The sequence below is a fragment of the Salvia hispanica genome, chromosome 4, assembly GCF_023119035.1.
Source record: "Salvia hispanica cultivar TCC Black 2014 chromosome 4, UniMelb_Shisp_WGS_1.0, whole genome shotgun sequence".
Lineage (NCBI taxonomy): Eukaryota > Viridiplantae > Streptophyta > Magnoliopsida > Lamiales > Lamiaceae > Salvia > Salvia hispanica.
In genome coordinates, this window is record NC_062968.1 from 30,810,244 (window position 1) to 30,879,137 (window position 68,894).

The following is a 68,894-nucleotide window of genomic DNA, read 5'->3' on the forward strand; positions in this document are numbered from 1 at the left end:
CAGGCATGATGACTCTCCGCCAGCTGGTGGCCGGAATCTTCATGGCAGGCTGCTGGAATTAGAGAGTGGAACTTAGAGCTAATGGAGCTATTCTCCCAAAAAGTGTTCTCAAAGTGATGATAAAAGTAATAAATGTTAAGTCAAAAGTTATTCCTCCTTATGTTCAACTCCTATTTATAGGATGGCTTGCCCTAATTTCTAGGGCTGCCTCTTCATACGAAATGACAATTTTGCCCCTCTTTAGTAGTTGATTGTTCCAAGCAAGTCCTTCTTTCTAGTGTCCAGTTCTGTAGCATCCATCCTGGCCAGTTTGCACCTTTTCTGCTCATACTGACCAGTTTGCACACCTTTTGCTTCTTTTTCACTCAAATTTCTTCCGATCCTTTCCTCCTGATTTAGTACCTCAACCTGCACACTTTAGCAACTATTTTCCAGATATTATCCAATAAAGCATGTTATACTGACTAGTAACCAAGGCTTAGAACGAGACTCATCAGGCGGAAATGGAAATATCAAATACGTGACAAACTTTCAGGAATGGGGGAGTAAATTAAATTCATTTTTATTTTCTGTCATTAATTATCGGTTTTGACCAATAATATCGAACTAGATGAAACTATTTGATTTTATTAAGAATTTTATAATCTCGGGAAATAATGGGTTTCATTCATCCATACAATATATAAAAGGGGAGTTTTGGGGTGTTTTTGGGAAATTTATAAGAGTGGAGTGAGTGGAGGTTTTACAATGAAGTGTAAACGTGGGAATCAAAATTAAGTTATTGAGAACATTTATCATATTTTTTAAAAAAAAACTATAAACTAAAATTAGTGGGGCAGTTACAAATTAGTGGAGGCAAGGTGACTTTACTACTGTATCGTGATGTTCATGGATCGGGTATTCCCTTCTGTTTATTCCTTTTCATTCAAACTATAGTATGAAATTCGATATCCAGTGTCTCTATTATTGGCTTAATGTATTTATTGGTGTTGAAGAAGTTGTCATTGCTACACCTGGAACTGGACCTGGAAGGCTAATTGATATGTTGGAATATCACCATACAAATTTGTGAAGGGTGACTTATCTTGTGTTGGATGAGGCAGATCGGATGTTAGACATGGGTTTTGAGCCTCAGATTGGAAAAATTGTTGATCAGGTTTGTTCAGTTATAATGTAATGGTCAACTATAATAGTAAATTTGTATATTTTAGCCTATGAATATGTCATTTAAAGGTAGGATATCCACACATACCTACTTACCTTATAGTATTCAATCATATCATTTTTGCTCTTACCATAGGAGGACAGCTTGACGTCATGGAACCATTCCACCCCATGCTTAATAAGCTCGAGGCTTCTCCAATTTCTTTGATTGGCAAATTTTGTTCTTTTTAATTATGTTTTTGTTTCTTTTCATTTTATGAAGTATATTTTTCTTTTCTTAACATGTTCTCAATTGTATTTTTTATTTTTTTTTCATCATTTCTATATATCAATTTTGATACAACATCGTATTTGTTTTTATTTAATTAATTTAAAATTTAAAATTAATGTTTTAAAAATATATCTGTGCATACAGGCGTAATACTAGTTTAACTAAATTTTTAGTTTACTTAATCATCCTCCGCATTTCTCATTAGTACCCTTTACTTGATGAAAATTAAACCAAACTAAATAAAAATAACACAAAAGTTTAATGATAGTCTAAAAGAAAAATGCTTCATCATTATTAGTACTACATTAGTTTATTAAGTATATAGTTCCAATTTCAATAAGGTAAAAGAGGCATACTCTTTTTTTTTAATTCATATATTGAGATAAATGATTGAGTAGTTTGTTTTTGAAAAAAAAAAAACAAGAACAATACGAAAGAAAGAAAAAAAATTAATCTGAAATATAAATGTAAATGAAAATTTATTTGAAAAGGTATATAGTCCTCTATTGAGTTATTAACTTAATTTGCAAATAAATACAGTAATTTAATTTCACAGTGTGTTAATAAATTAATACCAGAGTTAATTCATAAGTACTAATTTTACTTAATAGGATTAACTTTTTTCTTAAAATATTAGTGCTCTAAATATCCAATTAGGTAATAAGGATAAATTAGGTATGAAATTGTAGCACTAAAATTACAACCGATTCAAAGAATCAATCCGATCCAATTCTATATTGAAGGGTATTATGTTTATACATAATTTTATGTAAAATTTTCTTCTCTTTCATAATACACTCGATTTTATAAAATTATCGCCAATTGGGTGTTGTTCAATTATAAATGGAGATATATATGGACTGGATGAACTACTATTTAGGTTTGTGTTAAAATGACAATATCTCTTAAAGTGACACGGTGACACCACTTATACAACAATATTATAAACGCTACACAGTTATATTATAAACGCTACACAGCAATCTATAGATTGCTGTATAGCGTGTTGGATATTGCTGGCCGAGAAAAATTGTTGTATAGTGTACAACATATTGTTGGCCGTCTTTTTAAGTATCTAATTTGACACTAAACAAACACAAACAAGTTCTTTTTTTCCAGGAACAAGTGGAATACATTTTCTTCCATATTTTGCATATCCTGTTTTAACACAATGCTCGTTGCAATCTGGATACTTTGAGCATAGTCCTTGAAGAATCTTTGTTACTTTATCACGTGTCTCTGAAAAGTTTAAAAAAAAACACATAAAGAAAACAACTCAGTCCAATAATTCAGACTTGTATATGTAAAAATAATTAATTAAAATAAAATAAAAAAATCAATATATAAACACACTTACATGCAAATACCGAACTTAAAAGCAAAGACATGCAAATTAGTCCAACATAAATAGCCATCATGATGGTAGAAACTCTCTTTGACTCCATTTTCTAGGAATCTGATTTTGAATTGATAGAATAAATTTGTTTGAAATTGATATAGAACTCATGCTAGGCTTCGTCTTTTATAGCATTTTTTGGGTATAATTTTTGGCATGATTTGTCACAATTAAATGCAATTTTTTGTAATAATAGACATATATTGGTTTTGATATTTTAAGATTATTTTGCTGTGTATTTTAATTGGGATTGTGTCGTAATGCCATCTCAAATCTGATTTGTCACGCCTGATCTGCCTACCACATTTTAATAATGAAATCACATTTTATATCTCATGAGTAGTTTTTATGTTTTAATATAGGTGTATAAAAAAATAATTTTTTGACATTATAAATTTTTGGCATAATGTTTTTATGTCAGAATATCCTATTTACGAACATTAAAGTCAATATATCATTTTTTTTAAAATAATGTGCAAACTCCACATAAAATTTGATTTTGTAGAAACAAATACAAAAAATAGAACAATTAATCACACCACTTTATTATGAAGGAGCTTTGCTAAAATATCGCACCAAATTTTATTAATGAATAAATAACATTTTAATTTTATTATCCATACTATTTACTGTTCATAAAAATAATAAACAAATTACTGCTCAAAGCATTAACATTCACAATATTATGATTTAATTAAAAATAAAAATCATATCCAGCTTATAAATGATTTCTTAGGCTGAGGGTAAGAAATCACATAAAAAACCAAATCTAATTTGTTTTTGTCAAATACTATATTTGATTGACTCACAAAAATAAATATTAACTAGATAATTGTATATTTAGTGATTAATACTCCCTCCGTCCAACTAAGATGTCATACTTTTTTCTTTTAGTTTGTCCCAATCAAGATGATACATTTTTATTTTTGATAATTTTCTCTTTCCAATTAATTAAAAATCAAAACAAACAGCAAATTAAAATGTAAGGAATCTGATCACCGAACATGGTCTTAAATACTAGTAAAATTCATGAACCAACTGTCACTTTAATTGGATTGTGATACAGAGACAATAATCTAACACGAATCTACACGAATAATCTGATATTGGGGCTGACGGATCATGTTAAAATGCACATAGCATCCAATCCACAACTAAGACCAATCCTACACCATTAGATCTTAAAATGAGTGGATGAGATTGAAGCTTACGGATTTCAACAAATAGTAGATAAAATATCAACAAAAGGATAAAATAGTCAATCTGTTATTACATAATAATTTTCACGATTTTTTTATATTAACATTGTGTATTACAAATATCAACACAGTGACATAAAAATATCAACACAAGTATCTGAAAATATCAACACGGTTTATTTATATTGTACATTCATTATATTGATATTTTTTATACATTTGTTGATATTGTTTATCAACACATACGAAAATTGAAATGAAAATTATAAAATTTTATCATTCGATCATCATCTGAATATATATGCAATTGACATCACGTTAGAATTCTTATGAAATTACCTTTAATTTGATAATATTTTTTAAGAAAAAATAGTTTAAATCGAGAGAGTTATATGTAAATTTTAAGTTTTAAGATGATTTTGAGGAGAGGGAGAAAAAGTGGTTAGTTTTAACTTCCATATAATAAGAACTGGCATTAATACCCTTTAATTTTATTTTATAATTTTTTTAAATTTAAAATATAATCAACGTGATAATATTTTAACCACTAGATCTATTAATCTAATGACTAAGATTTGGTCTTAATTTAATATTGCAAATTAGTTAGCAAGTGATTATAACCTTGGGGTCGACAAAACACAATGTAATGTCTTAATATGATTTACTCCGCTATTACGTATTCCTTTTTCTTAGATACATGTTATATATATATACTCCGCTATTATTTGTGCACGTTATACTTATAATAAATTTTGTTATATGTTTTTTAAATATTTTTCATGAAAATGAATAGACAGTAGACGAAAATTCAGTTGAAATATTTTTAAAAAATAGGAACATTTGTAAATATATGCTCCATACTATATAAGTATCGAGTTCATCCAAATAATACATCAAAACAACATATCAAAGGGAAATAGGTTAAAAATTTCCATGTTATGATTATCATCATAATAGTATCTAATTTGGTTGTAAACACACACAAACAAGATCTTCTTTTCCTGGAACAAGTGGAATACATTCTCCTCCATATTTTGCAAATCCTGATTTAACACAATGATTATTGCAATCCGGATAGTTTGAGCATGGTCCTTGAAGAATCTTTGTTACTACGTCACGTGTCTCTGATTTTTTTTTTTTAAAAAAAGTAAGTACAATAGTTCAGACATGTACATATAAAAGTAATTAATTAAAATAAATAAAATATAGATATATATATACACACACTTGCCTGCAGATACAGAACTTGAAAGCAAAGACATACAAATGAGTCCAACAAAAACAGCCATCATGATGCTAGCACCTCTTTTCGATTCCATTTTCTATAGATTTAAATTTGAAATTGACAGAGAAATTTTGTTTGAAATTGATGGAGAACATTTACTACTGGCTTCACCTTTTATAGCATTTTTTGGATATAATTTTAGGCATGATTTATCACACTTAAATGCAATTTCTTATTATAATGGACATTTATTCCGTTGATATTTAAGATTATTTGCCATGCCTAAACTGCATATATCATTTTGGAAACGAAATCATATTTTAATGTCCAATGGCTTTTAATATTGGTATATAAAAAAAAAGAAGTGAGTTATTGACATAATGGTTTTATGCCATAATACTTTTATTTTTATTTTTGTAATAATACTCATTTTCTATTTTGACTATTATTCACTAATGCTAATGCTATTTAATATTTTGGGTAAAGATAAATAAAAACTAGCAATCAATTTGTTAACAATATAAGAGAAAAAAACATTTAAATTACTTGACTCAAAATACATAACCTTGATTTTTCACACCCCCAATATGTTATCATTTTTAAAATTGTGCCAAAAAATATTAGAAAATCGAATTCAGAACCATTAACACACCACTATTAGGAAGGAATTTTGCAAAAATATCTTACCAATTTTTACTGATAAATATGTCTAACATTTCATTATTCAAACTATTTACTGTTCATGAATATAATAACAAGTAAATCAACATTCAGAATATTGTGAATTAATTTAAAAATAAAATCATATTGAGCTTATGAATGATTTCTTAGGCCGAGGACCAGAAATCATACAAATTAAAATCAGTTGAACACGTTTATTTTATAAAAATAAAGTATAAAATGTAATTGTTCTACTTACTTGACTGTTAATGGACAAAAATAGTTAAATAAATTATATCGATCGTGTGGATGCTTTTCAAATTAAAAAAATCAAATCATTTGTAATCTTTAATTTAAAATAGGTGATTACGGTAGACGAAAATCATGACCCATAAAAGAACGAAATCTGAATTGTTATGTCAAATATGTTGGATTGATTCAAAAAATGTAGTAGGAGTAGTAACATACAAATTATGTGATTAATAGTGTCTTACATTTTATTTAAAAATTTCAAGTTTTGGTCACACAGATAAAAGTAAGCAACCACAGTTCTTTCGAAGGACAAAAATAGAGAAAAAAGTGTTTGGGTCAGTCCATCAAATACACCAATTAAATTCATAATATAACCATAATTGTGACCCAATTAATTTTGCTTAGGTAAAAAATAAGTAATTGAGAATTTAAATTTAAATAATATCAAAACACAAAAAGCGAAATTGGTGATAATTATTTTTATGTTGATTACTAAGTTTTTGTTCAATCTTAGTATATGTTGATTACTAAGTTTTAATCTTACTAAGATTCTCCCAATTCTATTATTCCAATTATACTACTATAAATCAATTAAAATTAGATCAAGGATTTTAGAATATCAAAAAAATTCAGTTAATCTTAGTAAATAATGAGTCAACATCAAAAAAGCTAAATGAAATATTATCACATATATAGCCCCTCAGGAACTCCCTCTTTCTTCTTGAACATAACCTTGTCCTTTGCCTTCTTGAAATCAGCATGAGTCACCTAAAGAATAAAAAATTAAATGTCAACATATAAAATTGTATATTTCAATCCTAATAAGTTTTTATTTACAAATTAAAACTACTTGAAACTATCTTAATTAAATGCTTTATATAACCTTCATTCGCCGCTCCCTCAAAGCAAGCAAGCCGGCTTCCGTGCATATGGCCTTGATATCAGCTCCCGAAAACTCATCTTTGGTCATGACGAATTCCTCCAGGTTGACATCCTCAGCCAGTGTCGTCCTCGATGTGTGTATCTAAGCATCACACAACGCATATTCTACTTCACTCCAGTGGCTATTTTTGGCGACATATCAACCTACACATACCTGGAAAATACGTCTCCTTGTCTTGATGTCTGGAAGGGGGAACTCGATTTTCCTGTCTATTCTACCGGGACGAAGGAGAGCAGGATCAAGGCTTTCGATTTTGTTTGTAGCAAGGATTACCTTCACATCTCCTCTTGAATCAAAACCATCTAACTGGTTCAGCAATTCCAGCATAGTCCTTTGAATCTCACGTTCGCCACCTGAGTGGGCGTCATACCTGGTCACGGAAAGTTTATCGAATAAAATCCCTGGCACAAGAGTAAAAGGCAGCAATCATCTTGAGTGTTACCTTTTTGTACCCACTGCATCAATTTCATCAATAAAGACAATAGAGGGTGAGAGGTCATCGGCAACTCTGAAAAGCTCTCTCACCAATTTAGGACCATCACCGAGATATTTTCGAATTAATTCACTTCCAACGACACGCAAGAAAGTTGCTGATGTAGAATTTGCCACTGCCTAGAGGATTTGGAAGAGTATAATGAGAACCAAGCACTTTAAAGACAAAAACCGAAGATGTAAAGCAACTGAGTAAATCAATCAGTAGATCAAGGACAGAATGGCATAATCCACTCATGTGAAGTAACCATACACAAAGTACGACCTTCCATTGCGACATGTAAGCAATTACAACCACAAAAAAATTCCCCATTTACCACATTTCTTTCAGCTTAAGCCGGTTATCCCATATATGGGATCAAAAGGGAGACATAGAATGCCAGTGCCCACTATCGAGTTCACGTACCTTTGCAAGTAAAGTTTTTCCTGTTCCAGGCTCTCCATATAATATGACACCTTTCGGAGGTTTGATACCAATATCTTCATACAATTCTGGGTGAGTTAATGGAAGCTCAACTGCCTCCTTGATTTCCTGGATCTGGGCATCCAGACCACCAATATCGGCATACGACTCTAATGGAGCTTTCTCAACTTTCATCACAGATACCATCGGATCAACATCATCTTGAAGCAGTCCAACAACAGATAGAACCTGAAATAAGACGAGGGACACCCAATTGAGCAGTAACTGTGTGGGGAAAGGATTTGCTTTTCTTAAGATAAGTTTTTTCTGGAATTTTTTTTTGATGCAAAATAAAATACATGCATCTCCTTTTTGGCTACAAAGTCCATACATCCAGTCAAAGGAATAGAGTATGAACTTAAAGAAGCCTACTCAGCTCACTGAGCCTTAACTAATCCATGAACCTAAAAGCAAAATTCATTTTGTCCCATTATCTGGAGTGGAAGTCCCAAAAAAAAGAACTTGGAACTACTATTCTATGGTATGGAGAAGCAAAATCATTCTAATCAGCATTCAAAAGTTATTGCGATTCTAAATGAACATCCATCTTCTTTCACGAGTTCCGAATTTTCACATAATTTATTCTATGGAGAAAATAATTTCAAATAATATAGAACAATCTCAATTGAACTTCTCCAAGAGCCATCACCAAATTTTAATTGCATAAATCCTAACACACACACCACTCAATATCAAATGCTAGGTGAAGCCCTCAATACAGCAGCAAGAAGAGTGGCAATCCAGATAGAAGATCAACTCTCAAATCCTAGGTCTAAGCTTTGCAGACTATTAATTGTTCTGTGAGGATTACTGCTCCCAAATACAAGGGTAACATACGTTCTTAACAACACAAACTCAAGAACAATTACAACCTGAAGCTTGAATAAAAGTTTTAGCTTTATTTACTCTTCACGAAGCAGAAGCTCTCAAATATAAGTGTAAATCCAAGAGGAAAACCAGATACTCTAAGAAATGCCATAACTTTTTTCAGTTCAAAACACATAACTCTGAAAAGACTATAAATACTCTGGCCCCACCGAGGACGAAACGATCGCGTGATTCTCATCAATCAATTCCTCCAAATTCCCCACGCTCATCGGCGAGCCTCTCAAATCGTCGACCTTGGAGCGGTCCTCCTCCGTCTTCTCCTCCTGCGGCTTCAGTCTCTTCTGATTGGCCACGAATTCCTCCTCCATCAGCAGGTAAGGTCCAGCTTCAGCAGACGCAGCTTGCACTTAGTCAGCGGCGTGACCGTGGGTATCCGAGCCGCCACATCGGGCCCCTTCTGCTTGCGCTGCTTCCTGCCGACGCGCGTGGGAGGCGCGGGCGGCTCGAATTTCTTCTCCTTCTTGTCGCCGTCGCTCTTGCGATTGAGGCCGCCGGGAGTGCCCTGACCCATGGTGTGAATTAGGGGTGGAGATTTAGGGGAAATTGAGACCTTAAACGATGGTGTTTGACAGATTTATGGACTAGTCTTTCTGATCAAGAAAGAATGGTGAAAGAGTGTTAACTGGAGGTAGATAATTTCAAATTCAAAATAGACTTCTCTCCTTCTCTCTCTAAATATAAATAGGGCTGACTAAATCCCTCTTCTTTTTTCTCTTCTCTCTCGTTCATATCTTTCTCACACAGACACTGATACTGAGCTCATCTTCTTCCATTTCAATCTCTCACAAATTCACCGCCTGGCACAGCCACTGTTCGCACAAGTAGCACCGCCGCAACCATCCTTTCTTCTCTCGAATCCGCAGGACGAGGAGTGACGGTGACGGTGAGTGTTCTGTATAAGAAAGATAATTAGGGCTAAGGTTCTTTGTGTTAGATATGATATATCAGTGTTAATGGGAGTATAACTATTGATGTATGAGTAACTGAATATAATCGGTAAATTGAATCAAGTTGCACAGAGGTAACAAAGGTCAGAAATGCAGACCTTGCAAATTCTTGATCATGATTCAGATATGGCAAAGTTGATATCTACTCACACAACTTAACTAGGGTATCAGAAAGCTTTCTTTCTGCAGTGCCAATATCGTAAAAGTAAATTTTCTTGGCCCAATTCTATAGATTTTTAGGTGGGCGCGATATCTGGAAATATTAACATCTAAGTCTTGTCTTATTGTATAGGTTTGAGCGATTAGATGAGTACTTAAGCTTTTGAAAATAAATTTAACTTGATCAAGAATGTTGCTCCCTCCGTCCCATTAATAATGTCCATGAAGGATGCGTCATTGAGAATAAGAAATGCAGTTTTTGTGTCAATATATTAAAGGGAGCCTACTTGTAAGACAATTTAAAGCAATTTTCTGAGTTTGAGGTATAAATGTGGCAACCCAAAAGTTGTTTTGGGATGTTGTTAATGGGACATAGGTAGTGTTTTCTCTCTATTTATATTGAATTTCTGGTTAGGCGATGTAGTTTTAGTTTATTTTTTATAGATTACTATGATTGATGATTTGCAAGGTTTTGAAATTTTGGTTTTCGCCATACCGAACCGAATATTTGTATTTGGTTCAGAGTTCAGTTCTGTTTAGCTAGTGGATGGTAAACTATTATATTTATATTTATAGTATTTCCAACAACAAGAAGTTAACTCTGATAACATGAGAAAAGCGAACATCAAACAAACTGAAAACCTTTCTCTGCTATGATGCAGAGTGCTGAAATTGCAGACTACACTATTTGATGGGGCAAAAGAAATGTAAAGTGTGTGATAACGCACAATCTAAGTACAAGTGCCCTACTTGCTTAATAACCTAGTAAGTCGATCTCTTGTTCTTTTCGAGTGTGTGAATTTGTTTTGGAAGAATCTCATTTTTTAAGTTTTCATTTCCGCATTTGTTAGTCATTGATAATGAGTTTTCATTGATTGCTGGTGCCTGGTGCTGGTTCAAAGTTGTTCTGTGGCCTGCTTCAAGAAACACAAAGGTAAACCAATAGTCTAACCTAAGGTTTTGGTATCTTTTCTATTCAAGCACTGAAGTGTTTCCTTCCATGTTATTACAGAAGTTCCTTGCCAGAAGACAGAATCTTTAAAGGAAGAAAAAGTTTGTAAGTAGTTTCCATTCTTCTTTCAATGCCGGTTGTTGTGTCCTTGCAGCTATAGTAAATAAGGGTCTGAACATATTACAATGTTGGTTCCTGACTGTGTTCATGATTGTAGTACTGATTTTGTTATGTTTGAGGTCTGTTTTTGTAATTTTGTAAGGAGATGCCTCTGATGAATTACGATTGCACGTGGAGAATTTGTTAGCTATTATGTTGACATGCTCTCATTAATTTGCTTGCCCATGTCTTCGTGTCTAGATGGTTTGGTTGACCTCCTTCAACGTTTCAGTTATATGAATTTATTTCCTTTGCTATTATGTATTTCAAAATTTCAAGATTATCTGTTTGTCTCAAAACTGAAATCAAGCGGCCTCTGAGGTTCAGCAAATTATCAGTTTATTATTATTTTCTACACCCATTTTGCATCTGATATTTTTGGGGGAGTTAAGGCCAAAAATGGTCCCTAACATATGGCTGTTTTACGAATTTGGTCCTTAACATTACCTTTTTGATTATTTGGTCCCCCACATATTAACTCTGACCCGAATTGGTCCCAAATTGACGGGACCGTCAATAATAGACGGAGCAGCGGCACCGCTGCCGGCTGAAAACCGCCGCTGCTGTCATCGGGCCGCCGCCGCCGCTGCGCTGACTTCGTAAAACAAGTTTCTAGGTTAGAAACTTGTTTCATCCGCCCCCAAATCAGAGCTCCTCAAGGAGGTGAACTCCACAACCGTCGTCCTCGCTCCGCCATCGCCGCTCCGACGCCACGCCGGCGGTTCTCCGATGGTTCAGGCCTCCGTCGGCTGAGGTGCATCTCCAATTCGAAGAGATCTTCCCCCAAATCGACCAAATCGGAAATCCCCAAATTTCAAACTCTTCAAATCCGCTGCCTTCGTCGCCGGTCACCACCAATGGTCGTTGCCTCACCCTCACTGGACATCACCGTCGCTCAGCCGCTGCCGCTGCTCTATCTATTATTGAAGGTTCCGTCAATTTGGGACCAATTCGGGTCAGAGTTAATATGTGGGGGACCAAATAATCAAAAAGGTAATGTTAGGGACCAAATTCGTAAAACAGCCATATGTTAGGGACCATTTTTGGCCTTAACTCTTTTTGGGATTGCCAAATGTGACAAGAAAAGGTTGACATAAAATGTCTTATTTTTTGGATTTCTTGTACTATAGCCTGTCATCAATGGAACTAAAATGGCATGTGGATCATTCGTTGTGTAATGTGTATATCATTATATGCACACAGGTGCTACTATGTATGTGTAGTGCCGCAACCATTGATCATGGATTCTGGCTGTAAATTTTCTATTGAGTTATTAGCTGCATCCATGTCAACCCTCATTATGTGATACCCTTTTCCTTTAGAACCATTATGCATGCTACCTTTAATATGCATTCTCATTTCTCAAAAAATATGCATATGAGCATCAGGATGTGTATGTTTTGCATGGCAAAGTATGCATACAGCTTGATCTGATACAACTTGTCACCAATTTAACTATTGAAACCAAAGAATCAAGTTGTGGTCTGAGGAAGAATGTGGAGAGAGATGTAGGGACAGAGAAAATACCTGAATTGGTGTCACCTTCTGACGTAAAAATTGGTTACAACTTGCTAATAACAGTTTGCAGCTAATGATGGCTTGACAATAAGTTCGTATGTATATCACTGTAACTAAGTTACTAAATAGCTCAACTGAGAGTCAAAAATAAGTTGTACTGTATTCTACAGAAATCCTCTAGCTTGCAAAACATTGGAGCTTCACTTGTTTCTAATAAACTCATATTTTGACAGGTTATGTTACTTAATTCTTATTAGTTCATTTAGTTGGCCTTCTGCTGGAAGTATTTACTTATAATTTACTCTAGATACATGTGATGTGTGAATCACTGAATCATAAGCTGAAAACCTAGTTCTTTGCATAGTTTTGCTGTATGATCTTGATATTTCTATTACATATTAGTATATAATTTTCTCACATTTATTTTATATTTCCGTGTCGTACAACCATTTAATTATTGCAGCAGATCCTAGTTCAACAACAAATGATAACAAACCACCTCCTAGTTCAACGATAAAAGATAACCAACCACCTCCTAGTTCAACAACAAATGATTGCGAACCACCTTATGTGGATGAGACAAGTGAGGTGTTGCAAGAGTCTCAACTGCAGTCTGTTGGTAAGTTTCATGCTAGTTTCCGAATGCTGAAATTCCCATGCCAAGGATTTTAACCTTGCTGACTTCTTCTGTGGTGCTATTTTGAATTTCTGTATCTTTTGTCCGATTTTATAGTGAAAACTATATCTGAAATTTTCATTTTGGCTGTGGGAGGTGGCTGTTGAGTTCAGTTTATTAGAGTTAGGGTTTATGACCCCCACCATCTGATATGATCATGTGAATGGAGTACTTAGATTTGCCACTGTATATTATGCTTTTCCAAATCATTTTGATTTCCTGACTCATTTTATTCACATGCTTCCCTATTCTAGCTAGAGTTTGTCGGTCTAAGACAAATCTCCTTATTCTTAGCTAACTGTGAAAATGCTAAGCCGTTTCTCCCATTGTTCTAGCATTTTACCGTTAAGGTCAAACTCACTGTTATCATGTGGTTACACTTCCTTCTGCTTCTCCTGCAGCTTCATCCAATGAAATTCGTGATTTGGTAAAGAATGAAAAGCTTCAGAAACTGATACACAGCATTGATTGCTCTGCAGATCCTGAGAGCGTAAGTGTGATCAATGATGCTCTTCCTTCTCTGAAAAAAAATCCTCTTTAGAGTTCCTGGATATTCAAATTTGTGATTTCACTTTTTGGAGTTGTGAACATTTTGTTGCATTCTCTTCAATAGGAGCTTGATAAAGCCATGGAGGAGGAATCATTTAGTCAATTTGCAGAAAAGGTATCATTTAATATACTATTTAGGTATTACTGTGAGTACCTGTGTGGATGCAGCGATATTTAGCCTTGCATACATTATTCGAATTGCAGATCTTGTCTACCATTGTCCCTGATGCTTGAGTATTCTGGACAGCCATGATTTTGCAACAATATCCTTGTTAAGTTGTAGGTAATATAACTCTCTTACTAGCTCTGTTACTTATGCATATCGATTGTGCTGCTAGTTTGGACATCTCGGTATGGTGCTCTGATTCGCCGTCCTCTTAAAACCATATCTATTGTAATAGTTTGAATTTTGATGTCATTAACTAGTTTTTTGGATGTTATTGTGCAGCCTCCACACATTAAGTATATGTTGAAATCAAGAGGAGGTATGGAAGAGGAAGGATAAACCAAAATGAAAATACAATGGAACAATTGTTATGAGTTTGGACACCAAAGAATGAATTTTGTTAGATCGATGGATTGAGATTAACTGGTCCTTCAGTTATTTTGCTTGGTTGGGTTGGAATTTGGATAGTGGAAGTTGGCTCATTTTAATTGTTGCAACAATATAATGACACAAACTCGACAACACAACATAAAGAAGGCAATGAATGAGGTGGGAGTGAACACTTGGGAATTGGTGATGAAGCATTGAATTAATGCAGCATGCAAAAGTGAGAAAATAAAAACATAAACATAACTCTAATGAAGTACAGTAGTAATAAAATTTATTAAAATAGTAACATTAATTATTAACGAGTTACTTCAATATGACCTAAATTCAACACGAAATTAAGACTAGACACAAATCTACTCCCTTTGTCCCATTGAATATAAACATCTCATTTTTGATATGATATTTTATGTAGTGTGTTATACTTTCTAGTAGTAAATTAATTAACAATAGTGTTTAATAAAGAGTTTCAAAGTAAGGGTCAATCGTTTTTTCTATGTTGGATTGTTTTCAATTTGATGATGAAGCTTCAAAATTTAACGAGTTTGCTTCTTGGGTTGCATCAATTGGTGATGGTGTTATAGGTGGTGATGAAGTGAATATTCATCTTCGTTGGAATGAAGAGAGTATGAAATTGTGTGAGGAATAAGAAATTAGGACAAATGATCGTTTGTTTTTAATTATTTAAAATTTGCAATAATTATTTTAAAATTACATGGGCCGTGCATAGCGCGACGCGACGGGTGTTAACACTGATAAATGGCCCAACAGAAAGAGGCCCAACCCAACTAACTCTTGTTTGTCTCTTTCCTTCAAACCTTCCTCTCCCAGCTTTCTATCTCACAAACAAATTCACAGTCACTGTTCGCATAAGTAGCACCGCTGCAATCTGAGACCCCGCCCTTCCGCAAGACGTGGAGTTGACGGTGACGGTGAGTGCTCTGTTTAATATAATTAGGGCTAAAACATTTGTGACTTCATTCATATGTATTTAGAGCTAAAGCATATTCTGTTGTTGCGGTAAATTCTAACCTTCATCCTCCTATTTCTTCATATTGATATTAGGTTTCAGTTGATATTTTCCTTATGCTAGCATTTCCAGAAATCAATAGTATAGTTTCGATCAACAAATGAAAACTTTCGTTAACCCTAGACATTAATTTATCATGGGCGATAATGTGTTTGGCTTGATTTATAGCTTATTGGGTACTGTTTTACGTTTATTACCCTGATTTACCCATAAAGTTTAAGCAATTTTATGTGAATGAAATCTGTAACATCCAGTTCATCACTCATAATTCCAGATTACCCTTTGAACAAGTCAGAAATAGTGAGATTAGGGAAATGAGTGTGGGGAGCAGCTTAGGAGGAGGCTTGAAGAAAGCTCTGGCTGAAGTGGCCATCAGGGGAGTCACTGAAGCTAGAGCTAGGATTTTCGGCCACTTTCTTAACCCAACTGGTCAAAGATCCGCCAACAAAATACTTCGTAAGAAGCTCATTGGTGACAAAGTTGCAGGTTGGTATCCTTATGATATCAACAGGGACGATCCCCGTGTCATGGCTCAGAAGGAACAAGAGTAAGCCATTCCACCCATTTTCTTGATTTTGTTTGGTATTGCCTGCAATGATCATGATACAGAATGCGAGGCTTGTTAACCATAACATGTTTTCTACTGGCATTTGGATCAAGCATGTTTATTGGAACAAAATTAGCTGAGTTGCATTCTCTACATATAGACTGATATAAGGATTCAAAACCACCTATTTTTCAAGTTGTCAATCTTAGGTAATTATGAACTACACACAGGTTTAATGGGAAAATCAATAATCTGTTTTCCGGTTAATCTCAAGTCAGTCATGAAACCTGAATAAAGTAGATGAAAAAATTCCCCCAATTATGCTTGTTTGCCACCACAAATAAACCCTGTAGGGCTGCTAGCACTTAGCACCTGTGGGTGTGGCATAATAATGTGTGAGAAATAGTATGGTTATAAGAAAGTTGATGTGATAGTGTTCTTGTGGACAGATTTCTCAGCAAATATGGATGATAACATTATAGAATTGGAATGATTCAGACCCAAATTGCTGCAATTCTAATTTAGTTTATTGTGGCAGGCGACTGAGCAGGCTTGAAATGTTGAAGCGTCGCCAGAAGGGGCCACCAAAGAAAGGGCAAGGGAAGCGTGCTAAAAAGAGTGGCCGATAAAGACGATCGCATTTCATCTAAATTTATATGAAACGCTAGCGATCTATGACTTTTTCTGCAGTGCGGCATTCTGGTGATCATGTTTTAAGATGCAAGTTGCATATGTTCAACCCCGCAACATATTTTGTTGATTATCAATAATATTCAATAGTAGCTTTGATAAGGATAATTATAACCTTTATTGCTTCTGTTGCAATTTGCAGTTGCCTATAACTTTTTTGTGTTATTCCTTTTTATATAATTCTGTAATACCTTAAACCTTGTTTGAACTTTGAACATGGATTTTTGACCTACAATTTTCATTTTGGATCTGTTTGATAGGTTAAATACTGTTGTAATGTTGGGAAAATGATCAATACAAAAATTGATCTCAATACCAAATTCAGACTAAATTCTTACTACTATCAGATTTGGCAATTTAATGGAAATTAAACAAAAACACAGAAGGGTCATTATAAAGTAGTTTTAGGCTATATTATAAAATTTGAATTTGAGGTTATGTTAAGATCATCTTATGTCATCCTTACTATAATAACCTAAAAATAAGCTAATAATTACCTACAAATGCCCTTCGTATGCTTGGTTCAGTTTTTTTTGTTGTTAAGAATGAGTTTGCATATATCAATACTCATGAATGCTGTTTTTATTTTTTATTTTTTTTATCAAAGCCTCATTTCTAAGATTACTCTTCAACTTACCATTTACAATATTCTTATTTCCCTTTAAAAAATAATATTTTCCTGATTAAATTTTAATTCATGCCTCACCTTACTGATAAGTCTTCCTAATTCATGTCTGAACTTTATTTATTTATTTATTGAGTTTTCAAATGGAATGGGCTCCATTAACTTGAATGCTGAAAGGTGTCATTTATTATTTTTTAGAAAAACATTGTTTCATTTTCATTCACTGGTAGAAAATGGATTGCAATGCACAAATATTAATATCCTTTTAAAAGATTGAATATTTATGGATAAGCCCTAAAAAGCTGAAGACTCGTTCCCATTACGTAATGAAATTTAATTGAACTCAGACTCAAAAAGGAATCATTGTGCGCAGATTAATCGAAAGTCAAAATTTCCATTTCTCAAATCGAAATGCGAACGCCATGTTCCCATACATGTCTAGCTTTCATCCTCAAATTCCTCAATTTCCTCAACGCATTTGTTGGTGTTGTCATAATTATATATTCTGTGTATGTGCTTACTCAATTGCATCACCACCCTCCGCCTAATGATTTCGGATTCCACCCTAACTCCGGCGTCTTTAACCCGGACGATGCGCTCAGCTCCAATTTCAGCTCTCTCCCAGCTCCTTGGTACTGAAAATTTTACCTTTTTTGTTAATTGTTCGCGTTAATGTATTTGCTTTCGATATTATTTTTATTGCTCGATTATTTTCCCAATTGGAATTAATGAATTATGGTTGAGGGAAAGTTGTGCTTGAGGCTGATGCAATAATTGGAACCTTTTATTTTATGAATAGGTTTACATATGCATTTATGGCAACTTGGATTTTGATAGTTTTCACTTTTCATTAATTTTGTTGCTCGGTTATTTTCCCAATTGGAATTATGGTTGAGGGTGAGTGTTGTGGTTGAAGCTGATGCAATAATTGGAACTTTTTATGTCATGTATAGGTTTACATATGCATTTTTGGCAACTGGGATTTTGATAGTCTTCATCAGTTTGGTTGGATTCATTGGTGCGGAGGCCATCAGCGGCTGTTGCCTTTGCTTTGTATCCTCTGCTCGTTCCAATTACTTCTTTCTCCCTAACGCCCTCATGGAATTACTAGAATATTGTTACCTTTTATTCGTTAATGTTTCTGTTTATCAGCAAGACTGTTAGATTTTCTGGACTTTTTAAGGTGTTAGAACAATCTGATGTTCGATGGTGGTGGTGTTTTTGTCCTTTTCCTTTTTAAAACGTTAGGAAATCATGGGAAGTATTGAGAGGAAGAAGATGCGGAGAACGTCCCTTGTTGCCATACTTGCAACCATCTTCTGCTACATTGGTTGTATAATTCTCATGGATGATGCTGTTTGACGTAGATAGTAGAAACTGCTCTGCATGCGGACTGTACTAAATTGTAGCAATGCAAAGCCCAGAGGCTGCTAACATGGAGAATTAAGAAAGTGAGAGGAGTAGAAGGAGATATTAGTTTTCACTCGCACATTATAATCCTGAGCTATATAAAGAAAAAATGTATTGAAAAATATCTATTGGCAATGCTGGAACTAGGAAGACTGATGGTTCATACTTCATACTACACTTTTGTTGATTTGTTGTCATCAAGGTGCATTTTAATGCACGTAATTTGGTCCTAAGAGGAATAATTGATGTTATGTTAACATTTTATATCCACCTAGACTTAGGTAATTGTTTTAAAACTGCACCTTGTTTGTTTTAGTTGGAAGAATTATGGCAGACACCGAAGTGTATGAGCCAACCCAAATGTGTAATAAGTATATCCTTGACCGTGTAATTCAGTATGCTGTACTCACTACCGTATTCATTTTATCGGAAGTGGGTTTAGTGATCTTCATTGCTCTTGATCGCCAGTGGGAGAAGGTAATTCTGCGATCATTTGATTGCTGATGTTTCAGTGCATCCTTGTGTCTTACCTGTGATGTAATCATTCTTCAGGATATCCCATCTGATCCCACTGGAGAACTTGACAAATTGTGGACCTTCATCAATGATAATGCTGATGTCTTTATGTGGGTCGGCATTGTTGTTCTTAGTGTACAGGCACGTTTTAGTCTTCTGTACGACTATTCTAGCATGTCAATTGTGATTTTCTATTTTGTTTTCATGTGTCAGCTACTCAGCTTACACTAATTGTGAAATTCTTGGATTCAATATGCTTACTATTTTGTCTAGTTAGTGTATAAAAAACCAAGATGCCTTGGAAGCTCATTGCTTCCTAGGGGCAGTTTGCGTATAGGTATATGTGTACAACCAATTTTGTGGTCAATTAGTTTCTCAGACGTTAATGAGTTTTCCACTCTGTGTTTATTTACCATTTGAGATTGGATAACAAAAGCAAACTTTAAAATGTCACAGACAGGAGTTAATGCAATATATTATTCAAAGCTATGTTACTAATGTGCTTCTAAACAGCTAATTCTGAACTTAGAGGATGTTTAGTAGTTCTTGAGATCATGGAATACCTAAGAAACTTTGAAAATTTCTCCTACATATCCCTGATACTCAAGTTTGGAACTGACTATACAGAGGTTCGTCCAGCATTTCTGCTATTATTAGTTTGCAATATGCTTATTCCTTCTGTAATCTGTATCCAGGTGCATGGTTGGTGATGCCTGCAACACCTCTTACCAATCGTGCGAGATTGTAGTAAATTAGAAATTAGCCTTATGATGCCATACAACATCTATTAAGTATCATATATTCTGAAATGTAAAAACCTGTATCATGATTACTAATGGATATGGCATCTCCATTTATTTGATAGTAATTCAAGAAGTAATATTTTGAAACCGCAGTTAAACAGTTTTGCTTTTGCAGGTGTTATCTGTACTTCTTGCTATAGTACTGAGATCCTTGGTTTCTAGTCAGAATGAAGATGACGATCTCGAGGCTGAGTATGGTTTCCGTAATAGCAGTAGGGAACCATTGGTTAGTCCATATTCAGGCCAAGCATCTGGTTCAGCTAGAGGTGATTCTGATATCTGGAGTGTAAGGATGAGAGAAAAGGTCAGTATCTTATAAGTTAATAAAAAATAAAAACGGTGCTGGTAACATCATTATGCTCAAGCTGTTGGTATTCATTCAACTAAATTATGAAAGAAATAGTGTCTTGTGATGTTTCGGTCATCTAATACAGGTGCTGTGCTTGTCCGCTTGCACATGCTTTGGTTCTTAGTAGCAAATCATATGCCAGAGATCAGAATGTTGAACTAGTTAACTGAAAATTTATTTTGACAGAATGAAAATGCAAGATTCACAACTCGCTCTGAGTATATTATGGTCTGTTTTGCTTGTTTAGGATTATGAAAATGCTATTGATAGCAGACTAATAGTAGGCTTCGGATTCAGTTTGCACTTTCATACTCAAAATGGACATATATTCAGAGATACTGTATTGGATTTTTCCATATAGGCATACATTTTTGTTTTCGCTTGTAGATGCTGTCTTGAATTTGTAGAGTTGCTCTTGTTCTTATACAATTTCTTCTGTCAGTATGGACTTAATACCAGCAGCAGCAGCAGCGACGCGAAACCAAAATTTGGTGAATCCAAAAGCAGCAGCTGATGTTATGAAGTGTGAGTGAAAAATCTCTTGAAGCAAATGAAGAGCAGTAATGGTGATCAGTTTTATGTGAGATTTATATTTATATGATTTATTAAGTTTGGCTAGATAGAGTTTTTTACTTGCAATTGTGTGGTGTATATTGATCCAAGTATGGTGTGGATGACTACGGTTATCATTGTGGAAAAGGGAAGATTATTTGTAATTTTTTGGTGTGCTATTTGTTTTTCTGTAATTAGTATTCAGGGACCAAACCATTTCTTCTTAAACACTGATGTTTCCACCCATTTCTACTTGAAATAACAACAATCCATTTATTTGTAACATATCTATATGGGTTATTTGCATACAAATAACCCTACCTATATTTATATTAGTATCATTTAACCCTTGTTACTAATTGTATGTATTTTATATATCAATATATAGTAAAAAAGCAAAATTTAACGATAAATATTCATGCCCTGTAACAGCTACGATCAATATATGGAGTCAAAGCATAGTACAAGAATGGTCAGTCTTAAAGCTACAGCAGAATACAAGCTGTTAACTAAATGAATGAAGACTTGTTACATTCTACACGCTAATTCAACCACCACTTCCTGCATGAGCTCTTCTAGCAGCCTCCCTTCAATTTTCCTGCATAAATCATCCATCTCCGACCCGAAATGATTGATCCAACCATTGCCCAGTACCTTCTCCCCGATCAAGTTGGGTATAGTGGATGTATGGAGTCTTTGGCTCAGGTGTGAGTCATATCCTGCATTTACTAATGCTGCATTTACACAATCATGCACGAGTTGTTGAACTGCTCGCTTCTGCCTTAGCGTGCCATCCGGCAGATTCTTTTCATCTTGAGAATTAATACTCTGGCCTCTAAAAGATGGGTCCAATGGGCTCTGAAGTGAGTGACATCTTGTCACATACGAGGTAGAACGGGCCTCACATTGGCGACCAGCCTCAGCTAATAATCCCTTGATAAATAAAAGGCCTTCTCGTTCTTCTTCATCTGTTTCTTTGGTGGTTAATTTCTTGGAGGGGTGAGAAGAGCCTGCATTTACAAAGGGGTCATTCGAACAAGGACTTCGTGCAATGGATCCGATAGGTGGCGATTTGTCAATCATACGTGATCCTATAGATAAGCGGGGGGACTCCACTCCTGAATTGGTGAGAAGGAAAGAAACTGAGAAGTACAGAATGAGAAAATGTAAAAATGCATTTGGTTTTATATCCATCCATGCTTCATAGATTATAACCTAGGAAAGTAAAGTAAAGACTGGAACTGTGTGCATTATTTTTTATACAAAGATTGAGGTCAGATGTTTTGGAAAATATTTTTTTCATTATAAATGTCTAGCAGATTTGTATACAGCTATATAAATATAATAAGCAAGCGTGTTTTCACCTCAACAAAAGCAATATGGGAGGATGGAAAGAACCAAGCAGAGTTCAAGAAATTCGAGAGATATGAATGTTACCTTGTTGTTCAGGCTTAGCATAATAAGAAGCTGACTTTTGTATATACTCCTCCTCAAATGATGGATCTAAGACAGATATCGGGCTAGGCTGGTCAAGATTTTTGCTTAGGCTTCGAGATGCCCTGAATTTCTCTGTGACCAATCCATTCTGAAAAAGTGGCAAATTATGTTATGTGGTCTCCAGGTTTCCCAGTACAGAAATCACTTGGTCAATTAAATTTGGTGGGTACGAAATAGTGTTGACTGTTTCACATCTGCAATCACAAGTTTGTAAATGCCCCCACAAAGGCAAGCGGTAGCTAAAGTAAGACCCAGAGCAATGCACAAAATTAGACTATTATCACAAACTAAGCATGGAGTAATTCTGCATATTTCTTTATCTGTAACTGTTAGATAGCACTATGACAGTATGGCCAACTTTTTTTTTTCTGGATAATGCACATAGAATTCAGTAAATCAATTACCATGCATAGAAAGAAAAACTGGCAGTGGAAAATGACTGTTATTGTGATAAGTAACCGATGAAGAAAGCATCAACTTAGGCATATGACCAATCCTTACATCTCTTATCATCGCAAAAAAAACATATGCATCAAGCAGAAGATGTAAACAAAGTACATGAAATTTGGACATGAGTGATGATTTAGCATAACTTACTTTTCCATCCTCCTTATAAGATTCTGATTTCTCCTCTCCTGAAACTGAACTGCCAATATTCAACCTAGTTCCAATCCAACCAGATACCGGAACAGATTTTGACCTCATCAGATTTCTTGGTGGATTATCCATTGCTTCATCTCGTCTCCATTGATTAACGAAGAGAAATTCGAAGTCCCCAGATTCCTGGCTTGAACTGCCTTCTTCGCCATGAGAATACAATGGTTTTGTCTCAGTTAAAGCGAGCATCTCACCTAAAGTGCTGGAGCTTCTCTGATATTGTTTTTGTTCTTGACCAATCTCATTAGGTGGCATCATGGCCCATCTTTCAGAAAGACGTTTCTTCGCTTCTCTGCTAACTGATGATTCTGGAGAATAAGATGGCCGAGATGAAGTAGACGTAGAGTAAGGGCTAAGCATATCAACATAATCCCCTGAAAGCTTAGATACAGGTGACATGGCCTCTGAATGACAGAGATTATCATCACCTATGTAGTCATTCAATAATACAGACGAAATCAAGTTTTCATTTTTGTGATGCTGGCCAAATTTGGCATGCATTTGTTGAGCGATTCCTTTTGCTACATCTCTTGATTCTTGACCCTCACCCTCTTCAATATGCCTAAAGAAGTCTTCCCTTTGCAGCATCATTGGTTGTTCTAAATGTGGAGAAGCCACAGTCATATCATTACATGCTTTCTTACGTGTAGGTTTTAAAACTACAATTTTTGTCGGTCGAGAGGGATTTTCGTAACAATTAAGACCTTCAGGAGAGGAACTTCCTGGTTGAACTTTCTCCAGTCCATTCTGCTGAGGAGAGGCCCCTTTCTTTATTTTCTTTGTATCTCTAATCCCAGTCTCCACAAAGTCATTGTTCTCTATCCTCTTTGTAGGTCTAAGAATAGTGATCCGTTTTGTCTCTGGATGACTGGAAGCAGACTGCCGACTGTAAAGATTCTCAGAGGACACTGAATGCGGTTCTTGCAGACATTTAAGGAATAAGTCTTTATTGGAACTCAGAACTTCTAGTGCATCTTGGAATTTCTTAGATTGACGATGTCTTTCATTCACAGAGAGGCGTTTTGCTTCAATGAAATTCTGACGAACAAGACCCATCTTTCTGTCATCCGTGGTCTTCTTAGATCTTGCCACGTGACTTGATCTCTGCGATTGCTGCCAAATTTCACGAGTAGCTTTGTGTTCATTTGGATTGAGGTAGTGAGAGAATTCATCCTGTTGTTTCCAGTAACTCATAGAGACATCCGAACTATTTCGAGGATAACCTCCAGAATGGATTCTTGGAACAACTGAGCCGGGCTTCTGTTTGGGGAGGGCTTCAAGTCCCATTAATTTAGCAACCAAATTAGGTGGATCATTTCTTGACTCCATTTGGATGGACTGGTCTTATGCACTGAGTACTTTCATGCTCTGAAACACTGCAGTAGGAAATACATCAGAACATATAATTATTATGAAGGTCTACCAGGAAAGCACAAGATGAAAAACTTATATATATTGCAAATCAATAGAACTACGAGGGTGTTTGATGGAGCTTTTAGACTATTGAGAGTACTGAAACTGAGTGAGGTGGTTTTGGTAGAATTGTTCAATGGTAGATGTCAAATCACGTGTAATAAAGTTGTTAGAAGCAAACACAAGAAAGAACATATAATTGTTTTAGGAATGCAGGAAACAATTCCTATTGCAGATGTCATATGTTAGTAAAGTGAGATGTAGAATAGCAGAATTGTTTTCAAGTTTTCTAAACAAAGATATCTTGCAACTGGGAGTTGAAAGTTGTAATGGTTTGAAGATATTAACACTCTTACATCTGTTGGATGAGCAAGACTTATCTTTGATCCATCTGACCTGCTCCTGAATAGTTGCAAACCTGTAAATAAATTTACAATATCACTATAAACCATGACAATATGGACCATGTACCAATAGCAAACGACAATGGAAAAACATTTGCAGGACTATGTGGAACTATTACGTGATGAACATCTTCACTTGCCAAGAATCATGCAAGGCCATTCATTCAGAACTTCATATTTCATATAAACGAAAAAATTTAGCCCCAATGCACCATTTGTTAGCTTATGTGTGAAGGAATCAAATCCAATGGCAATGATACAAGCGAGCTTGCCTACTGAATCCTATAGTCTCGACAGAATATTTCGATAAAAAAAATAGGAAACTCAGCACCAGCTTGATGTGGTTTACCATTGAGCAGTCTCTTTGCAGATACTCCTATGTTTCTTGAAAAGGCCAGTCGTTAACACAATGTAGCAATTCAAACACACACACACCCCAAAAAAAAAAGGAAAAGAGAAGTCTGTAATAGTGAATGACAAAGCACAAAAGCCACAAAGAAAACAAAAAGGTGGAGTATGGATATTCATAAAGTTGTTGAAAACATATACATAAAGGTGCTTTTTAAACTTAGCAAACCACCATTCGCAAAAGGAACCTCCCAACTCTACAACCACAACCAAGAATATTAACAACAAGAAAAGCAAGAGAGAGAGAGAGGACTTCCTTACCAAAAGAAGTTGAAGCTCTAAAGTGATACAAAAAGGATGGGCAATTAGTACAATAGAATGAAGGGGTAAATGAGAATTAAAGGCAACGAGTCAATCAAGTAAAGAACAAATTCCCCTAGATTAATGTGCAGAAAGGAACAAATGCAGAAAGAATAACAAAGACAATACTTAACAGCGCACACAGCTCTGTAAATAGGAATTTACGGCATATTTCCATGATGTCTCACATCAAGATGTGACCAATCACCAAATATCCCCTTTTGAACTCCATGTTCCTCCATTATATACTGATTCAATCGAAGAACCATAGAGACTGCAATTTATCTAAAACAGAGAGAAACAGTCTCAGGACCACACTTTACTCGATTTTTAACCCTAACAATAGGCATTTGTAGTCACATGTATGCCTAAAACTGCAAATCAGAATTCCTACTATATTAGCGTTGCTAAAGTTCATCAACACAGCAAAAATGGAAGGTTAAACTTCAATTTAGTTAGCAAAATACAACAAATTTAAAAAAAATGAACATCAAGGCAAACACTCATTAAAAAATCATCACAGAAAAAAGCTGAACCTGAGAAGACAGCAGGAAAAATGAAAGTTTAAAGGTAGAACTTATTCCAACACGGTGTTTGTACCTTGAGATAGCGAGATCGCAAGTAGACAACAAGGCAGAATTGCAGCAGAAAGCACCGCCGAAATTGTCGGAGCACTCAAGGAGAGAATTTTGAAGCAGGAAATTCAAATAATGCGAGCATCGAAGCAATGCAGTCTCTTCAAAATATTCCAAGTGAAAACGAGTAGTTTTGATTAGGTTCAGTAGCTGAAGTAAGAGGCAACGGTGAAAGAGGAGCATTCGCCGGAATCCAACACTCCGTCGTGAATTTCGCCGGAATTCGGTTAATGTTATTCATTCTTTTTATACGACTCAAACAACTGGTATACCTTAATTATAAATAATTAATTAAAAATATATTACTCATGAAAATTACTAATTCTAAAAATTTTTAAGGATTAATCCTTTATTAACCCTTGAATTACCGTTATTTCATATGCCTTAAAATGTTCTTTATAAATTTTAGTGGGTACAAAAATTAATGAGTATATTTCTATTTATGGTTTCCACCACATAATATATTATGGATACCAACAGTGTACAATAATATAGTATAACCTTTTATATACATTAATTCAATTACTATTATTTCTATGATATGACTTTTCAGTTTTCATAATCTCCACTCAAAATATATTTTTAATTAATACCAAAACCATCTTTTTGTTAAATCATTTATTCGTGCTTCATAATGCTTATAATTAAAGGACGGACACAATGCATTAAGAGCACTCCCAATGGGGGTGGCGAAAATCCGGCGATAAATCGCCGATCATCGCCGGATTATCGCCGGCCGTTGTGGTGAAAACGGCGATAATTCGGCGATAAAGTTACCGTTTTTACGCCAACCGGCGTTTTATCGCCGGATTATCGCCGAGCGATCGCCGGCCATTGTGGGCGACGCTCGGCGATAATCCGGCGATTTTTAAATTTTTTTTTTTTTTTTTTTTTTTTTTGCCAACGGCTATTTTTAAATCCCACCCCTATAAATATTTCCTCCACTTCCTCCATTCATCACCCACAATCTTCATTCTCTCCATTTTCAATCTCTTCTCCCAATCTTCATCAAATTATGAGCTTTTGGAAGAAAAATTCCCGCTCGGGTAAGGGTAAGGGTAAGGGGAAAGAGTCGAGTTCACAAATTCCCAACATGGATGATTAATACAACGATGAATTGTTCATTATAAATCTATTTATTAAACACATTTGTAGGGAAAATTAAATAATATTAAAAATGATGATGTAAAAATGAAATGTTGAGCTAGGGAGAAATAAAGCGAGAAACCATTTGTTAGCTTGGCTGAAAAGCTAAAAAACTGGGGATAAATTATGGTGCTGATGTGGCGCTGATGTGGCAGAAATAAGGGAGAAATAAGGGAGTTTTAAGGGAACCCATTGGGAGTGCTCTAACTCTGTCATCCGAGTGTGTCCCGTAGTCACTTTGTCGGTTGAGTATTTGGATTTCGTATTATTTTTGTCCAATTCGATTTGAAAATCCAAAATACTGTAGAAAAATAAACCCGGTCCAAAAAAATTCCAAATTGCATAAAAACATATAAAAATCGAAAAATGCAATACTAAAAATAAAATTTTGAAAATCCAATGCCGAAATCCAAAAATCTAATACTACGCATTATCAAATATCATAAAAATTGTTTAACACAAAGTTTTTATATTGTTAAGATTATAATTAAATTTTTTTAATACTGTATATTATGCTCCAAATAAATATATTTTGAATTACTTCAAATTTTCAAAAATCTGATCCGAACATCCGAACCAAAAAATTCAAAATATACAACCCAAATTTTAATTGGAATCAATTTTTCAGATTTTGAATATTTTTTCCACCTGTAAATCTGCAAAATAAAGTCTTACTCTGATCTGTATTTTTACCAGTATTATACTCCTATATTTGATAAATATATCTCATACTATTTCATTTATTTATTAAGTTTAGAAATTTAATAAAAATGCGATTTCTCTTAAATATTCTACTTAGATTCTTTACATTTCACTTAATTTGGTAGAAGGATAATTAATTTGAGATGGAATGAAAAGAAGGAAAAAAAAAGAAAAAAAATGGCATAGATGACATTATCCAAAAGAAGGGGATATGGTGGCACGTGGCAGAGCCGGAATGGCTAAAGCTTAGTCCCCATAATCCCAGTCCAGAAAAGAGGATATCCCTTCAATGGAATGCATCTCTAAATCCCCTCACTTTCCTTAATTAAATCTAATTTGTTTGTATCCAATCCAATTGAAGAGCAAAATGGCAAGCAGCAGCATAGCATCAGCTGCATGTGGATTTGTGTTGGCACAAAATGTGTCATCAAACACAACCACTCTCAAGCCCAACATGGTCTGCTTCTCTCTCAAGAATACCAGAAGCTCTAGGCTCGTTGTAAGGGCAGCGGAAGAGGCCGATAAACCAGCCGAAGCCCCTGCTGAAGCACCTAAAGTAGCCAAGCCGCCGCCGGTTGGCCCCCCAAGAGGCTCTAAGGTAACTGTTCCTCTCACATCATAAATCGAGCTTTCATTTTTATGCTAACGTACCCGCTTTTATCATTCCATTACAATCAATACTTTTCATTCATAATACCTAGTACTATCATTTTTAATGCACTTTGATAGTGAAAAAGATAGAAAGAAAGAAATATTGATAATTTGATATTATATTAGTACAATTACAATATATTGCCATCCATCTCCTTAGTAAAAAACCAAAATACAGAAACAGAACTATTGATCTTGGACCTAAGTAATTTTTATGTTAATTAAGTTGAGAAAATGTTTCATTCATTCTTGCAGGTGAGAATCCTTAGGAAGGAATCATACTGGTACAAGGGCGTTGGTTCAGTTGTTGCTGTTGATCAGGTAAGACAACCTTAAAGTTTTCACTAGCAATTTAACAAATATATTCCATTTTAATTGCGTAAAAATATTATGTTGAAAATGTCTCAACAAAAAGTTTGCATCTACAATAATATCTCAACGTTGAGCAACTTTGTCTGACACATTTTTAACCCAAAATTGATATGTTGGTATCTTTTGCAATTACCTTAAGGTGGGACGGTTTTGTTTAAGTACTCAAACGATAAGACAAAATCGACTCTTTACCTGTTTGTTTATATATTGACTTGTTAAAATGCTAAAACGATTCAGGACCCAAAGACTCGGTACCCAGTGGTGGTGCGGTTCAACAAAGTGAACTACGCAAATGTATCTACAAACAACTACGCTTTGGATGAAGTGGAAGCCGTTGCATGAACTCTTTGATTAATTTGTAGCATCCTTAATTGTATCCTATTTAATTTCTATCTCAAACCTCTGTTTCATACATTTCCCAGTCTCAATGTGTGTTTATTTTTGGCTGATTTGCCCTATCCATTTCATTATGTAGTGTTGTAAATTCTGAAACTACACCGTTTTGACGCCTTCATCGGAAAAAAAAAATGTTTTTTGCATATCGGGAGCGGCCATGGTTTCCTAAATCGGCCATCGATTCACCAAACATTCCAATATTGGTAACTTTGACAAATTCCGTCATTACAAACTAAATTACTTCAACAAGATTAAATGACCGACCAACTTATTCCATCGGAAATAGTTGTGTATTGCTAAAATATACACATAAATTAAATATAGAAACAACAGTTCAATATGTAAGATGAAGGCAGTTTATATAGCTTATTAAACTCTACCATCCATGCCGTCGAGGAGGCCTGTCCACATTCCCTTCACCGGTGGTAACTGCGCGACAAACGCATTCCATGGAGGATAGCCGACACCACTGCCTCGAACTCGGCCATCCATTCGGAGAGACAAGTACCTTGACATCAACAAGTAGAATCAGATCCCTAGACTATATTTATAGGAGTGTTTGCTTTGAATGATAGAATGGTCTGGTTTATTTTTGATCTTTTTCGATCATCTTATTCATCAAATACTCAATCCTAGTGTTTCCCCTACTTTGATTTCAAAAGCTTCAGTCCCAAACACAGAGATGCCACAAACAAGAATAATGGACTCAGAAATTCTTCTAAGGAGACTTACACCGGAGATTCAGGAGAGACCTTAGCCAGTTTCTTTTGCTCATTCAACCACCTGTTGCCAGTTTAAACGAAAAAATCAAAATTTTATCCTTTCTTTTCAACTTTCCAACTAGCATGAGATGACAACTAACAGCAGGGAATGAGGATCAGCACAAAAAGGAATTGTAGAGACTTGCTTTTTTCTTCCTAGTTCAATGTATACACAATTAGGGGTAACTTACTCGCTCCATTCAGCAGTGTAAACGGGCGCTAGCTGCCACAGCCTTTTCCTTTTCGAATCAATATCCTTCGTCTCTTCTTTCTCTTCAAACTCAAATTTAGGCGAACCTCCATCGACTACAAATGGTACAACAAGAATCCCTCTTTCAAGGAGGCTGTCGGAGAAAGGTTCACTGAGTTTGAACGAGTCTTGGATGAAGCTTGCAGGACCGGCTAGGATAACAAGGCGGGCAATTCCCCTGAAAGCACTGAGAGGAACAATCCTCCTCTCGTCCACACGAAGCTTGAGATTCGAGAGAAACTCCTCTCTTGAAAGCCTAGCCACCTGAGCGTTCTTAGCATTGTTCTCCCTATAATAAAGAAATGCAAAAGCAGAGACTGCTCCTATATCTATGGCTAGATCCTTGAGGATGTCGGTGACATCAGCAGCTCTTGATGGATTCGCAAGGGCGCCAACTAGCTGGCTGAGGGCTATGAATCCTCCAAGGGAACCACTAGCTATAAAAGCAACATAAAAGAACATTCGAACTGTGCGAAATGGAGACAGAACTTCACTTCGTATTTTGGCCGTGGAACTGGACAACAAATAAAATGGTTATTGATCACTTGTTATCTGAAGCAATAGAAATCGACATGAACATCTCACATTCTGAAACAAAGAAATGTAATAATGCGAGTTTGTGGCATAAGGTGAAACATCATATCAATGCATCTATTCAGAAGTAAGTGAGAGCAAATTATAAAAGTCATAGTTTCATTTCCTTGAATAATAAGAGTAGAAATTCATAGTTCATACTGACATAATCAAATGGAAGATTGGCTTCAAATACAGTTATGCACAAGAGTAGATGGAAATTGAACACCAAAAGCTTCAGCTAATTAGAAATATAAACCCTAATCAGCATTGAATTTAAGAGCATCCATTAACATAAAACAATTTTGGGCACAAAATCTCTACTAATTAAGTGAAGCGAATAAACCCTAAGCGATACTCAGTATGTTGATGAAACTGCACCATAATTCAATTCACAAAAATTAAAACCTCGCCACCGTGTTTATTCTTATTAACACATTTAGCTATCCGCGATTTGTCACCAACACAATAATGTGATTGATTATTAAGAGTAGCGTACATGATGAAAAATTAGTTTTGATGGATTGGCATGATACAGATACCTGATCTCAGACGAAGAAGGCCCTCCGGAGGCGGAGCACGTGACGGCGGAGGATCGACCTTTCCGGCGTCGTATTGAGTAGCCGATTTTCGTGACGGCGAAACTGCGAAGGTGAAGGAAAGATGGCGGGCAATCAATAAGGAGGGTAGGGAGCCGCGGCAGCGCGGCCATGGCAAGCACTTGGCGCAGACTGACAGTTGGCTAACTGTCACTGCCACTATACATTCTGAGGCTGTTGATTCAGAGTGCTCGTTGTTTCTATACAGCCACGACAATCTTTTTGCTTCTACTCATTTAATCACTTTTTATTCATTTTTTATAAAAATTGTCGATATTTAGTCCACTTTTTTGCAATTATATCGATTATGGAGTATTCTAATTTATTGCAATTTTTCATTCTGATTTTTCTAATTTGTATTTTGTTTAATATTCATCTATTCAACTTATATGTTCGTGATTAAAAGTCATCATCTCACGGATCAATTGTTCGTATGAAAACCGACGAAAATAAGTTTTGAAAAATGATATACGAATTGATCATTTAAAAAGATTGAGATAAAATTGATGTAAGAGCATCTCCAATAGCGGCTAGCCCACCGGCTAGCCGAACCATTGGAATCGACCAGCGCAATTTCGGCGAGAGAATAGGCGAGCGCTCACCGCCATTGTGGCGTGCCGATCGGCCAGCGCTATTTTTTATTTTATTTTTTTTGAAATTTTTTGAAAAACTATATAAACGCGATTTTAGTTTCATTTGCACCACTTGTTTTAACGAGTTTTCTCTCTCTCTAAATTTCTATACAAGAGCAACATCGATGAGTAACGTGGGTGGTAGCAGTGGTGGTAGTGGTGGGGATGCTGAGGAGTACGAACGGTGGATGAACGAGGCAATGGAGGCCTACATGAACTGCGAGATAGAGCGGTACATGCGAAGGGTCGAACAGCAGGCGGTACCTCGCCCTCCACCTGGTTGTCCACCGTCGAGCAAGTGATTGATCGGGATCACGTAGCGGCGGATGGGATATACCATAGGTGACCCGTCTTTGTGAAGACGACCAGACACACAAATGATGACAGGAAGGCCTACTTTGTGGAACGGCAGGAGTCGGCGCGCAAGGACGTGGAGCGCGCGTTTGGTGTGCTCCAATCTCGATGGGCAGCAATCAAGGGTCCAACACGTTTGTGGGATGTCGGCTGCATTGTTGATATAATGTACGCTTGCATTATCTTGCACAACATGATCGTCGAAAACGAAGGCATACAACTGACTAATTGGGCCAATGACGATGAAGCAGGTCCAAGCCACGGAATGGCCACCCCGTAACGTACGACGTGGGGTACCTCACGATGAAGCCGACCGCCTCCAGGCACATGCCGACATGCGCCAAGTGAATGCTCATATTCAATTCCAAAAGTATATAATTGAAGAGTTGTGGGCAAGGAAGACTGCACGGCGATAGTTTTTTTTCTTTATTATGTAATTTTTTTTTAAATGAATGTACTTTTTTTAAAATGGAATTAATATGTCTCGTAATTTTAATTCAGTAATTTATCGTAAATTTAATTCCGTAAATTTAGTTATTTTTGAATTATTTTTATTGCAGCTATTTGCTTAAAATGATAATGTGACAGGTGAAATTTTAGTACTGATGACGTAGCAGGGAGAGAGAGTAGCTAGCCTGTAGCTGACCTAAAGCCATTGAAGATGCTCCAATCATTAACCGTTCAATTATTAACCCAATTGGTTATGATGAAATCATTTTAAGGATTAACAATATCTATACATTCTGAAGTTGGAAATTTATTTATGGAGTATTTGTATATGATTTGTTTTTGAAGGGCTAATTCGTTGTAAATATGGTTCAAAATTTGATTATAAAGTTGGTTAGAAAATACGTACAGTTTGACTATTTACAGAATTTCCAGAAATCCAAAGCCTGCCCAAATCGAAACTGATCTGAATTATCAGTGGGAAATTTTTTAATATGTCACTTGATTTTACAGTTGGTTGCCAACGTGAAATTATATAAATGAATGCTCCAAATCTAGAAATATGAAGTAGACACGGCTGTTCAAAATATAGACGCAACTTTTGAGCCCCATACATCTAAACTCTGAGCATGCGTCGACTACATATAACTTCACGTTGGCTATCGAATGTTTAAACTTAAATCGGATCATAAATTACGGTGTCAATGCAAAAAGCTAATCGAAAATCCAGCATGGTTATTCAGACGGGTTCTCATTCGAGGACTATAATTACAACTCTTGTCAAAGTTCGAGATCGAGAACTTGAAAAAATAGAAACATGAGTTAAGCACATTCTCACCAAAGTTAAGAAAAAAACTGTACTAAATAGACCAGACATGAAAATCATCTCTCTCTCTCTCTCTCTAGATGAACAAGATACAGGGAGAAGCCATGACGTATTATTGGGTGGTGGTAGATCACAAACCTTTACTTTTTTGCACCAGCTTCGAATAGCAAAGTCTCCAGCTCCCCTTCCTGATACAACTTGATAGTATCTGCAACGTCAACAACCAAAAGCCACTAATGATTCATGTATGAATGCTTCAAATATACAACTAAATCATGGAAAAATCTTAGATCACAAAATTCCCAGTTCCATCTAATGACCGGGATCTAAACTTTTCGAACAATATGTTGAACATCGTCTCTAGCAGGAATATATCAGAAAAAAATTAGTGAAACAAACAAGTAAAAGAGCACTTCGAGGTAACTATTTTGACACGTTGAAAATTTTAGACATTTTTGTTTTAGCAAAAAATATAGATATGCTTCTGAAATTTGCATCATGAGAAGCAGCTATAATGAGAAGCAAAGAAATACCTGAACAACCGCCAATATGCTTGCCCCCTGCCATGAAAGATCAATTAATTTTAGATATAAATGCTTAGTAATAATAGTAGTAGGAAAGGAAAATTAAAATGTAAACAGAATCTACCATGAGTGGAAAATACTACTGTGATGAGTTTTCATTTTCTTTTACACCGATGTAGTGGTTAAAAGTTTGTGCTATCACAAACTTTGGCATTAACTTAGTTGAAAACAGTGTAGAGAAAAGAATGAATTCAGGAAATATTGCTTTCCGCATGGAACTCGTAAGGAAGCGAGAGAGGATAGAGAGACAGATCTCTTGGTTGATGCATAACAAAATTAAATTAATTTTCAGTGAATGCAATGCGACGTTGCTCAAGCCATGCCTTGCTGATGGTTTTCTAATGAGAACAGTTCTAACAGAATATTTAATCGTTAAACTGCAACCTCTAATGCTCCTTACCAATGAAGACATTGGGAACTGTATGTTGTCCAGTAAGTTTTTCTAGAGTCTTCTGCAGTTGTGATCCTTCAGCACCTGAAAAGGGGACGAGTGAAAAGGGGACGAGTTCACGACACAGACAATACACTTTAGGAAAAAAACAAGTTTGCACATCTTTCCATGACATTGATATTTTAAATAAATTTATCATGTTCAATCATAAAGTTTGGATGTGTACAGCAGGAGTTGATCACTGATCCTTTAAAGTGGACACTTTTTGAACAAAAGAAATAAGCAAACTCGACTTGAGTGCTTAAAAGCATGCTTTCAGCCTCTAGGTCTGTTTGTTGCCATATTTATTTTTATATGAATTCAATTTCAATTCTCATTCTTCAAACTTTTTATGCAAGGTCAAATTTTTTGTCTAATCCATAAACTATGAAGCCACATCCCACGTCGAACCATAAGCAAGTATAGGTGGGTACTTAAAGTGGGAGTCAGTCCTCTGCCTTTGAGCTCAAACTCATAAGCAATTATATGCGGATACTTAAGTGGGAGTCAATCCTCCAGCCTTGAGCTAGTTTTTAAGTAGGCTTATGGCTTCCAGTCTTGCGTGCCTAAAATTTGCCCCGACCTGATGGATCTCAATGTGTAATGTATGGAAGAGGTTTACATGGGGAGAGGACTGCACAAGACCAGGGGCTCGGAGGTGACCTAAGCTGTCATTCTTAACTTCTTAAGTGCCTAACCAGACCTGCTTGATCTCGGCATGTATATAACTTCTATAATAGAAGAGGGATGCAAGGTGACCTGTCTAGGTCAATCGACGGCACCCAACAGAACGAGACGTCTGTTGATTTCAGGGCTTTATGGGGATGGATATTATGATGCCACATCAAACTCATAACCAATAATGGGTGGGTGCTTAAGTGTGAGCCAGTCCTCCACCTTCTTTGTGGGGATGTATGTTACGATCCCACATCAAAACCATAAGCAATTATGAGTGGGTGCTCAAGTGTGAGCTAATCCTCCACCTTTTAGCTAGCATTTAGTTGGAGCTAGCTTAGCATAACTACTCATCCTTCTTTCAGGCAAACACCTACCCAAAGCTTTAGCTAAAAACAAAAACACTACGCCCAAAGAAGTATTCTCATAACGTTATAGTAAGAGTATTGTATGAATACAAAGCAAATGTTCGTAGCACAATAGAGTTTACCTTGAACGATAAGATGGATGGATAAAAATAATCCAAGTCAATCTCTCATTTAATCTAATAGGTTGATAAGTTTTGAACTTGTTTGACCATCTTATTCTTCAAATGTGTTTTATCAACAAAGACTTGTCCAGATTGATCCTACTGAAATATGCCTACATTCGAACAAACACAGGAAGTATTACCAAATTCTAACTCACTATCATCACATTAGGTTTAGGGATGTCTAATAAATCCGTATCAATTTGCAAACGAGCATAAAAGCCCCACCCATAACACAGAATATCACATCAATTCCGCCATGGAAAGAAAAAGGTATAGCTCATAATCATACCTAATCTGTCCAATTCAATAACAAACGGCTCCGTGCCAAGTCTCTTGAACAACGATTTCACCTCCGAAGAGTACCTAACACCGGGAAAATCCCCCAAAAAGTATAAAACAAAACAATTTAAATCCGAAATGATGAAGAAATTAAAGCAGCGAAGCAATTACATAGAAAACAGAAAAGCAAATTCAGTGATGCACTTACGAGCACCAAGTTTTGGAGTAAACCACGACAGGGTTCTGAGCAATGGTGTTCTTCACAGTGACTTCCAATTGGGGCCCGGAACCCGATGAGTCGGAGCTCATGGCTCGAATGCGGAGGAGCCCGACATTTTCAGGCTTTCGAGAAGAGACGGCGGCGCTGCTCCGACGATTAGTAGGAAGAGAATGAAAGTGGGGGGGAGAGGGTGAACGAGAGCACAGTGACCTGGACTCGAAGCCTTTAACAGTAAAACGACACGTCGCCGCCATTGATGCCATCGCCAAGGTTTTCTGCAGAAAGCGTTTGCCAAAGTTCGATTTGGAACACTTTATCCCTCTGCAAATTTACTTCTTTATTAAATTAGCTCTTTATTATTTTCATTTTTTGGGAAAATATTATAAAACATTATAGAAATATTTAAACTTTATTGCTAAATTACAATACTATTGATTTAGCAATACTTTTCTTAATTTATTTGCTTAACAATCACCTAGAGGATATTTGCATATATGCAACGAATTTGTAGTTGGAATTTTTAGTTACAGTTCCCCTAAATGTCAAACTCGAATTAATATAAAAAAATTACTAATTAAGTTATATTTCATGTCATTTAGGTGGTGTTCGGTTTCCTAGGATAAAATAATATTAAAATATAATCTAGAATTGAGTTATGAAAATATTTTAGTCATAGGGAGTTAGCTATGACTAATTATCTCATGATTATCCATCTAGGATTGAGTTATGGAATTGAATCTCATGAATCAAACACACTACAAATTTGATCTCGGATTCAATCTTGCAAACCGAACACCCCATAATTCATAAACTTTATCCGATATCTAATAGCCAAAAATCTGGTACACACAATCTCCTCATCCGCTGCCACCTCCCTCTTCTTCCACCATTGCTAAATGATTTGTAGTAGTAATTTTTATCGAAATAGCTGAAAATAATTGATATATTTTTTTCTTTTCTTGCGAAATTTAACTTTCATTAAATACCATATTCTAATTTTATTGCCAAAAAAAAAAAACAATTCTATTAGCTCTCTTAACTTTGACGAGTCCATCAACTGCATAATATTTGTTGGGCTGAAGTACTCATAGTCCAGCTTAATTTCATAACATTTTCATTTAGCCACCAATATTAATGTCAACTAAAATGCAAAAGTAATGTAAGATTCTTACAGATTACTTAAGATACTGAATTTTGGTTGCTTGGAGCTATGAAATCACTAGTAGTCATGAAGCAACTTGTAGAATTTTTTTAAAAAAAATACCCTTTGTCTATATAATTGCATAATATTTTTATAAACCTTAAATATACTGGATTTAGTTCTCGGTGAAACTTTTTGCCCATTTTGCAACATCTTAAAGTTATTCAAAGTGAGACAACATTAATATGCAGTAGTTGTGCTAATAAAAAATATTCAGACAGAATATAGACAGATTATTTACCTTGTCAGAAATATATTGAAAATTGCCATTGATGGTGCTTCCCATCTGGGGTTGAGATCATAATGAATAGTCAGTTTCATCTCTCTCAAGTCAATTCATGCATCCAAATATGATACCTTGATCTCATCAAAACTGCCTTATATTCTTGGAGAATTCTCCAATAATGCAATGATATAGTGTTATGTGATTGGTTTAGAAGTTGAGCTCAATCCATCTATGAAAAGGACATTATGATGAGGCAACGGCATCTCCAGCTCATTGGCTCGACTCTGTCTACTTCTTGCTTTCTTTCAAGGAAACCTAAATCTTGTGAGCTTGATGTTGTGTCTTACTAGAGTTGGGACACTCTTGTCAACAACATGAAGGCTCTTTGTACAAGGGTTGACGTACGCAATGGTGGGTCGAAACTCGTTGGATTGGACATAATGTATAAGGAAGGGCGGTGTGGTGGTTGTCTCTGTAATTGGTGGTATGAAGAATGGAAGTAAACTCTGACAGACTGACACTAAGGGTTGGGATGAAATTGTTACACTATGGAGCTAATGGCAATTCCCAATGTCAAATTTAATTGAGGCTTTTGGTCTTCATGGGCCGGCCGGGGATGAGATCGGTCAAGCCCAAGACTCCACCTGAATCGCTAATGGACGGTTGCGAAAAGAGAAAAAGAAGGACACAATTAGTTGTTAACATAGTACACTTTTATAGTATATTTTTTATTTAATTCGCCACAAAAACAAACACTTTTGTTATTTTAGTTCATTCACCCGAAAATTAGAAATTTTCATTTAGCTTCCATTCTTCCCTTATAAGTACTATATTTTACTATACTAGCACTATTTCGATCATTTTTTAATTAAAAACGCTAAGATACATTGATGTTTCTTTTTGGATGATGGAAGGAGCGTAACATAAGGACTAAAAAAGTAAATTAAAGTAGGAGTATCATTTATTGTTGGGAATGGCTAGTGATAAGTTGCAAGTTGCAAAAGATGACAAATTAAATTGCGGAACATGCAAGACATGGAAGGGACAATGTATGTGTGAGTGTATACAAATTACATGAGAACAATAGTAAGTGAAATTGAAGACCATGTGGTGATTGCTAGGGATGTATCAATGGAGAAGCAGACATTACTGTAGTGATTGAGGAATAATTCACAAGAAGAAAAAACACACACTATACAATAGGGTAGTCTAGTATAGTTGAGAAGCATACTTCTTCCTGCCCTAGCGGATCTAGAAAACAAAATTTATAGGGACGGACACACTAAAGAATGCATGCTTTATGATATTGTTTTTGCTATGTTTTGAAATTGAATGACGTTGTTTCAATGTTCTTATTTGTTCGAGAAAGCTAATGGATGAGTCAATGACTTATTGGTCAATTTTAGGAAATCCTACATTTTGGAATGATTCGATGATATATGCATTTATATAGCCCAGACTTATAAGTTACGAGTGTGGTGTGGGAATTGAAATGAAATTTTTTATATACATTAGATAGGTTATTTATTAGTTTTATACAATGGGCCATCAAATCAGAAGATTTTGGGTCATGGTATGGAGAAACATGTGACTTGTTTTCCTAAGGGCTTGTGGAATAAATTATATGGAATCTGTGGGTGCACTAAGTTGAGATCAGTGGATATATTTTGTTTGCATTCGGTCGCATTCATATCCAAGTTTTGATGTTTCATAGACAATAAATGTCTAAGAGCTAGAATTTTATATAGTATAATATGTTTTGAATTTATATAATATGTTTGGTTCGAGATTACTTTTGGCATAAGAGAAGCCACGACTTCGATTTGCCTTACTGAAAATTAAGAAACTTAGTAGACCACACAAAAAATAATCCAATTATGGACGGCACGAGTTTTAATGTGAAATTGATAAAGTAAGAGAAAATAGAAAAAAAAAAGTAGATAAAGTAAGACTTATGTGGAGAAAAGTAGTTATGGAAGAGAAAGAAAAAGTGAGTAAATATGAGAGAAAAACTTTCTATTTTTAAAAATTGGACTATTTTTTATGGATATCTCTAAAAAGCAAAATGAGACTATTTTTTGTAGACAGAAGGACTAGTATTAACTAAGTTTACGAGGTTCGTTTGAGCAAGCCATCTAATTGAAACAACCATTGAAGGTCTTGAGTAACTCGTGTATGTGATATTCTCCTAGATTGTTAAAGACATATGATGGTGTGATGTAGTTGGTAATTGAAGGTGTCAGATAAGAGTTCAGGACGACCCTATTTACATTTCATGTGTTTCTATGCTTATTTGTGTCATTGTTTATTAATTAAGTACTAGGTATGTCCACGAAAAATATTTTTCCATTTTATGTCGTCTACTAAAATTAATCTCCATCATTTTTTGATAAATTTCTCTATTAACTGAAGTGAGTCTCATTTTTTCTCTAGCAATACATTGCCTACGTTCTCTTACATTTCTTACTTTATTAAATTTACATTAAAACTCGTGTTATTTGTTACTACTATTTTTTTTTAATGCACTACTATATAATTTATGAGTAGTGATAAATTAACAAAAAATATTTATACAAAGTTGGACATTTTAGGAATTTTACATTTACAATAAATGAATCATAATTAATTATAATAATGTAGTACGTGATTACCCTTCTATGAGCATTTAGGAAAAATTAAGTTTTCCATAATCGGCGTTTTCACATTTAGGAAATAATTTACTACTGCATATTCTTTGCAAATTGCAATCAATTACGTACATAATATACATTAGTTATATAATTTATTCCTCAATTAACAATAATGAGGATATTTCCTCCTTTAACTTAATCTTTTAGTGTTACCATCAAATGAAATAATTATTTTATTAATAAATATTTTTTATAATTTCTAGTTTTAAAATGGCTACATATACATATACTTAATTCTTAGTATTATCATCGAACGAAATAATCATAGTCATTCACATCCAATGAAATTATACTCCAATTAAATAATTTTTAAAATTTTTAAATTATCTCCTATATGAATATATTCTTAAGTAATATAATTTTTAAATTTTTAAAATTATCTCCTATATGAATATATTCTTAATTAATAAGTGTTACTATCAAAAGAAATAACAATAATATTTCGCATCAAATTAATTTTTTAGTACTAAGTAATTCTTAATTAAAATTCTAAACTTATAAAAATGACTACATGCATATATACTTAATTTCTTAATTAGTGTTATCATCAAATGAAATAATCATAGTCATTCACATTTAATATTTTATAATTAAATAATTTAAAAAATTTGTAAATTATACTCCTAAAAAATGACTATATGAATATATTCTTAATTAATAAGTGTTACTATCAAGAGACATAACAATAGTTTTTGCATCCAATTATTTTTTTTTACTAAGTAATTCTTAAAATTCTAACTTATAAAAATGACGACATGCATATATACTTAATTTCTTAATTAGTGCTATCATCAAAAGAAATACTCATAGCCATTTGCATCTAATTATTCTTACATGATTTTTAAATTTCTTATTATAAAAAATGACTACATTATATATATACTTAAAAGAATGACTATGTGCATGTATACTTAATTACTAAATGTTACCATCAAACAAAATAATCATAGTCAATGACTATTTTATTATTAAATACTCCATTCGTCCATAAAAAATAGAGCAATTGGTGTATGATACGAGTTTTAATGTAGAATTGGTAAAGTAAGAGAAAAATGAAAAAAGTAAGAGAGAATGAGAAAAAGTAAGTGAGAAGTAGTGTTAGTGGAATGATGTGTATGATTATTATTTGTTGAAAACTTTCCATAAATGAATGTGCTCTATTTTTTGTGGACGACCAAAAATGATAAATGTGCTCTATTTTTTGTAAACGGAGGGAGTAATTCTTAAAATCCTAAGCTATAAAAATAACATGGACATATGCTTGATTTTTTAGGCCATGTTTGATTGCCAAATATCTATAAGAGAAAGTCTTGATTTCTTAGTGTTTATTATCAAACGAAATAATTATAGTCATTCACTTTTAATTATTAAATAATTGTTAAAATTTCAATTTACAAAAACAACTACATGAATATGTAGTACTTGAAATTAATATTGTGATTATCAAACGGAGTAATCGTAGTCATTTCTATTCAATTATTTTATTCTTAAATAATATTTAATTTGTAATTATAAAAAATGACTACTTCATTTTTACATAATCTCTTATTGCTAATCTAACAAAATAATATCAATATTTTCTATCTAATTATTTAATTATTAAATAACTCTTAAAATTATAAGTTACACTGTGTGCTAACTAATTTATAGTAATAACGAATAACTTTCAATTTAGTGTATTAAAATTATCAATACAAAGACATAATTATATCAATACAACATGTAAAATTTAAATATCAACACAAAGACATAAATTTATCAAAACAAGAATATTGATAAATTTATGTCTTTGTGATAATATTTTTAACACACTAAATTGATATTACTAATTATTACAACTAGTTATTACTATAAATTAGTTAGTATTTGATCATATACCAGATTGTGTGTATATAAACAACTACATGTATGTATATATATTTAATTTTTTAATGTTATCATTTAACCAAATAATAATACTAATAATTTGCATTCAAATATTTTCTTATTAAATATTTCGTAATGTTTTGCCATCCAATAAAATAATAATACTATTTTGCATTCAATCTTTTCTTATTAAATAATGTTTAATGCTTTAGGCAAAATGTTAGTATCAGCCAATTTGTTAGTGTAACCTCAATTTATGCGATCTCTCCAAATAAGTGGCACTTTTATTTGAAGTGATCATCCATATTTAATATTTTCACTCTATTTTCATATATATTAATGTAATTTGATATTGATTGAACTTTACAAATATAGCAAAAGGACAATTAAGTAAAGAAGTAATAATTAATAAGAAAACCGATTTAAATAAAATTCGGTTTAAAATTTGAGGATATTCTGTATGTACAATTTTTGTTAATTTATCTTTAGTCATAATTTATTAAAAAAAAGCATAACTCAACCCGAAGGGTATGGTTAAATAGATGGATGTTGTATTCTTAAATAAACTTTAAATGAGCAGTCTTAAATTCTTGGAATATGGAAACCATATGCTCTCAAACCATAGCCATATCAAAAAACAGAGCCGAATCAAATATGGAAATATGAGTATGACTTTGGAATATGGCATTCTTAAATGTAGTGAGAATCCAGCTAGTTCATCTAGGTATTACAAATTTACTGCTGTTTCCAACAGCTTTTGAACTGTATTTATTTCACATATTAATTTTGCTTTACAGGAAACATTCATTGTAAATTCTACTTATTTATTGTCATTATGCTATACAGAGGTGTGTTAACTGTAAATCAATCATGTTTCTGATATTTATGATTAACCCTGTTGATACACAGATCCAAAATGTGTATAATTGGATTAGTGTTTTTAGAAGTCTAAATGTAGAAATCAACATCGATACAAGTTACATGGATGATGATATTTAAATTAAATGAAAACGATATGAAAGAAAAATAATACTACTAGTAATAGCTATAATTGCACATCACCCCCATTGCGACTAATATGCATGTTAGGTGATAAAATGCTGGACCATTTTTTATTGGAAATAAACAACGTAATTATAATTATCTAATATAATCTCTAATCATCATAACTTCATTACAATAATTACTATACGCGTTCTTTATTCAATGTTGTGAAAACGTGCTGAAACAGATCTCGTGGGGTTGGAACTCGCTGGCTGAAGAAGGTCGTCACTAACGTCGTTTGCCACCGTTTGGACTGATGAAACATTTTTTTAATTATTAATTAAAATCATGAAATTGTCATTTTTGTGAGATATGTGTTCTCATCATACATTGCAAGACTCTAAAAATCACAGCAAAAAGATGAATCTAACGGTCGATGATCGATTATAGAGTCTTAAAACCATACTCATGAACTGACCCCACCTAGAATCATCCCCATTGCAACTCGTGGCATGACGTACGCAAATCCATAAGATTTGAACTCAAAACTTTTGGCACGAGTCGTACCCGCCTCGCTACTTGACCATCAAGGGGACTGTAGGCATTACACTTTGTTCTTGATGTTGATATAACATGTTGAAAAAAGAGTTTCATTAGTAAATGGAATAGTAGTAATCAATTGAATTGGATACATCATCACGATTCCATTTGATTCACAAGTGCGACAAGAACTAGACTATAGAAAAACATCCATCCCACCTGTTGGATAGCTTCTTGTTATAACAAGTTTGGGATGTAACACATGAGAAACAAACACGAGTTGTAGAAAATGGGCTTCCTTTTCCATTGAAATTGATGTGTTCAAAATTGTACAAAGATAGTGATCTATCATCTACTATAACACATTACATTTGACATGTATTAAAATTGTTCTTTTTTACTTCAGATTTTCGACATAGAGGAATAAGCCTCGTCATCCTTGGTGGGTAATAGTATACAAAAATACACCCAATATTTCAAAATATGGGTCATATTTGGAGAGGGCTAATCTCTAATTAATGCTATCTTCTGCTAATCAATTTACACTTTTGCCTAATTAAGAGCGATGATCGAATTTAGAAGGTGGAAATGCAACGACGGTGTGTCGGAACTTTCTGCTTCTTCTGCTTCAAATCATCCTTCCAAACTCCGGCAATATCCTGCGAGATCTTGATAGCATCAGCTGACAACCCGGAGAGCCCTCTCCTGGTGAATCCGGCCGCGTAAAGGCCGGATTTCCCCTTCCAGCCGTGCGGGAAGGGCGTCTTCGGGAATCCGTTTTTCCCGAAGAATTCCGTCTCGTGCAGCCAGTAGGGCACGTTGCTGCGGTACCCCGTGGCCAAAACTACCGCGTCGATGTCGAGCTTTTCCCCATTGGTCAGCTCGACACTGGCGCAGGAGAAGCGCTGGATCCCAGGAACCAATTGGATTTCCTTGGATCTAATCTTCTCCAGCGCGCCAATGTCGAGCACGGGCGTGCGCCCGTAGTTTTTAAGGGCGAGCGGCCCGATATCGGGGCGCTTGAGGCCGAGGCTCTCGGTGCTCCCGAGGATCATCCAAGTGAAAAAGAGGAGCAGCTTGTCGACTAGCCAAAGCGGCAGCCATTTCATCATCATCATAGCCAGCTCGAACGTCGATTTCCCGAACATCTCCCTCGGGAGCACGTGGACGGCGTTGCGGACGACCATCGCGGGCCGGGCCCCGTGGTTGCAGAGGTCGAGGGAGACCTCCATCCCGGAGTTCCCGCATCCGACCACGAGGACTTTTTTCCCTTTGAATTTGTCGCCGGACTTGTAGTCGCAGGCGTGGACGACCTCGCCTCCAAAGGAGGCGAGCCCCTCCACATCTGGGACGACGGGGTCGGCGTTCTCGCCGGTGGCTACCACCAGCCACTGGCAGATGTACTCGACCTCGCCGTCCGCGCCTGTGGTGCGCACGCGCCACAGGCGGCAGGCCTCGTCGTACTTGGCGGAGTCGACGCTCTCATTGAAGTGCGGGCGGATGTCGTGGTGGGCGGTGTAGGATTCGAGGTAGTCCACGAATTGTTTCTTAGATGGATACTCGGGGTAGTGGTCGGGAAATGGGTAGTTGGGGAGTTGGCAAAATTGCTTTGGGAGGTGGAGTTTAAGCCTATCGTAGGTACGATTCTGCCATAGGGAGGCAATGCAGGCGGCCCTTTCGAGGATCACGTAAGGGACGCCTTGCTCTCTGAGGCCGGCCGCCACGGCCAGTCCAGAGGGCCCTGCCCCGACTATCACGGGGCCGTTTACCCACACGCACCGCCGCGAAAACATGTTCATATCCGTCATGTTAAACATCTTTCAATCTTGTGGAATTGGATGAGATTCTGATCTTTTTTTTGTAGTTTGAGAGGTTGGAGAGTTGAGAGAATAGAGAGAGAAGGTTGAGTTGAGTTGAGTTTGGATTTGATTTGATGAGTGAGAGAAGGGGGTTGGAGGGGCTTAAATAGAGGAGAGATGCATGTGACGAGGAGTTAATGACTTTGGAATTGGGTCATTTTCGAAATATTAATCCCAAGTCTTCCATCTATTATTTTAATGGGGTTCTGCAATTATTTTATGTATTTCTTTTAGTAATAGTTTTTGGTGGGGTTATAAGCTTGTATTTTCTAGGTTACTTTGTAGCTTTCGGGTTCTTTTGTTTTATTTTATTAAGGACGTTGAGATATGTGAAAGATTATTCTCATACTTAGGCGGCACTCCTAATTTTCTATGTTTTTGCTTTTAAATTATAAGTGGAATAAATAGATTGAATATAAACAACATGTATCTGTGAATAATGTATGTCAATCATAGTCCATATGATGAAGTTGTTGGTCAAGATATATAGCAAGTCTCCGTTTCATGAAAATAAGAATTCTATAAAAAAAAGTTGTATTTTAAAATAGGCTGATAGTTAGATTAAATGATTAGTGACAGTTAATTTTATACTACTTTGTTGAAAAAATAAACATATGGACTAAAATTGACATTGATGTTTTTAGTTTAATAAACAAATTACAGTTAAACTTAGGTGTAAACATGTAGAAATCGCTGCAAGTGGTTAAAAAGTGTTACTATCTTCATTAATTATTGGATTTTAGGTTTAAGCTTCCATCAAATGCATTATAATGAGTAGCGCGTAAAATAAATACAAACACATTATCAAAAGGGAATGCATTTGAGGGATTTGGTCAGCTGATGTGAAAATACCTATATTAAGATATGCATCAAACATGAATCCAGAAAATAAAACTCTAGGATTGGGTACAGTAAATAAGGTTACTAGTGTGAATCCTAACCCGATGGACTGGGATGGAGTTGTCACACTGCGACAACTGAATTTAATGAATTTTTCCGGCCTTCAGGGTTGGTGCCGACCCTACCGGGATCCATCATAGTGATGATAATATTGCAAAAATCACAATAGAGAAATAATGCAATGATCAATCCGGTTGTTATATCGATTGGGGTGAATGATTTGAAATGTACATTATATGGATATGACATGTTAAATTATATGCACTAACATGTAAAGATGCACAGAGATATTCTCTACTTACATATAAAAATATATAAGAAGGATGTATAATTTCACATTTACAGTATCAACAAAATATGGATTTCTTCTTGGTCATCTGATTCTGTGGACCCATGCAGACCCAATAAAATTAATTTAAGATGGTATATGTATATGAATTGTGATGATGTGGCAATAGCAAAAGCTGAGTAGGAAGAGAGCACGTGGAGTGGAAGCTTGAAAAATAGCCGGGAGAAAGACAGGAGCCACACCCCTTATTGGATCCCCACATTAAGATTGTGACTTAAGGCTGTTTCGGCCCACTAAGCCCATAACTGCCAACCCATGGTTCACACTTCCTAGTGTGCTTGTGGGTCCCACCATATCATTTTTTTTATCCATAATTTTATCTATAATTTTTGTAGACATTTCAAGTACTTCCATGATATTATCATGAATAAAACGGCTCTGATTCTTAGTTTGAGGTTGATGGGAATTGAATTCTACCATATCTATATCACTCATTCTTTCTCAATAGCTCAATAGCTCAGTAGTAGAGTGAGTGGATGGTTATAAATTGGTTCTAGTAATATAAATTTTCACATCCTTTAAAATGAAATAGTAATCAGTAAAAAGATTATTTCATTTTAGTAGATGAGTGCATCGAATTTTATTGGATTTTATTTATCCTAATTGATTTTCAGTAGTTCAGTTCAGTGGTAGAGCGATCGATTATAATTTCGTTAGTTATTTGTTTTGAATCTTAGATGATTTCATACATTTTTAAATTTATGAGTTCGGTGAAGAGATTAAGTACTTTGCTGCTTTGTAGGTAGATGTAAATCGAATTCTATCAAGCCAATCCTTCATTTTTTCTCAGTACGTAGCTCATGAGGAGTAATAGAGTGATCTATTAAAAATTAATTTGTTATAGTAAAGAGATCATTCAGTTTTTTTCAAATACAAAAGTTAAAGTTGGAATATTTTGATAAAATAATTTTAGATTGACACGCGTACGTCCTGGTGCTTAGAAAGTAAAATCTGTGCTAAGATTATTAATTTATAACAATATTGTCGTGATTATAGTCTATATGCTTCAATAGTGTTTAGGGTGTTACTTGTGTGATAATCATAGGTCGATTAAATCGAATTTAATGTTATTCGTTAATTTAAGTAGTAGCTCGATAGGTCGTGTATGGGGTTTGAGAAAATAAAAAAATGATTGAAGTTTTTCAAGAAATGCAGATTCATGGGCAGCATGTGAATGAATTCTTGGTTTTCATGGATTCTCTGCTTTTCATGAGAAAAGGAATGTGAGCTATGAACATAACCTCTTTCTATTGTTCTAAATGTATATAATTAAAAAATTAAATTGATACATTTTTCAAAACATTCTCTGCACAGTAGATATTTATGATAATCCAATATTTTATTGACTTCAAAAATTTTATTTGATAAATTGAATAGTCACATGTACTATCTATCAACCATATACTCTGATATATGTGTAGTGTGTCATGGGATAGATAATCCAAAATAGAAGTATCATACAAGTAAACTCAATATTTTATCCTACATTATAAAAAAAATCAAAGATTTCACTATGACATCATAAATTTACCCACATATGTTGTAGTATGTAATAATGAAACTGAAACATCATGTATAATACAAAAATCATGCATTTAAATACAGATATATATGAGTTGTACATTAAATATAATAAATATTAATATATGTGTGAGCTAGTATTCCTTTTCGGCTGCCAGGTTGTGAGCTGTTATAGAGCTTCCACTTTTGGCCAAGAAATGGGAATATTTCGAAGAATCCATTAATATATATCTATATTTGTCCATTAATGGTCGCATTTTTCTATTTTGAGTCATTATAAAAATTAATTTTCTTATATTTTTGAAAAAATTGATACTTCACTCTTTTTTTCTGAGTATAGACTGACGGAGTATATATAAATATTTATCTATTTTTTTGGGGAAATCTTTTAGGACTCAAAAGTATGGTTTTATTTGTGTGTGGTGTGGCCGGGTGTACTAGCAAGCTCATCAACCATAAAACAAGTACATATATATTAATAATTTATTATAGTATATATATTTGAGGTTTACTTTTTTAGGGTGATGATTAATTAATTAAGGAGAGTATATATATAGGAAAAGGTGTGTGTGATAGGTATAATAATCACGCGTGACACATAAAGTTCCTGGGGAGAAATAGTGTTGAAATGATCGAATTTATTAGTATTTTATTTTAAAAAAAATAGAATTGTGGTGAAGCAGTGTAATTGTAAATATACAGCTGTTAGCCGCGGCGGAAGTGTGTCACAGATGCTTTGCATCGGAATAATAAGAATTTATGTCTCTTAAATTCATTAATGATTAATGTGTTAATTTGGTGTGGTTGAACAAACATTCCGTTCTCTTTGTTGGGAGGAACCTTCTACGTAGGAGCTCATGCAGCTTCTCACTCTCTTTTTTCCCCTTTCTTTTTAATCTTATTTTTATGTCACTCAAATTTTGTACTATCTTACTTAACAGAATCTTGATCAAATGGTTAACAAAGTTTTGTGTGATACACAATGCACTTTGGCATTAAATGTTATGTATAGTTGTTAAGCTGATCGGTTACGGGCAGGGACGGAGCCAGGAAATAATCTCAAGAGGGGCAAAAATATGTATAGAGAAAGTTTAGAAGAATTAAGAAGGGGCATTTAGTAAATAAATAGTGTAAATTAGCAAAAAAACATAGATATGTATATGTACGTAGGAAAATTTGAGGAGGGGCATATGCCCCACCTGCCAATGCATTGGATCCGTCCCTGGTTACGGGTTATTTGAGTTATAAGAACATTGAAATTAGAAATTTACGATTCTAGGTGAATTTCATGCTGACCCTCGAGCCATAAATTTCAGAAAATAGTGTTATTTCAACTCGACTTACAAAATGACTACTAGTAAGTAACACTGCTTCGAGAGATGAAGAGTGAGAACATTTTTTTCCTAAATTATGTCCTTACATGTCAAAAGAAATTCTAATGTAGTACTTTTTTTTTTCTTTTTATAGAGTAAAAATATTATAGATCACCAAAGATGACAATCAAACACAAAAAGGTTACAAATCACTACATTTCGGTAGATGAAATTAGCAGACATGCTCTGATGTGTGTTGTTCGTTTGCTTATATTTTCTTATTTTATGATTTTAGGTAGAAGTTTGTTTGGTTTTTTAGTTGGTTTTATTATTTGATATTGTTATTCACGATTCGGAACTAATTTTATGCTATTACTTATTCCAATTTTTAAATCGAAAATCCCTTTCGTATTTTCAATAAGAACACGCCACATAGCTCGAGAGTGATTAGCCTACAAATTTGTAGTATTATTTTATTAAATTTAATTTGGAAGTCACCACCACAAACTGATCAGAAACATGGTCTCCGACGTGGCCTATACACACAACACAATTACATATGATCTCTTTGGTCAACTTGAGGGAATATATCCTCAATTCAAACAAAGTTATGAAAATCATTGTAATGATTTAGAAGAATATACTTGCACTAAATTATGGGGTTAGGTTCATTTTATCATTGTAAGAGGGACCTATCAGATTTCATGCCCATTTATTATTATTATTTGGGTACTTTTCACTCTCTCACACACATTAGCGCGCACATTTATATTTTCCTAATTTCATATTAATCATTATTCCACCTAATTTTAAATTTATTTCATATTAACAACACCTTTATGATTTGTAGTTAGTCAAACAATGCTCAAACTAATGTGTGTATGGAATTTATATCTAGCTACTTTTAAAGATAATTTCTCTTTTTCCAAATACTAATATATTTATCAATCTCTTACTTTGGATCTTAAATCAATGAGAACTTTGAATGACTTTTTAGAGGGAGAACGATATCTACATTCATATTTGTATACGAATAAATGCTTTTAAAAAAAATTGACGAGCTAGCGTAAAGACTATAAAGAAAGAAACAGATCATAATAAAAATAACAACAAAACAACAAAAATATGTATATACAAAAACATTCACCCTATCCAAATCCATAAAGAATAATGTATTACTCCCTTCTTCCCATAGAAAATTGGTCTCGCAACAATTACACATTAAAATCATCTGTCAATTACACATTAAAATCATCTGTCAACCTACGAAAGAAGATTGGTCTCGCAACAATTTTAAACATATAAAAATTACAAACAACAGACACAAACACATAACAAAATCTGCAATTATCGAGAATTTCAACATGTCTTATTATGCACCAGTCGGCATCTACAAACACTACACTTATTGTACATTATAGTTCTAAATGAATATCAATGTCAACTAATACCATCTCCGTCATAAAAATTTGTTAATATTTTTTCTGTCTGGTTCATCTACTAAAATTAGTAATAATTTATTTATATAAGCTCCTTTCTAATGTAGCAAGTCTTATGTACTAAAATTAGTAATTCATTGCATCGGATTTCAATAGAACTCCAAAGTTAAGCGTGTTAGGATGAGAGTAGTACTAGCATTGGTAACTCCAGGGAAGTCCTCGTGTTGCACCCATTTTTAAAAGGATAATAATAATTCATTCTTCATTAATATACTTTCACCACTTTTTTTCTCTGTTATGTTTTTACTTTGTTAATTTTGCATTAAAATTACTCCATTAACATTATTTTTAGTGGACAATGAATAGTATTAAATATTTGGATAGTTTCATGGTGATTATTATGGCACATGGCATTAAGCGAACCTTAGGGAAGAACAAAACATTGATTTAAAAAAATTAGAGGAAAATCTTAATAAATCTAACCAGTTACATTCGCAATTTAGAAAGATTTTGCTAGATCCTCACTATTTAAAGGTTCTCTTCCATTATCTATACTGACTCACTAAAATCTTTGAATATCATATAAAATTTTGCAATTATGAAGAATATACACTAATCTTAGTTTCGGTGATCATTAATATTATTATTTTTTTTCCAGTGGAACAATACATTCCCCTAATTAGTTAGTATTCTTTATTTGTGTTCTTTTTGTTGTTTTCTGCACCACTTCTTCCACAAAGGGCATAACCCCAACTCACTCGATCAAGATTTTATTCACCAATTATGCTTAAAATAGCTAATAAAGTATCGAATTGAATCATATTCAAGATTTTAGTGGAATCATTTGAAATTGGCAAAAAATAAAAGAAATATCAGCTTTGAGAGTGATATAATTTTATTGAGGAGGATTCCAAAACGTTGTGAAAACCACATGGCAACGGAACATGGTGTAATTTTTTTATGTATTAAAATTCAAGTTCAATAATAGAGGCATAAACTCACACTCCTAAATTTATATTACTATATGATGGTTAATTAATCAATTAAGTATGGAGTGGAGATTCATTTATTACCACGATTTTCGATGGCAATGTTGGGTAAAGAGGTCGGTTAATGTACATAGTTATATATTAAGATAATAAATTCAATGGCCACCACTACACCATGAATGCGGATTCCGGAATTCAAACCCTTATCCAACCTACAAATCCCAACTATATTTTTTATGTGTTAGTACATAACTTTGCCAAAAAATATATATAACGAGCAATAAAATAAAAGTATTAAAGTTTAGAATATAAAAGCCTATACAAAAATGCATCGAAATTCTAATTATTTTCCAATAAAATTGACAGTTTTTATGATTAAATTGTTTGCAATTGATGTCCCGAAGTAAAATTAAATGGCATTCGAATGAATCATACATGTAGTCGCACATCCTGATATGTCGATGCGTCGATCTTAAGAGCCGCTCTCGTAAATTGACTAAATTCTCTTTGCTCTTCAATTCCCTAGCGACTATTAATCGGCGCATCATATGATGCATTTAATTACTTGAAAATCGTTGACTGACGCTGGTCAGGGTTTTGGCTAGCTATCACAAGACATTGTAGGTACATGTATGTTCTCTTGGTAAATTCACTTTCTAACCGTTTGAGTTTCTGTTTGGGCATTTTGGGTGTGACTTGAATTCGCTTTTGTGACTTGGTTATTCCGTTTCTACTTTTATTGCTTTTGTACATGTACTTTTACTATTGTGTATCTAGGATGTTGTGTTTCACTGTTGTACCATTGGATCGCCCTAAACACATGATTAAAAACATTTTAGTTCCATAAAAAATTAGTACTACTACTACTAAGATTGTACTAGAATGCAAGAAATTCAATTTAGATGCCACATGCTAGGAAGCAATGCATGCACCTGGCAAAACCAGGTTCTTTCACGTGGCCATTGGGAACCCTAGTAATTATAATTCTTCACATACATGTTACATAATATATAATGTTGTTTCTATTGAACCAAGGTGCCGCCCACTCTCTCATCTCTCTCTCTCCTACACACCCAATTTAGAAATTTACGTTTCATAAATATTAGTATGGGGTAAATGGTTTTGCTTTGTTTTGCACCATGTGTTTTCTCTTGATCCTTGGACCTTATTTTAATTACTAGACGTGCTAATTCAATTATATTGTTATCAAAATTATGAATCTAATCGTTGATTAATTATATATAGTTGGTGGTTAATAGTTAGAATCGTAACTATAATTGCGAAAATCACGGTGCCACGATGAACAAATCATATGGTTAACGGTTAACCATGGATTAATCATAATGCATGCTAAATTGGTCAATAGTCCAACATTTATTTTTTTTTTAATTTGATTTTCTATTTCTTTTAATGTAGCGGATGGCAGAACATGAAAAACAATTCACTTCTTCGAATTATTTGTTTTAATAAATTTCTTTTTTGATAGACTCTCTCCGTCTTTACAAAATATGAACATTTAATTCAACACGTATTTTAATATATAATTGGTAGAATAGTAAAGAGATAGGTAAACGGTAGTGCTAATGGAGATTGAGTTTTACCTCATTAGTACTATAGTATAATGATATAAGTTATAAATAAAATAATACTCATGTAAGAGTAATGTATTATTTCATCTTTTTAAATTAAAAAATTTATAATTTTCAGGGACATACTCACAAAGAAATTAGCTCATAAGCGTAGTTCATCTAAAAATATAGAAGTGAACTATGCCTGTAATGTCCATCACCTTTTTTTGATAAAGGTATGCACCACCTATTTGAACGTAAAATCAAATTAATAATGGTTTTTTAGGAATGTGATCAAATGCAAACTCTAAATATTGTATAAATTCCAAATTATGATCTGGATCATTAGAAAATATCAACAAATGATAAAATAATAGCAATAAAAAATGTCAACACAATGTAAACGGTTTATGTTGTGTTGAAATTGTGTTGACATTGTGTTGACTTCAAAATCTTGAAATTTTACACTATATTGACATTGTGTTGATAATGTGTTAAAAAATTTGGAGTTTGCATAATATATGAGTTTGCATTTTATCACTATCCTGCTTCTTTATTACCTTATGAATTATGATGACTCGGAAAAAATGTTTTACTAGTATAAGTTAAGACGCGCTTTATTTTCTAGTAACCTTAATTGATATGCAAAATTTTCATAATTCTACAATGTTTTCTTTCTCATGAGAAGGATGCATGCATTTTACGCCCGTCAATAACTGTCTTCAAATTCATGCTTTTATCCCTTCGAGATGCTAAGCCATGGTATCATGCACAATTTCACATTCCCTCTGTTTTTTAACATAGAAAATAAAGTAAAACAAGAAAAACTAGCACATTAGAAAATTGGTCTGTTAGAAGTTGGATGAAGAAAAGAAAGAGGATGACTTTAGACATTGAACAATTGCACTATAGTATTTTTTTTTTATATTTTGGGTCCCTAAAATTTGCGGAAATAATGGAGAAATGTCCAAAATTAAACACGTACTATATACGAAGAATGCAAATAAGAGTGCATGTATTAATAGTAGTACAAATTACAAACACCAAGATCAAAGAAAATTAAGAGTAATCTCGACGACTCATACATCTCATTCATTGATTACAATAGTTAAAAGTAAAACAATAAAAAATGGATTGTAAAATTTTCAATTTACTTCTAATTGGTAGATAGAGTAGTAGCTATGTAGCACATGGGTTGAGCTAAATTGCTTTGTTATTTATATCTTCATTGCTTAATATAGCTAGGCCGCCCTTGCTTTATTTATTTATCTTCACTTAAATCTTACTCTACCTTAGTTTACTTTTTTAAAATAAATATGGTATGTACTCCTATAATAAAATGTGGTAGTGTGGTAGTAGTATTTGATTCATTAGGTGATTTAGCTTCAGAATGTAAAACTATTAACCAGTCACAATTATATTTATTTTTATAATTAGTAATGATCGTATTAATTATATAAGTCTATACATTTGTTTATCGCAAGTAACCAATGAATATATAATCTATTTATAAGATAAATATATTGTGGTCAAATAAACTCGTGAATCTCGAGGTAATAGATAAACCAAGTTCGAGGCTACTCGAATCTAATTGAACCAAGCTTACGCACAACTATATTCGGCTCGACTTGACACATGAACAATCTGGACGAGACTGCTAGCTCCCACCAAACAAGCAATGGCGAATTTATGCATATATTAGTGATTAAGTAGGAGATCATTGTGGTCGTAACTCATATATTTGTATCCATACATACTATATAACATCAAAATTTTAGAACATGGCTTAATTTTATTTCTTGATGTAACTAACTAATAACGTTTGACTATGAATCGATGAGGATTTATCAAGAGAAAATGTGGAAACACATGCATGAGACCACATGGAATATTAGAATTTCCGGCTGCAGTTAGGAATAATTTGGCCTTAAATAGCAAGAAATTAGTCAAACCATTAAATAATCTACAACGTTAGCATAATTATAACATACATGTGAAGGAAATAATCGTTTATGTTTTTATTATTAATCATGCTAATCAACTACCTCCATCTGATTGTTGAGATTATTTTATTAATCCATTTAATCAGTTCAAAGAATAATGCCATGATTTCTCCATTTTATTGATTAATTCAGTTGCTAATTACGTGCTTTTGACCCATTATATGCAAGTTGGACCATGGCCATTTAGATACTAGCACATGGAATTGTTTTACTATATTTTTAATTAATCTTCAATTAATTGGTTTTGTTATCTGTGGGTTGAATACAACATTAAGAACAAATGATATTGACATCGTTATTACATTGATTTAGGATTTATTGATTATTAGGCGGCGTTATTGACATTTATATACCATACAAAGACAACAATCTAAATTATCCTATGTTCATATTTACGGAATACTACTAAATTGTTTTATTTCTCTCTCCATATATATATGTATACTATGGTTGCTTATGAATAATATCTGTTATTTATAAAAACAACATTTTTCATGCAGTGTTAAATTAGTATGTCCAGTACAATTTCTTTATAGATTTAATTGAAGAATTTAGTTAGGTAAGTTTTATGGAAAATAATGTTTTTGGATAATCGCATAGAGTAGTATAAGATATGATATCGTGTGTGATAACAACGGTAGCCGTATTTTGGATTTTGACAAAATTAAAGGTGGATTTTGACAAAATTAAAGGTCACAGTCGTTAATAGTCAAACTCCAAATTACTTGCACTGGATATGGACTATTTAGAAAATAACCAATTTCGATGCAGAAAATAAAGAAGAATTAGATAGAAAATTCCAAATGAGTTATAATTATTAATGAAAACGACGTTTATTTATTTATAAAATAAAATGGAAGTTCTATCTATTGTATTAAGTTATGCCGACAACCCAAAACTACCCTATTTTCGCTTAACTGATTTAGGCTAAACCAGAGACTAAGAACATTTTTTTTTTGGCAATACTAAGGGTATTCACCAACGAGTCCAGTGACTAAACCCCGCTATCTGTAGACCCTCAATAGGTGGGACAATTGACCCAAGGATTTAAAGTTGCTTCATACCCAAAGACATGGATTGATCCCTGACAAACACGGATTTTGCATGTTTTTAAGGGCTAGATTTGATCGTTTTAAATGTCAATCATGCAAATTATGTTCTTAAATTGCATATGTTATACATTTGGTATTTTTTATATGTTTGTTGATAAATGATAGAAAAAGATAGAAAAAGGTGCAAAAAGGCCAAGGTGCAGCAGCCTCTGTTCGAGCTTATTCTGCCAGCGATTTTGAAGTCCAATCAGTGCTTAATGCATACCATTTTCTTCGTTTTCGAAAGAGCTTCGCGCGGATATCTCGCACGTCTCAATCGGAGTTCTGTGGAGAAAGTTATGGCTATTTTACGAACATTGCGCAGTGCAGTCAAAGCTGGCGGGAATTTAGGAGAAAATTTACGGAAGAAAAGAAATTACTATTATATTATGAAGCCCAATCTCTCCCAATTATTCTAGGGCACGAAAATTATCAAACTAAACCTTTTTCCACCCTATAAATACCTCTTAACCTAATTTATATTCTCCATCTCAGGGCCTCCAATCCTTCCCCCTCTATACACATTCATCTATCCATCTCATATTCCACACATAACCATCCATCTTCCATTGGAGCGGAGCTCTGCAGATCCAGGCAAGAGAAGACTGAAGATTGAAGATTCAACCTTGGGTTTTATCTATTTCTTTCATGTCTCGTACTTTATTTGTAGTTTTTACTTGTCTATGAGTAGAACAACTTTTGTGGATTTTTTTTTGTGAAGATATTAAATTGATTTTCCTTGTTAGCTCTTGCAGTTATTTGATTTATCTTTGTGCCTACTATATTCAATTGATTAGCTACCTCTTGAATACATGTTAGAGTTGATTAGAGTAGTCGGGAGACGAAATAGTTGACTTGGAAAATGGATAATTCACACTTTAATGTAATAGAACTCGGGAGAGTTGAGGTTTCACGTGAGGTCATTGGTCTTAACAATCTTTTAGGAGTTAGGTCTAAGAATTAGAAGGGGACTTCAATTATTACACATAATCTACGGATTTCTCACCTCGGGAGGGGGTTTAATCTAGTTAAGTGACCGACTTAATAACTCTAGAGACCGTAATTCAAGGAAGTCAATTGTGTTTTGAATCCTAAAATTCTACTTTCTTACGCATGTTTTGTATCATATGTTTTTATGCTTTCTTTTATCTGGTTATTTATTTTATGTCTATTTTATAAAATCAAACCAAAAATCTCGTGTCTCTAGATAGTATGTGATGCTTAGTATATGGTAGTCAGTTGCAATCTTAATCCTTGTGTTCGATATCCCGGTACTGACCTTTAGCTATACTAAATCTACAAGTATGCTTGCAGGTATTTTTAGTGCTAATAAATAGTGAATCAATCCCCTCACCATTTAGTTAATAATGAATGAGTCATGCCACACGACCAAACCTCTTGCGTTGGAACATGTTTTTCGTTGTTTCCTCCCTTTAAATGTGGTGTTTGATCCTCAACTTACATTGTTTGGGTTGAGTCTGTGGGTTCGTTGCTAACTAACTAAATGAAATTAATGAGAGGATTAATAAATAGATACTCTAAATGAGTATATATAATTGTGATTGAATGTCACCATTAAATAAACCCATCGAGACCATACAAATCTATTTTTGATGTACTTTTTATTTTGTCAAGTTACCTCTAGTTTCCATTGTACAATAAACCTAACTTATCTAGTGCACATTACATATAGCATCATAAAAAAAAAAAAAAAAATTATTATATACCAATTAAGTTATATATGACAATTATTTGAGTTGGTGGCGAGTGTAGTTACTCCAAGATCACCACGAAGATCTTCCATAGCAGTCACATTCGATATAAATGGAGACATATGGTATGATATCCAAACTTATTAACTACATTCAATGACCATAAACATTCAATCATGAGGACCAACCCATGGAACTCCTATTGGTAGTTGCCTACTTATTAAAGTCCTTAATAGGTGACCTAGTGACGATTAATGGAACATACGACACATTTAAATTCTCGAAATTGTCGATCGTTCTTTTCGTAATCTATATATTGATATGTACTATTATTCTGCTGCTCGTCAATTTTAAGCGACACGCGTTTCTTGATTTCAACTCATCCATTTAAAATTGCAATTTTAGTCAAGGTCATGTGGTCTTAATTGTAAATTTGTAATTGAACATAGAAAATATGATAATAGTAAAAAGATTTAGTAATAATAATTTATCATGATAATTAACACACCAATACGTACACATCAGTAAATTAGGTCAAACACTCTGCAAATCCAACTCTTGATAAGTTCAAAGTGATACTATGACAACTACACTTCAAATTTCCAATATATAAAAAATGTTATTTAATAAAATGTCAACATATAGTTGAGCGAGGGACCAAAAGTGTTAAAATCAAGTGTGTCACATCTGAGTTGAATCATAAGATGGTCCATAATATCATTACTTAAAAATGACCCAAAAAATATAAACACGTTTACACCACACTAAAGCCCAAACCACAACTTGTTAGCTTAATCTCAACTTGTTGATTTCGGTATTATTTGTTGTCGATTCTATTCTGAAATGTTGTTATATATATTTCACCAAGTTTCACAAACACATCCACACAATATATATGGAATATGCATATAGATTTAAAAAATGTAATTAATCAAAACTTGATGAATTTGTTAATGCTGGCTTTTTTTTGGTAGATGCAACAAAGGCAGGTGTATGTTATAAGTACTTAATTAGTATGTAGTTTGGAATAGTAAGATACCCAAATAACTAAAAGAGACTAGATGTGAAGGACCAAAAATTTATTTTATTATTGTTTTTTTTTTGTCATAATATGATGGACCAAATTACAGCTTCATATATTGGTCCCCCACAAAATTATTTGTAACGAGTAGATATACAACTTGGTGTGTTTTCAAATATGAACTCCATTATTATTATTGATTTTTTTTTTCTATTTACGATCAATTTCTATGTCAAAACAAATAAAGACCAATTCCGTGTGCTATTAAGTCCAATGTGTACACTATCAATATATCAACAATTGAGTATTGGAAGTACAGATAGGTTCAAAATAGACCTATATGTAATGATTCCAATTAATATTTGTTACTACTATAAGACTTTCAAAGTGATGGCAACTGATTCCCAAAAAGAAAATGTATAATGTTAATTGAACGTTCTTACATATAAAAACACAATAGATACTTGTGTTTTATGGTATCGTTTTCTTAAATAGTTTATGTTGATGGTGATAGACTAGTGATGGCGGTTATAGTACTATAGTAATATTGTTAGTTACATACTTAGAAAGAAAAACTTTGTTAAACCATTCAAGTTTCATTTCATGGATAGGAATATCAAAGTGATGTATATAAATCAAATAGGGATTTGGAGGAGAAAGACTTATTAGGCGTCTTTGCTTATGGATAAGAAATCCGTGTCCGGATATTCCCCTCTCAGTGTAATCGACGATGGATGAATTGAGTGAATACTATCATAGGCGGGACTAGGGATTGAGATGCGAGTTGGTTCTTCATTACTTCTTTACCTTTTTTTTGTTTTGGAGCTTTGGAGCAATTGCTCTGTGTTGTTTTTTGCTTGCTCGATAGATTGCTCTATTATGTTTAGACTTCATGTGAGTTAGTTGGTGCATGATTTTGCGCTTGTTTCGGACATTTAGGAGGGAAGGGGTTGGCCGCTCCCCCAGACCACCAGGATGGTCTAATTTTCCCTTAGGATTGCCTAAAACAACATGCCCAACCTAGAATAATGATCAAGCAACGTCATTTTGAGATTATTATAAAATTTACTTGGTAAAATTAGAGTTTTGTCATACTTTAAAATAAAATAAAAACATATTCTTCTAGTATGTTCATTTCCATCTAATAGATAATTAATTCAAAGCCTACTACAACTATAGTCAATAGAATCTTGGAAGTTCATGGCGGCACAGGTGGAATTGGTCCAATACTGGTCCTATGTTTTTGTTTTTATTAATACACACGTCTTCAAAATGGTCCAAAAATGATGAATATGTAGTGTATAGGTATGGGTGTAGTTCAAATGTAGAATGAATTTAGATGAATTCATGTGATCTCCCACATCATCAACCGGTCCATTTTCCTATCCCTAACTACCAATCGAAATTTCTCATTGTTTCCCATTTATTGTACTTATTTCAAAGTCAATTTTGAAGGAACTTCATATTTGGTAGTACTAACTAATGATAAAAATGAGAACAAAATGATAAAATATCGACAATTTTGATTACCACGCGCGTGCTTTCACTTGAGCTTGGCCCTTCCACTTTTGTGTTTACAAATGAAGAGTCTAGCAAATACAACTGGTTGAATAGGACATACTGAAAAATGATGTCATCTGCATCAAAAGATAGAGATAGTATGGTGTTCATTACCCGACAATCAATATAAACAATGAATGTTAAACGAAGAACAAAAGTAAGTAAATAATTGGAGCCGAGCTAATGCACTAATCCGCCATTGGTTTTGGATCTCTCATTGCCCCCTATCTTTTCTCAAATAGTGAAAAAAAAACCTTCTACGACGTTCCAAAATGAGTTAACATGAGGGTAGTTTGTCTTGTGAATAATTACACTTGCTTAGTTATAAAATTTCCCTCTAAATTAGGAAACGATTGCAAATCAGAATTATTATTAATTTAATAAGATTTACCAGCAGTACAAAAAAAAATTAAAATTAAATGCAAATACCCCAATTTTAAAAAATATGACTCGTCAAAAATGTAAACAGAAAAATCGTTACAAACAAGAGAATATTGGGATCTTAGAAATTGGTTAATACTTCTCCTAGTACTAGTACAGTCCATTTATCATTTGCAACTTCAGATCGATTTTTGTGGCCTCAGAGGAATATTAGTAAGATGAAAGATCATGTGTGATCTGATTCAGCCAAATCCTATATAATTATTACTACCATTTTTATAATATAATAATAGTAATAATAATAATTTCTCCAAACATGAGGAGTAGTAATTTTTTTCAACATTAAACACCATCACGTGTCTAATAAAAATCCTTCCCTGAAACAGTCACCTCGCCAGAAATATATAAGAAATAATATTAGAGTTGAAACATATACTTACTATTGACAATTCAAACACAAGATTGAGAGATTAGCAACAAACAATTGCAATGCCTAGTTAGCTTGCTCTTCACATTGTATATATACTAGTGCATGTTTTACACGCACGCACAAAGCAAAGGAGTTTAAATCTAGACAAGGTTTAGAACAACTTTTAACAATGTTTACAGTTAAATGAGTACTGAGTACACACTTAAAATATGTAGTCAGGTTATTAGCCTGTCATTCATTTTATTTTATGTGTATAATTACAACTATATGGATTTAACGTTATAATAATGGTAGAATGAATCAAATACCTTCACCAATTTCAAACAGCAGTAACAGCCTTCCTTGTTCTGCTTGCCTTCGTTCTTCAGCTTCTTCTCCGAGGTTTTCTGAAATTTACGAGGTTTCAGGGTGTAGCAACTGATAGCTGATATGCAGCGTTCCAAACACGCCATATTTCCCAGCACCACAGAGAATCATTTTCAGAATCTGATCCAGTCATTCAGTGTTTACACATTTGCTTTTGCTTAATGTCTCAAGTCTCTGGTTTGTCCGGAGTTCCCATAAGAGCTAAGTACATCATTCAGATTCTTGACTTTCCAATCTGTTTCCAGAAAAGGGAATTTCTAAATACAAAGAGAAACAAACAGTTGAACCTTTCTAGCAATATGGAGTATTTCTACAAAATACTTGCATGACATGAGCAAGATGCAGATTGATAGTATAATTTAGCAAACTATAAAGTAATCCAATATAGTTAGAATACACAATAATAGTCTGAAGGAGGGACCTGATTCAGCATGCTCAAGCAATTCATGGTGAGACTTTCCAATTGTTATTTCTATCTTTGTGGAGGACGGAGATCTCGCCTTTCCAGCTACAGCTAGCAACTACATTAGGCAAGGCAGGGTGGAATACAACATCTATACATGCCTGCTTGTATGCCTTTACCTTGCTTAGAAGTTTAGATGTTTTAGAGTTATAAAAGTAGATACAGCCATCGGAGGACCCAGAGGCCACCAAATTCCCATCCAAACTGAAATTGCACTTGATAGGGAAACCAGAGACGCCATGACCTTCGTATCTCTTGTACTTGTCAAGTTTAAATGGTGCTCTGGAAGAGAATATAGCTATATAGTTTCCATGGGATTGTGCAATAAAATACGGCTCAAATGGGTGGCATCTTATAGAAGGGCATGTGTATGCTTCGGCGTAAACCTGGGAAACAATTAATCAGCTGTTTAGAACAACATTTTGAAATATAAACGTAGTATTTAGCTGTTGTCAGGTTTATAACAAGAATTTCTTGCCTGTTGAAGGCTAAACAAAGCGATACAAAAGCACTTCAGTTTGAGATGCTAACTCCATACTCATAAGAATGCCCGAAAAATTCATTCAAAGGCATGCAGAGCAAGTTGGCCAAAATACTCTAAAGCATGAATTCTCCTTCCTATCCTTTTTTCAATTTTCATTAATTCATCTGCACGATTATGCACGGGAAAAGTTGAACTTACATGTTGAACTAAGATGTTTTATGTTTATCTTATCATTTTATTTAATATATTTTATTTATAAAGAGAAGGGAAAAGAAAAACCCTGTAACCCTTGGATGTTGTTATATTGATGGCATAATACAATATGATAGTGGATTCTCATTTTATGAGTATGGCCTATAGCAATGAACACAGGACACCAAAATATTACCTGATTGGATAAAGGAACTTGCCGTGAAACATCCCAAACTATAATTGAATTTTCACTGATATTGCTTTTAGACACATCACTTGAGGTCATTAACTGCATGCCGTCAACGGAAAATTCTACGTCAAGGATTGGGCCAAGACTGCGGACATATTCATGGACCACTGTCCCAGTCCTAATATCCCACAGTTTGAGGTGACCTTTTGATCCCCCAGAAATAAAAAGATCATAGTTGTTTGGAGAAAATCTTACAACTTGTACTATTTGGTCCTCCTTAAAAACCTTAATCTCCATTCCCTTTTCAACATCAACCAATCTGGATGTGCAATCATAACCACAAGAGAGTACAGATAATCCCAGATGAGACCATTTCACATCTTTTACAGCTGCAGGATGATAGTCAAACGTACATGCTCGTTTCTGACCTCCACTCCATACATTCCATATGTTCACAGTATGATCCATGCCGGCAGATGCAAGAAGATGAGCTGCAAAGTAGCATCTTAAAGCAAATTAGAAATTTGTAGCATAAGAACTCAAGTCAAGTCTTTTCAATAGGTCAAGCAGATAAGATCATAAGAGACTGGACTTGGTTAAGCATTGAGTCATGAAGTATAAGCAAACCTCTACCACAAGTTCACAACTAGAAATCAATACGCAATAAAAAAGAAATTATCTTGTAAACGCGAACAAAATGTGGGCTTAAAGGTTATATAGCATAAAACAAATACCCTTTGTAACTCACCACAGTCTGATAAAAAAAATGCACCATTGGCAGGAAACTGCATCCTGGAGGCTTTCTTGCGGAAGAACTATCTTACGTTAAATATCTCAACAAAACACATTTATAGTCGAAGTATCAACATTTGTCAACGCAGAATGAAAACAGAATAGGACTTATAATGCTAGAACACAGGGTCTCATCAAACAATGCATGCCCTCTGAAGTAATATGTGCACGCTAAAATTATCCATGGCAACATAATATATACTAGTATGGAATATGGATTCTAGATTTGATTTGTAAGACATGTCAACTCTCTGCATAAGCATAACTACCAAGAAACAGCACTGTGAAACAATGAAGCTTGTTTGAACTTTGAAAGTAATAGTTGAAGACAATAATGAAAATTACCATGAGTTGTGGACCACTGCACCGTGTTGACAGAGCTTGTGTGCCCATCCAGAGCAGCAGAAAGAGACACTAGATTTTGGCTGGCTTTCGTACGACGCTGCAGTGTTGTCAAAATAGCATGTGGTACATCTGTAACAGAAATGCTTCCCTTCACTGCATGATTTAAGCTTTGAAGTCAATAACGAAAAGCTTAACATGTTCTTTCAATCCAATAATGCTCTGACTTTTATAAAACACAAGGATTTTTAAAGTCGTTAAAAATATTCAATTTACTCAGAGATTAATCAAGTTCAATGAGGACGGGAATTGCCTGGTGAAGGTGCTACGTAACTCCGGTTCCCGGTAGTTGGTATAGGATCCAAGGTGGCTGCTCTTTGCCGCTTGGATATATATCTCCCAGCAATCGGGGCTTCTGCGTGGTGACATGGCGGAGGAAATGTGGCCATCTGGATCTGACTCGTCGATAACTTTTCGGGTCTGAGGCGTTTCGGAGGAGGCGGCAATGGACCCCATTGCTCTGGTACTCCACCACCACCATCTTGCCTCCCAGCACCACCATCCTCATCGGAATCGGAAGCAGTTGCGTATGCTTTACTGAGAAGATCCATTTTAGTGCGGGTTCTTGTTTGATGTGAGCATATGTTTAATTTTGAGACTAGGCCTAACCTTTCCAAGATAAAGTACTTTAATATCTGAATCAAAAAATCGGTCAGATTTAATATGCAAGGTGGGAAAATAAGACTAGAAATTTTGGATTTGTAAGCTATAAGCTTCATGATTCATCAGTAAAAACAGTCGGCTACAAACACATATAAATCTGAATATTCTACCACAAAAACATTATGCAAATACATCAATAACCAAATAGAAACATGAAACATAACTTAATTCATCAGAAAATGAAAGCTATCAGTAGAGGAATTAGATGCTATAAAGATGAATTCTTAGTCTTAGATGCTCTAATTATGAATTTTTACATAAGTTTTTTTCACTTTGCACACAGGCTGCTCAACCATAGTGTCAACACTTCATGTTTTTAGTATGTTTTTATCATTTTTAGCAAGCAGTATAGATATGAATATATGATTGAGGAGCGAATTAAGCTTCCAGATAACGTTTTACAAGCCGACTGCCTAGACATACAAAGTGCCTAACTGCCTATTTAGTATTTACATACATGTATGAACAATACAGCACAGCACAAGGTAAGATTGAAAATATAAAATACAATGACATCACATCTGATTCTCCACTGTAAATTGCTTGACCAATTCCAAAAGTGAATAACGAAAGAAAGGAGAAATGATAAAAGAAAATTCCTCAGCCATATTGTTTGCAGTTCCTTAGTCATTAATCCATCCACCCGAAGCAATTCACCACATTGAAGTTCCAAAATAATACAAACCGCCATCAGTGATACAATATGTAAATTCAGAATCAGTACCAACATTTGTCATTTAATCTTATAAAAACTATCATTCTCTGTCATGATATCTAAAGAATAATCAGGAATATTATTCTACATCAGAGAATACCTGGAACTTACAAATAGTTAGTTTTATGTTCAGGTAGTGGCAATGATATGTATTGATAACACATTATCAACAAATATGTACAATAAAATCCTCCACTCCACCAGCAGTAGCTCAGATCAACGATAGCCATAAGCCAAAACTAGCATACTGGAAAAGCAATGGAAAGGAACTAGAACAGAAATTCTCTAATTGGAGCAGCAAATAGTTTCTGTTTCCAATGACAATAAGCTGTCTCGCTCTAGAACTTTTCACCCCGATGAATATACTGAAGAGCTGAGTCAGTCTCTAATGCTTCTATCCTAAATTGGTTTTTCTATTCATTAATACTCCAGCATCATAAACATAAATTCCGAACAATCACCAGCACGAAGAAAATCAAACAACTAGAGACCTGGAGCAGAACATACCTGCTATTTCGAGAAGCTTTACGCGGCCGCGTTTGGTCCTCCGGTCGACTCTCGCCGCCGAGAACTGTTCCAAGGCGCAGAGTTTGTTGAAGAGAGAGAGCTAGAGAAAAAAATAGGCCTCAATCGAAAAAATAAAATCAATATGGGCCAATTGGGCCTTGATTAAATTAATTTAATTGTTGGGCAACTTGTTTATTACATAGTTTTAAGGGATATTAACCTTTTAAAAAGTTTGGTTTTTTTCGTAAATTTTAAAATTGACAAATAATATCATGAACTTTATCTTGGGTTTGGTTTTTTCCACGAATAAAAGTATTCCCACAAATAATATTATGATATAGATTTTTTTTCGTAATTTCTCGACAACAATTTTGAGAGATTCAAGTTTTTCAATCTTTGAAGATAGTTTTTCTTGAAGCACACCGTCCAAAATTGTTCTTCCATCTATTAAAATAACATGATTTTTTTCATTCGTGGGAAAAAACAAATCTGGAGTGAAGTTCGTGATATTATTTGTCAATTTTAAAGTTTGTGGGAAAAATCCAACTTTTTTAAAGTTTCTAGATGTCAATTTTCCTTAATTTAATTGCTGTCAAATCATGTACTGTTACCATTTTTATTTATAATAATTCTCTTTTTTTTTGTTTCAAAATTGTAACACCTTAAAATAATTGTGATTCGATTGATGCTTCACTCATTTTTATGTATTTTAATGCTATAGTTTAGTTGCAACATATAAGTATTATACTTATACACTATTAATAAGATAAGGCAATGTTAAATTTTCACATTTAATTGACGAAGTGACTGAGATAAATATCTTTTGAACTGCACTGTAAATTTAAATTAAAAGGAGTAACTTATATAATAATAAAAAAAAGATATTGGCATCTAATATAACTAAAGTTTCAAAAAGTTGGATTTTTTCCACGAACTTTAAAATTGACAAATAATATCACGAACTTTACCTCTTGTTTGTTTTTTCCCACGAATGAAAAAATTCATGTTATTTTAATAGATTGAAGAACAATTTTGGAGGGTGTGTTTCAAGAAAAACTATCTTCAAATATTGAAAAACTTGAAGCTCCCAAAACTGTTGCTGAGAACTTACGAAAAAAAGTCCGTTTATTTGAAGATTTTTTTCATTAGTGGGAAAAAACAAATCCGGGATAAAGTTCATGATATTATTTACCAATTTTAAGGTTCATGGAAATACCCAACTTTTGAAAAGTTTCATGATATTAAATGCCAATATCCCTAAAAAAAAATTACTACAACGTTAACTCAACTTCGTTGTGTTAAAAAAATAGCCAGGGAAAATCTGTCTGTAAATGGTACAACAATTATACCTTTCAAATATACAAGGAAATTTTATTTAATTCCTGACATTATCTGTGAATATTTTTCCAACTTTATATTCTGTATTCCTTATTTTTCAAATGTTTAAATTACCTGTACACTGACTGTGCACATAAATGGTCGTATTAATGAAGGTTCTATTTATGACTAAATCTCTTTTGATTGATTAATTGCCTCATACCGCTAAATCATGAAGCTTTCATTTCATTAATGACTCTTTTATCTTACACTTTATTTAAAATTAAAATAATTAAAATAAAATGAAATTGTAGATGGAGAAATAGTTTTGTCTTACTTCCCCAAAAAAAAACACAATCCTTGGTGTATGCAACATTGCAATGTAACCAATGGCGAAAAGAGTGCAACTGAACTTTGTTTGAAATGAAT

General features: G+C 34.1%; 9 protein-coding genes and 1 pseudogene across 21 annotated transcripts; 4 read left to right on the top strand and 6 right to left on the bottom strand.

Annotated features, from left to right (window-relative positions):
- Nucleotides 1-6,758: 6,758 nt before the first annotated feature.
- LOC125222100 lies at nucleotides 6,759-9,464 on the bottom strand (annotated as a pseudogene).
- Nucleotides 9,465-9,680: 216 nt separating this feature from the next.
- LOC125222099 (zinc finger HIT domain-containing protein 3) lies at nucleotides 9,681-14,567 on the top strand. Of its 2 annotated transcripts, XM_048124542.1 has the most exons (9): nucleotides 9,681-9,836; nucleotides 10,722-10,824; nucleotides 10,962-10,993; nucleotides 11,072-11,116; nucleotides 13,152-13,307; nucleotides 13,766-13,854; nucleotides 13,978-14,028; nucleotides 14,118-14,196; nucleotides 14,362-14,567. In XM_048124542.1, the coding sequence occupies exons 2-8, from the start codon at nucleotides 10,751-10,753 to the stop codon at nucleotides 14,145-14,147; spliced, it is 477 nt and encodes a 158-aa protein (XP_047980499.1). In that variant the 5' UTR covers nucleotides 9,681-9,836; nucleotides 10,722-10,750; the 3' UTR covers nucleotides 14,148-14,196; nucleotides 14,362-14,567. The 2 variants fall into 2 exon arrangements, with proteins under 2 accessions (XP_047980499.1, XP_047980500.1); XM_048124543.1 differs by lacking the exons at nucleotides 9,681-9,836; nucleotides 10,722-10,824; nucleotides 10,962-10,993; nucleotides 11,072-11,116 and adding an exon at nucleotides 11,694-12,163.
- A 678-nt stretch (nucleotides 14,568-15,245) lies between these two features.
- Nucleotides 15,246-16,968, top strand: LOC125219304. 2 transcript variants are annotated; one of them, XM_048121245.1, is made up of 3 exons: nucleotides 15,246-15,398; nucleotides 15,771-16,043; nucleotides 16,582-16,968. In XM_048121245.1, the coding sequence occupies exons 2-3, from the start codon at nucleotides 15,811-15,813 to the stop codon at nucleotides 16,670-16,672; spliced, it is 324 nt and encodes a 107-aa protein (XP_047977202.1). In that variant the 5' UTR covers nucleotides 15,246-15,398; nucleotides 15,771-15,810; the 3' UTR covers nucleotides 16,673-16,968. The 2 variants fall into 2 exon arrangements, with proteins under 2 accessions (XP_047977202.1, XP_047977203.1); XM_048121246.1 differs by having other exon boundaries at nucleotides 15,295-15,398; nucleotides 15,792-16,043.
- A 686-nt stretch (nucleotides 16,969-17,654) lies between these two features.
- LOC125223516 (tetraspanin-20) lies at nucleotides 17,655-21,273 on the top strand. The gene is made up of 6 exons (XM_048126695.1): nucleotides 17,655-17,990; nucleotides 18,312-18,411; nucleotides 19,165-19,245; nucleotides 19,321-19,425; nucleotides 20,203-20,391; nucleotides 20,879-21,273. Exons 1-6 carry the CDS (start codon nucleotides 17,770-17,772, stop codon nucleotides 20,948-20,950), a joined length of 768 nt encoding a protein of 255 aa, XP_047982652.1. The 5' UTR covers nucleotides 17,655-17,769; the 3' UTR covers nucleotides 20,951-21,273.
- Nucleotides 21,274-21,389: 116 nt separating this feature from the next.
- On the bottom strand, nucleotides 21,390-26,523 carry LOC125218147. 5 transcript variants are annotated; one of them, XM_048119752.1, is made up of 6 exons: nucleotides 26,268-26,523; nucleotides 25,833-25,952; nucleotides 24,912-24,973; nucleotides 23,083-24,518; nucleotides 22,426-22,573; nucleotides 21,390-22,130 (listed from the first exon to the last, which is right to left on the bottom strand). In XM_048119752.1, the coding sequence occupies exons 4-6, from the start codon at nucleotides 24,469-24,471 to the stop codon at nucleotides 21,517-21,519; spliced, it is 2,151 nt and encodes a 716-aa protein (XP_047975709.1). In that variant the 5' UTR covers nucleotides 24,472-24,518; nucleotides 24,912-24,973; nucleotides 25,833-25,952; nucleotides 26,268-26,523; the 3' UTR covers nucleotides 21,390-21,516. The 5 variants fall into 5 exon arrangements, with proteins under 5 accessions (XP_047975709.1, XP_047975712.1, XP_047975708.1 ...); XM_048119755.1 differs by lacking the exon at nucleotides 25,833-25,952 and having other exon boundaries at nucleotides 21,390-22,106; XM_048119751.1 differs by lacking the exon at nucleotides 25,833-25,952.
- A 1,943-nt stretch (nucleotides 26,524-28,466) lies between these two features.
- LOC125222507 (photosystem I reaction center subunit IV A, chloroplastic-like) lies at nucleotides 28,467-29,622 on the top strand. Its single transcript, XM_048125160.1, has 3 exons — nucleotides 28,467-28,748; nucleotides 29,057-29,122; nucleotides 29,411-29,622. The coding sequence occupies exons 1-3, from the start codon at nucleotides 28,518-28,520 to the stop codon at nucleotides 29,513-29,515; spliced, it is 402 nt and encodes a 133-aa protein (XP_047981117.1). The 5' UTR covers nucleotides 28,467-28,517; the 3' UTR covers nucleotides 29,516-29,622.
- A 108-nt stretch (nucleotides 29,623-29,730) lies between these two features.
- On the bottom strand, nucleotides 29,731-31,975 carry LOC125222506 (protein LOW PSII ACCUMULATION 1, chloroplastic). The gene is made up of 4 exons (XM_048125159.1): nucleotides 31,696-31,975; nucleotides 30,522-31,094; nucleotides 30,302-30,352; nucleotides 29,731-30,077 (listed from the first exon to the last, which is right to left on the bottom strand). Exons 1-4 carry the CDS (start codon nucleotides 31,863-31,865, stop codon nucleotides 29,939-29,941), a joined length of 933 nt encoding a protein of 310 aa, XP_047981116.1. The 5' UTR covers nucleotides 31,866-31,975; the 3' UTR covers nucleotides 29,731-29,938.
- A 1,925-nt stretch (nucleotides 31,976-33,900) lies between these two features.
- Nucleotides 33,901-38,217, bottom strand: LOC125218061 (monothiol glutaredoxin-S12, chloroplastic-like). The gene is made up of 6 exons (XM_048119659.1): nucleotides 38,174-38,217; nucleotides 36,720-37,052; nucleotides 36,522-36,595; nucleotides 34,996-35,070; nucleotides 34,545-34,571; nucleotides 33,901-34,219 (listed from the first exon to the last, which is right to left on the bottom strand). Exons 1-6 carry the CDS (start codon nucleotides 38,200-38,202, stop codon nucleotides 34,152-34,154), a joined length of 606 nt encoding a protein of 201 aa, XP_047975616.1. The 5' UTR covers nucleotides 38,203-38,217; the 3' UTR covers nucleotides 33,901-34,151.
- Nucleotides 38,218-44,498: 6,281 nt separating this feature from the next.
- LOC125219922 (probable indole-3-pyruvate monooxygenase YUCCA9) lies at nucleotides 44,499-46,150 on the bottom strand. Its single transcript, XM_048122012.1, has one exon. It carries the CDS (start codon nucleotides 46,053-46,055, stop codon nucleotides 44,814-44,816), a length of 1,242 nt encoding a protein of 413 aa, XP_047977969.1. The 5' UTR covers nucleotides 46,056-46,150; the 3' UTR covers nucleotides 44,499-44,813.
- Nucleotides 46,151-62,361: 16,211 nt separating this feature from the next.
- LOC125218413 (WD repeat-containing protein 25) lies at nucleotides 62,362-67,263 on the bottom strand. 7 transcript variants are annotated; one of them, XM_048120076.1, is made up of 9 exons: nucleotides 67,149-67,235; nucleotides 65,873-65,898; nucleotides 65,517-65,800; nucleotides 65,207-65,359; nucleotides 64,818-64,868; nucleotides 64,483-64,560; nucleotides 64,076-64,388; nucleotides 63,162-63,589; nucleotides 62,362-62,975 (listed from the first exon to the last, which is right to left on the bottom strand). In XM_048120076.1, the coding sequence occupies exons 3-8, from the start codon at nucleotides 65,717-65,719 to the stop codon at nucleotides 63,185-63,187; spliced, it is 1,203 nt and encodes a 400-aa protein (XP_047976033.1). In that variant the 5' UTR covers nucleotides 65,720-65,800; nucleotides 65,873-65,898; nucleotides 67,149-67,235; the 3' UTR covers nucleotides 62,362-62,975; nucleotides 63,162-63,184. The 7 variants fall into 7 exon arrangements, with proteins under 7 accessions (XP_047976033.1, XP_047976032.1, XP_047976034.1 ...); XM_048120075.1 differs by lacking the exon at nucleotides 65,873-65,898 and having other exon boundaries at nucleotides 67,149-67,237; XM_048120077.1 differs by lacking the exon at nucleotides 65,873-65,898 and having other exon boundaries at nucleotides 65,517-65,795; nucleotides 67,149-67,166.
- Between the last annotated feature and the right edge of the window lie 1,631 nt (nucleotides 67,264-68,894).

What these genes read in the sequence shown, in the direction of transcription:
- LOC125219922 (XM_048122012.1), bottom strand. Translation starts at nt 46,055, where the DNA reads ATGTTTAACATGACGGATATGAACATGTTTTCGCGGCGGTGCGTGTGG.
- LOC125222507 (XM_048125160.1), top strand. Translation starts at nt 28,518, where the DNA reads ATGGCAAGCAGCAGCATAGCATCAGCTGCATGTGGATTTGTGTTGGCA. An exon ending in GCCCCCCAAGAGGCTCTAAG is followed by an intron (nt 28,749 to 29,056) that starts GTAACTGTTCCT and finishes TCATTCTTGCAG; the next exon opens with GTGAGAATCCTTAGGAAGGA. An exon ending in CAGTTGTTGCTGTTGATCAG is followed by an intron (nt 29,123 to 29,410) that starts GTAAGACAACCT and finishes AAAACGATTCAG; the next exon opens with GACCCAAAGACTCGGTACCC.
- LOC125219304 (XM_048121245.1), top strand. Translation starts at nt 15,811, where the DNA reads ATGAGTGTGGGGAGCAGCTTAGGAGGAGGCTTGAAGAAAGCTCTGGCT. An exon ending in ATGGCTCAGAAGGAACAAGA is followed by an intron (nt 16,044 to 16,581) that starts GTAAGCCATTCC and finishes TTATTGTGGCAG; the next exon opens with GCGACTGAGCAGGCTTGAAA.
- LOC125218413 (XM_048120072.1), bottom strand. Translation starts at nt 65,814, where the DNA reads ATGGATCTTCTCAGTAAAGCATACGCAACTGCTTCCGATTCCGATGAG. An exon ending in TTACGTAGCACCTTCACCAG is followed by an intron (nt 65,360 to 65,516) that starts GCAATTCCCGTC and finishes TAAATCATGCAG; the next exon opens with TGAAGGGAAGCATTTCTGTT. An exon ending in AAGTTCCTTTATCCAATCAG is followed by an intron (nt 63,590 to 64,075) that starts GTAATATTTTGG and finishes ATTGTTTCCCAG; the next exon opens with GTTTACGCCGAAGCATACAC.
- LOC125218147 (XM_048119751.1), bottom strand. Translation starts at nt 24,471, where the DNA reads ATGGAGTCAAGAAATGATCCACCTAATTTGGTTGCTAAATTAATGGGA. An exon ending in CTTATAAGGAGGATGGAAAA is followed by an intron (nt 22,574 to 23,082) that starts GTAAGTTATGCT and finishes CCACTTTTTCAG; the next exon opens with AATGGATTGGTCACAGAGAA. An exon ending in TGCTAAGCCTGAACAACAAG is followed by an intron (nt 22,131 to 22,425) that starts GTAACATTCATA and finishes TGTACTTCTCAG; the next exon opens with TTTCTTTCCTTCTCACCAAT.
- LOC125218061 (XM_048119659.1), bottom strand. Translation starts at nt 38,202, where the DNA reads ATGGCAATTTTCAATATATTTCTGACAAG. An exon ending in TTCAATATATTTCTGACAAG is followed by an intron (nt 37,053 to 38,173) that starts GTAAATAATCTG and finishes GTAAATTTGCAG; the next exon opens with AGGGATAAAGTGTTCCAAAT. An exon ending in TATTGAATTGGACAGATTAG is followed by an intron (nt 35,071 to 36,521) that starts GTATGATTATGA and finishes TCCCCTTTTCAG; the next exon opens with GTGCTGAAGGATCACAACTG.
- LOC125223516 (XM_048126695.1), top strand. Translation starts at nt 17,770, where the DNA reads ATGCGAACGCCATGTTCCCATACATGTCTAGCTTTCATCCTCAAATTC. An exon ending in GCGGCTGTTGCCTTTGCTTT is followed by an intron (nt 18,412 to 19,164) that starts GTATCCTCTGCT and finishes CGTGTAATTCAG; the next exon opens with TATGCTGTACTCACTACCGT. An exon ending in TTGTTGTTCTTAGTGTACAG is followed by an intron (nt 19,426 to 20,202) that starts GCACGTTTTAGT and finishes TTGCTTTTGCAG; the next exon opens with GTGTTATCTGTACTTCTTGC.
- LOC125222099 (XM_048124542.1), top strand. Translation starts at nt 10,751, where the DNA reads ATGGGGCAAAAGAAATGTAAAGTGTGTGATAACGCACAATCTAAGTAC. An exon ending in CCTACTTGCTTAATAACCTA is followed by an intron (nt 10,825 to 10,961) that starts GTAAGTCGATCT and finishes GCTGGTTCAAAG; the next exon opens with TTGTTCTGTGGCCTGCTTCA. An exon ending in TTAGTCAATTTGCAGAAAAG is followed by an intron (nt 14,029 to 14,117) that starts GTATCATTTAAT and finishes TTCGAATTGCAG; the next exon opens with ATCTTGTCTACCATTGTCCC.
- LOC125222506 (XM_048125159.1), bottom strand. Translation starts at nt 31,865, where the DNA reads ATGGCCGCGCTGCCGCGGCTCCCTACCCTCCTTATTGATTGCCCGCCA. An exon ending in CCTTCTTCGTCTGAGATCAG is followed by an intron (nt 31,095 to 31,695) that starts GTATCTGTATCA and finishes TTTGTTGTCCAG; the next exon opens with TTCCACGGCCAAAATACGAA. An exon ending in TACACTGCTGAATGGAGCGA is followed by an intron (nt 30,353 to 30,521) that starts GTAAGTTACCCC and finishes AACTGGCAACAG; the next exon opens with GTGGTTGAATGAGCAAAAGA.